General features: G+C 42.1%; 1 protein-coding gene across 1 annotated transcript; it reads right to left on the bottom strand.

Moving 5' to 3' along the window:
* Positions 1-9,145: 9,145 nt before the first annotated feature.
* On the bottom strand, positions 9,146-58,518 carry ITGB8 (integrin subunit beta 8). The gene is made up of 14 exons (XM_063123688.1): positions 58,370-58,518; positions 42,176-42,261; positions 35,988-36,159; positions 26,593-26,839; positions 24,555-24,720; positions 24,025-24,183; positions 20,835-20,930; positions 20,663-20,752; positions 18,524-18,658; positions 16,293-16,698; positions 15,206-15,431; positions 13,284-13,384; positions 11,140-11,306; positions 9,146-11,052 (listed from the first exon to the last, which is right to left on the bottom strand). Exons 3-14 carry the CDS (start codon positions 36,151-36,153, stop codon positions 10,936-10,938), a joined length of 2,076 nt encoding a protein of 691 aa, XP_062979758.1. The 5' UTR covers positions 36,154-36,159; positions 42,176-42,261; positions 58,370-58,518; the 3' UTR covers positions 9,146-10,935.
* Between the last annotated feature and the right edge of the window lie 9,782 nt (positions 58,519-68,300).

The raw sequence follows: 68,300 nt of genomic DNA, 5'->3' as shown, positions 1-68,300 counted from the left end.
CTGGACTACAAGCCCTATCATCCACAATCAGTATGGTTATTGGGGAAGGCTGGTATTTATTTATTTTATTGCATTTATATCCCGCCTTTTTTCCTCTAAGGAACCCAAGGCAGCGTACATAATCCTCCTCCTCCCCATTTTATCCTCACAACAACAACCCTGTGAGGTAGCTTGGGCTGAGAGTCTGTGACTGGCCCAAAGTCACTCAGTGGGTTTCCATGGCCGAGTGCAGACTAGAACCTGGATCTCCCAACTCCCAGTCGAACACTTTAGCCACTATACCACACTGGCTCCTAACCTGCGAGCAACTTTTCCAGTATTTTAAAGGGGTTGGTCGGTTGATTTTGTTTTGTTTTCTTAATCTCGTTTACATTTTTAATAACAAAAAAAATTGTAAGTTGGATTTCTTGTATTTTTGTAGTGGGCTTCCCCACACTCTATGGTAACCCCCCCCCCCCATTTCCCCCCCTGAATGTGAGGGTCTGTGGACCATTAATAAACTTGACAGTGATACAAAGAAAATTCCTCTACACCCAGATCATTGTTTTTCCTGACCAAGTGCAAATACCTAGTACGCATCGACATGCCAGATGAGTTGGCCTGATGACCAACTGGGAGAATCCTCTGGTTGACTTCGCAGCCATGAAGTTCAGAGATACTCCTAATAAGGTAGCATCAGCATGGATGTTGAGGTTCCTCAGAACAATCCATCTGGGTGCCTTCAACACCAAGTGTGGCACACTTTCAGTACAAGGGACTATTGGGAAGTGATGTATCAGAATCCACAGTCTGTTGCCCATGCTCTGCTGGACAGGATTACTGGAGGAGATTAAATCCTTATGTATATTATATAGTATAGTAACCCTTTCTGCCCAGTTCTCTAGTGTATGTTAGTGCTGGGTCAAAAACTCCAGGTAGATTGAGCTGAGAAAGATCAACACCTCCCAGCACATCTACTAGGCCTCGTTAATGCATAGTCAAAATGACCCCAGTGTTCTCCAGAGGAAACCAGGACATGTGGTAAATCTAGTGTGATCTACACTATTTTAATAGATACACAGTCCTATTTCTCAGCCCTTTTAATTGACCTTCAAATGTAAGAATGGATCAGAAATGTATTCAGGGAGCCATGAAGTAGACAAAGCAGCTGTGAGAATCACTGACAAAGGTTCTGTGTAAAAACAAAGGCATTGAGCCAATTCAGAATCTCAGGGACTACAGAAATAAAGCAGATTTTTTTGACAGACAAAATCCAGCTACAGATGAATAAACAACCCTTGAATGAAAAACTGACTAGCTCAAGAGTGGGGGAGGAGGAGGTGGGATCCCATGATGAGAATTGCCAGAGAAATGGCAGTAAAAAAAGAAGTGTGTAAAATATATAACCAAATACTCCCCCACAGGCCTACAGTGAAACCAGATAGTTTTTAATAGGCGAGATATGAGTGAAGAACATATTTAATAATAAGAAGTAGGTAACATTAATCTTTCCCACAATATTAGCCAAAGAAAAGAGATTGAGAGAGTTAATTGTAGATTATTATTTTTAAATCACCTTAAATAAATGAATTTATGCTGTATCAGCCATAAGTCATGGTAACAAAGACTGATACAAGATGGGGGCCTCCTAGCATTACCAGTCTGAAGACATTGTGCAGCTTTCCCAGCTTTCCTTCCCGTTTTTGGTGTGTGTGGGGGTGGGGGGGGGTGGCTGGAGGGAGAAGACGTGGAGACAAATATGGGAGGATTACAAGAGGAAGATGCTGAAGTCTTGACCTCCTGTAAAATTCTGCAAAGGAGGCAGGGTGATTGCACAATAAAAACCTCATCTGGAAGCACCCAAAGGCAAAAGAGCAACAAAAAATGTCGAAGAGAAAAATACATACACGGATAAAATGATAGTCACCCTGAAAAAACTACATTCAAGCTCAAAAGCAAGAGTTGCAAGCATTGTTCTCTGCAATTCTAGTTTCTTCAGAACACCCGAGTCATCGTGGCTTTACAAAGGCAGCAGTTCAAAGAGCTGGGCACTTTTTGAAACACTCAATGTTAAGTAACATTGATGCAACTGATTTAGGTAAACAACCAGTTCTGAGGAAATGCTGGAGGGTCATGACGGGACACCAGTAGGTTCATGATCCTTCAGGACTTTTTCCTTTTAAAATACATTTTGATTTTATTATTATAAATTGTTGTATAATGAGAGCAATATGATGCATACTATATAAACAATCAGTAAGAGAATACACATACTACAATCAATAAGACATCACTTCTCTGGTTACTAAATTTAGGTATATACATTTTTACATTTACATATTATACATTATATGTTTCATATGCATAATCCAAAAAAAGATCCTTCAGGTCTTCTTAACATTTTTCAGCTAGCGAGATTAAACTGCTAGGTCTAAAGAAGTAACCCTTAATTCTACCTGTTGTTTGTTTTTGATAGAGGCGCGATGACAGCCTGAAGTTGCATCAGCTCTTATCTGAGCCCATGTTGGAGGAGAGGCACCAAGACATAAGCCCTGTTCAGACAACACACTAAACCATTATGCTAAACATTATGGCTTAGCATGTCATGAGAATCATTCCTAACCTTGGTGGCTACATAATCACGGTGTAAACACACTCACTAACCACTTGCTCAAAATGGTTAGTGGCCTAACCATGGCTTATTGTGTTGTCTGAACAGGCTCATAGTGTTTGTGTAAAGGACTATATGGTATTTCGATCAGATAAAGGTTTTTATCGCAGTGTCCAATCCTAAGGCAACCATCACTATCTAATTCACAGAGCCACTCCCCTTCTCTTACACACACACACACACACACACACTTTTTTTCCCCACCCTCTCTCTTCCTCTCTCTCTCCCCCCTCACTTGACTTCCAACCCCAGCTGGCACCCTTCCTTAACTGCCTCCTGGCTCAGCAATTTGAAAAACCGAAACCAAAACCCCACCTACCATTGGTGCCAATCACAGGTTTTTCAAAGTCATATGTCCACTTGGAGAGGGATTTTCAGAGGGTTTCCTTCCCTCTCCAGTGCATCCCCCCACCCCGTCTACAATTCTTCCATTGGTGCCAAGATAAATCCCTGTGTGTGCAAATGATCTTCAGGGGAGGGTCACTGTGTGCAGGGAGGAAAAGGTTAATCCTTCCTTCCCCGGCTGTGATACCCTTGCAAAAAGACTCATAATTCATTCCTAGTGTCCAGAACTTATGTATGTATGTATGCATGCATGTATTTTCCTATTTGTGTAATTGCATTATTCTGCTAAATCACAGTGCCACCTAGGGGTTATGTAGCAGAAAGCAGGAAAAGAAAAGTTGTTTTGTGTAGATCTCGGATCGCGATTCTGTGATGAAACAGAAAGTAGATACATCAGATTAACAGTCTCATGTATAAAAGTAGTTGGAGTATTCCTGTTCAGTACCCCTACCAAGAATACCCATTCCATTCCCCTTCCCATGAGGTTCTGAGCCCTCCTCCATGACAGTCAGCATTCCATAGCCATTGAGCAGACCCAATCCTCACTGGGCTGTCCTCTCCCCAATTCCCACCCCTAAAGGTTTACTTTTGGGTTCTGCAAACTAAGGGGCTGTCTAAATGGCTTATTTGCCCTGCAGTGGCACTACATCAGTTATATGATGCGGCTGCCAGCTTGCAGCCACTGTGGGGCTTTTACACAAAGCTGTATGCTAAAAAAAATGTCAGGGTATCCCAATCTTTTTCTTCAAAGTGAGGTTACCCTTCTGCTGTGTGGCCTACTTCCAGCATTGAGCCAGGGGCCTTCTGGGGTGGATGGTGAGCCCTGATTGGTCGCCAGAAGCTGGTCAGAGGGCAGGGGGTGGGCTCAGTGAGCTGCCTCCCACCATCAAGATGACCTGCCACCACACTACAGCAGCGAAACCACGGCAAAGCGGAGGCAACAGGGCATCGTGAAGGCAGGCCCCAGTTCATTCCTCCCTCTTATGTGTGCTGCTGATGTTTTCAAACAGCAAAATTGAAGACAGGAGCACCACACACAAGAGGCTACATAAGCAATGGCACTCACAGCTTAAATACTTAGAAATAGAGGGAAATATTCTCTCTTTCTTTCTCTGTGGGTGTCTATCTCACTTTCTCTCTAATGCACACATGCACGCACACTTTCAGACAATGATCTCTCTCTCTCTCTCTCTCTCTCTCTTCCATTGCCCCAGTTTTTAGAAAGTTTAATATATCTATTCAAGCAAATTCAATAAAATGGAAAGTTCTTGGGAGCATGCGAAGATTATGCTGAGCAAACAATTGGAACCACTAAATGAAAAATAGGAACAACAATAATAGTAACAGCAAAATTGTAAGCTTTACAGAGATTTAGCTGCCTCCCGTTGCAATTCCACTGCTCATTTCTAATAAAACCGAAAAGCAGCACAATAAAGACCTACGGATTTGTTTTCATTCCTGTAGACAACGGAAACTGAAATAAGTTTTGTGTATTGGTGTTTAGGTGGGAAGGGTTGCATAAATAAAAATCTCCCTCAAGATCCAAACGCATGTGTTTTACAATGGAAATAGTGGAAGTGACAGCTGGGAATCAGAGCTCTGGAAAAGGATGGCTGTCATCTAGAGTGCCCTTGGTGGCTCTCTGGTGCTTGGAGAAGAAAACCAAAATCTATGTGAGTTATGAACAGCCTTGAAAGTCCCACCCAGGAGAGAACTATGGCATCTGGCTACTTAGGAAGTGATTTCTTCATCTGGTGATATTTCCACCAGGTTTCACCACAGTTGTTAGGTTGTCACCAAAGGAGCAACACAAAAGAAAATCATTCCTTTGGGTTGCTCCTTTGTGGAGTGAGTATAGCCACCCTATAAGAACATTAGAGCCCAATCTAGACCACTTACCGATCTCACACAGTGGCCAACCAGATGTTTCTGGGAAACCCACACACTGGACATGATGGGGCCCAGTAGCCTTCTCCTATTGTTCTTCAACAACTACTGCTTCTAATTCTGGAGGTCCATTTTGCCCTGGATAAGACAGCTATGGCCTTTAGAAATTTGTCATTGACATTTTCTGATCCTCTTTTGTTCTTTGGTCCCATCGTTGATGGATGGTGTCTGATTTGAATTGAGAGCTGCCAAAGGAGAGCTGCCATCTCTGTCATTCTCTGAGTGACTGTTTTCTGTCCCCTTTAGTTGCTGGCCCCTTAGTTTTGTTGAGGAGTGTTGTTGTAGGATAGAGGTTATGTATTTGGGAAGTCTGGCAGGAAGAATGAGTGATGATGGAAACTTGGATACCATAATCACGTTTGCTTGACTGCTGCCCTTCTTGGCTAATTTAAACAGCAGTGTTGAGGAGACTAGCCAACTGGGTGGAAGGGATGGATTTTGAAGATGGAGGTCCAGTCACTCCTGGAGGATAGTTTTCTGAACCTGATTGTGGAGCAACTGGCAGCTCAGCTCATGACCTTTGGCTTGGATAGTTCCACTGGGTTCCATCTTTTTCCCGTGCTTAGCATCTATATCAGCCTGCCTCATCCTGGTACTCTCCAGATATACTGGACTGGAACTCTCATTATTCCCATTGGCCATGGTAACTGGGAATTGCAGTCCAACACATCTGGAAGGGACCAGATGGGGAAAGGCTGATCTGCATGAAACCGCCAGGAAAGATGATCTGGATATTTGGAGTGTGGCATTCTCAGTATGACTGATCTCTTCCGGCAGGCCTACCCAGTTGAATTTTAAGATGCCTTTTAATAATGTGCTGCTTTTTAATAATGTATTAGCTTTATATGTTTTTAATCAATGATATGTATTTTATGGTGTTTTGTATTTGTGTTGCACCCCACCTCATCCCAGAGGGAGAGGCGGTAAGAAGTAAATAGATGATGATGATGTTGACAATACTCAATCCCTTTGTTTCCTTTCTAATTCCTGGAAGGCTATGGAGGTCTTGAAACCATTAACTGATATCAGTACAGAATTGGATCCGATGTACAGATGGTATTTTGACAGGATTCACATCTCTTAAGAATCAGGTTTGAAACTTGGAAGTGCTCTTGGACCACGTCTTGACCCTGGATAGCTAGCTAGGGCCAGAGCAACCTGGCCCACTTTAAGCTGGTATCTAGGTGCCTCCATTTCTGGAGAAAGCAGATTTTCTTATAACTACAGTCAGTTTAGGTGACAGCAGAATGCGCTATGTGAGGCTGCCTTTGAATAATATTCAGAAACTTCAGCTTGTGTAAAATGCAACAGCTGAGTTTCGGGCAGGATTTCAGTATTTAGAGTCTAAATCTTGCCCATTTAATACCACATAACAGCAGTGTGGTACAAAGTTCACTGATTCCCAACATATTTCTAGCCCCAAATTAAAGTACTTGTGTTCTTTTACCCTTAAAAGTGCCAATTCTTTTCCACAAAACATCCACTTCCTGTATACATCCTTAGATTTTAAGCTAAAGCCCTTCTTTGTATAGCTGTATTATGGAAAAGTGAAATAGGCCCTTCTTGGTCATGGCAATCAGACAGAGGAAGTCCTTGACTACAGACACCTAGCTAATATCCTCTCACTTTGTCTTTGCAAAGCAGATCAAAATACTGCTGTTTTGCCACAAATTAACTCGGTGCCTGCTGCTGACACTCCAATATTGCTCCTATTCTCTTGGTTCTATTTGTTTGGTTTTTAATGTTTTCATGCTATTTTATCCGACGTAATTATGGTTGAAGGCCTCTTTTAGGCATAGAAAGGTGAGCTAGAAATGCTTTTACTATGTCTTCCATATGGACTTGACAATGTGCCTGAATGGGATGACACTAGGATGAAGTCTTAAAGTATTTGCCAAACTTATACATTAGTACTAATAGACCAACAAAGCAATGTAATATCTTTAAAGGCAAGTATATTAATATGAACAAACCACAAAGATGTAACGGTGAAAATATGTGACATGTATGAATGAATCTACTATTCAAAATGCTGTGTATCCAAAAAATCCTGTTGCCCTAATAAAGAACTGGCCAAGTTCAAATGATCATTGCTGTTTAAATAAGCCACTATGGTTTGTGGCACGACAGATGCCCACAGGCACCCATTCCATACTCCAACCTGCCCTTTTAGGTTGTCATGTCACCCAAACTTGCTGAGGGTGGATTGTTGCCACAGTTAACAAATCACTCACAACTCTAAAACAGCCCATGGGTTAACCACACCAACAACCCACTCTTGCTGGGTTCAGACGACAAACCTATGAAGGGGGGAAGACTGGGTTATGGAAGGGGCACTTGCGGGCACCCGGTCTGTGTTCCAAACCATGGTGGCTTATTTATACCAGCATGGGTGGCAGTGATCATCTGAACCCACCCACTAAGTGTGATCTGACATTTCTCCATCGATCTCAGTGAAGACAGCTTGGCTCTTCACTTAAGTAAATGTGGAAGCATTTTGTGTGACGAACCAGCTGGTGGATTGGGGTGGGTCTCTTTTTCCCTCTTTCTCTTTAGTGCTCACAAGACACAGAACCCTAAATATTTAAAAACAGTCCCATGCCTAATACTGGGTTTGGGAAAAAGTTTTAAAGCAAAATGTGTTTGAGAAATTTGAATCCTTGATTTTGTGGTTCCTCCAAGCTGTAGTTCAATAATTGGAAGTGAACCTTGAGATTTTTAAAAGATTCCTTTAAAATCTGTGTATGTGCACACATACCCATGCATGTGTGTACATGTGTGTAGAAACAACATACTGACTAACTTCATGGGACTTGCACATGAATTTTAATGTGTAGAATAACAGCTGTAGAGCTGAAGTTCTTTTTAATTTAAGTGGATTTAAAGGAAAAAATTAGAGCAACTGAAATTGAGGAAGACATTCACATTAAAAATATTGCAATATAACAAAATGGATTAGAAACACAATTTTTATTGATGTTTGATAATGATATAAAGTACAATAATTTTGTATTCATGTAATCCTAAATCAGTCATAGAAAAATAAACTATCTTACAATATGCTAAAGTGACAAATTAATAAATAATTAGAAATAAAAAAGTTAGTCATGTATACTACAAAAATACATTTTCAATAAAATACGTATTAAGTTTCAACGGAAGTTACGGCAGTAATTTCAAACTGTTTTAAGGTTATAAGAAACAATAAACATTATATTTGGAGTACAATCCTATGAATGCTTAGGCAGAAAAATAATTTTACAACACTTATAGGATTATATCCTTATACTCTGAGCCCATTTTTTTCTCTTAGAGTCTACATATTAAACACCAAATCTATAAAAACATGACTCACCCATTTGTTTTTACAAAATAACAGTACACATTAAACATGATAAAAGCAAAACCAACTGGAACCACTGCAAAATATACAATTCAGATTTGACCTATTTCCTGTTCAAATTATATTGTAATGCCTAAGTATGAACCAGATCATAGCATGACAAAGAGAAGGGAAATTGGATATATATGTTTGCAGAAACTATAAATATTATGGTATTCTTGGTGATATTTAAGTATCTTGACATTAATTGGGTACCTTTTTTTCAGAGTGTGCAAAGAAAGGTTGGGAGAAAAGACTGTATCAAATCTCTTGACTAATTGGATTGTTTCAGCAAGACAGGTTTGTGAAATTTCCAAAGAACAATATACAGTCTGATTCTAAAAATGCTATAATTGTGCAGTTTAAGCATTGTAGCCTTGATGGAGCGTTTCTCCATAAATATATAATTTTTAATCAGAATTCAAAGATCCATAGGATCACAACGTATAGTTCCACTCCAATGCTTTGTCCCTTCCATTCCAATGCTTTGGGATTCTCCTTCCATGCAACAGGATGTGTGCACAGAGCTTCCAACAACATTGGAGAATTAGGATGTGAACTCCACACATGTATGGACTAGGGCAGGGCCTTTAAAAATTAACAGTGCAATCCTCTACTTGTCTACTCAGAAGTAAGCCCTGCCGAGTTCAAATATACTAAATGATGTATTGACAAAATGATGGATTTGATGGGCCTGTTCAGACAACACACTAAAAGCCATGGTTTGGCCCCTAACACTTTTGCAGCAAATGGTTAAATTGAGGTTATGTAGCTTCCATGGTTAGGAGTGGTTCACATAACCCACTAAGTAACGGTTCACACAACACACTAAACCTTAATGTTCAGCTCAAAATGCTTAACCACCATAGCTGAACAGTCTCGTTTGAACAGGGTACATGACATACAATTTCAAAGCTTCTCATATGCTTGCCACCTCACAATTTTCTGCACTAATACTGCATTTTCAAATATATATGAAAACTGGTCAAACCTAGTTGAAAGCTTTTATATACTGTCTTGATGATGTAAAATTTATTCCTAACTATAAACCATGAGAAAATGTTAGCTTTTTTCTTTTTTAAAAAAAAATCCAGTAATAGTAAAATCTTTATTTATTCCATTCTTTCACAAGAAAGAATTGTATCACATTTTAGAAAGACCTCAAAGCAAACAAACACAGAATAGTTAGGAAATAGTGAAAGAGACTCAATGAAATGTGCTCTGTATACAAAAACAAACTTGTAGTTTTATCTAGTGTTCTCTGAAATACATCATAGTTAGTGTTATCACATGACTTGCTCATTCACATAGAGAAATAGCTCTTCAGGATGTGAACTTCCCTAACACGGCTGACCCAAGATATTTTGTTGCCTGAAGCTAAAGGCAAGATGGCACCTTCCCATTCTATGTACAAACCTTGACTGGACTGGTGGTTGAATCTTTCATCAACAGTGGTGATGGGACAGTTAACTCAGCTACGTTCAAGGATTTCACACTAGCTTAGAAGGTGCAAGGCAGGCCAAGTGGCCCATAGCTCTTTCCTCCAACACTTTGCTGCCACCTTCCCAGCATCTGCCACCTAAGGTGACTACCTCACTCTGCCCAACTGTAGAGCCAGCCCTGTTCCCTATCAAAAGGTACAAAGTTGCCAGGAGGAATAAACTTTCCCAATGAGTCTCTAAGCATTTGCAGCCCATGTTTATATGGAAGTAAGTCCCATAGATATCAACAGGGCTTGTTGTTCAAATAAAATATGCTTAGGACTGTAGCCTAAGACTGTTATCCTATACCTACCTACCTACCTGGGAATAAGCCTAATTGAACTCAGTGGTGTTTACTTTTGAGCAGACATGTTTAGGATTGTGCTGTTAGCGTCTTTTGAGCAGACTGGATGCAAGCCTACTTATCCACTCAGCTCCAAATTAGTGCAATGTAAGATTATCTGGGCTTGCTCATCAGTGCTGGTGGTAGAAAGGAATTTTAAGCAAACTTTTTGGATTCCCTATGTCTTCTCCCTGTGGGTCTGTCTGGTGCCACATTCTTTCCCTCTATTCTGTTTGTTCCCAGCACTCAGATCAGAACTGACAGTTGACTTGACACTTATTTATGCCAGCTACATTTTTCTTAACACCGTTCGGGAATCCCTGCCATAGATCAAACCTGTGTTAGCTAACTCTAAAGTGAGATCAGTGCTTTTTTTATCACACCAGTTTAGATTAACATTCTATGCCACAACTAATAAGTTACATTATGTTAAAGTGCTACAATGCAGAGTGGTGTTGCAAACCAATATAAAGCCCACTTAAGCCAGGACACTGAAGTCTAAGCCAATTTAATCTATCAGTCTCAAACAAGATTGAATTGGCTCCCTATCTAGATATCCCAGTTTTAATCAGCAACGTAATTATGTTAATCAGTAGTTAACGCACATTGATTTTTCAAAATGGAGCAGCTCTAGCTGAGATCTAGCTATGTTGTGCAACTAGACTTCCAGGTCACCTCATTACAGTGTTCAAACCCATAACACCCCTCCCCCCACCTCAAAGTATCAGGCAAGACCTTTCAAATAAACTTCTTGACTGTGAAAGCTTTGAACAAAGCAGTCTTGTCTTCAGGAGCTGCATTTGAAAGTTTCATTTACTTGCACTTGCTTTATGTTTATTTCTTCAGGCTTATCACGTCTGTAGGTTACTGTTTTTGTACAAACAGTAGGCAAGAACATCTTATCCTTGAAGGAGAAGATATAACTGGTCAGAAAGCCTCATACAACTAGTATTTTTATGTTCAAGGAAAACATTAATCATGGGTCAATTACCTTTTTTGTTGCAGACACTCTGTAATCAGCAGAAGACTTAATTTTATTATTGTTCCACTGCAGAAGTATCCTCCAGATTATAAGTATATTAATCAACCCAATCAGAAATGTAATTACAAAGTTTTTGAAAAAGGTTTTGAAGTGGCTTGGATCATTGGAGACACATTCTGCAATAAGAAAAAACAATATGTAAAATTTGCATTGCCCCCCAAAAGATACATACAGTAAACCTAACAGAAAGCAAAACCCTAACATGATAAGGTAATTCAAAATTTTACATGGTTAAATCATTTCATTATGGAATAAGGACATTAATAAGGAAGGTCTGCCATTACACCACTGATACGTGCATTGTGTACCTAGTAAAAAGCATTAGCTGATATCAGGAACTTGTTTTGCTAACACCCTGCCTCACAAACAAACTATGAGCTGATCATGACTTTGCTGAAGGCAAAGAGATAAACGACCCCTCACCAAATTTAAAATGGCCCATTTTCTCCAGCCAATACATTTTAGTGTTATTGCATCTACTAAAGCATACTAACTCTCCCTATGATATTTAACACCTACATGTGTTGGAATTCCAATAGTTGCAATTCATGAATACTATATATAATTCAGTTCATGTACCTTTCCAGTTAAGTTTGGCTCCCATGATTAAAACCAACCGTGCTCCCCCATCTCACAAGGAACTAAAACCTTCAAATCATAAATCCCAGAAACGTTTTTGAGCCGGGGTAGACAAATTGTGGCCACCGAGCTCTTACATAGAATGTAATGTCTTAAAATCCCAAGTTCCATTTTTGATATGTGATGAAATGTAGTTCTCAGTGTGAGACAAGTTGCCCACCTATCCTATATTCCAAGTGGTATATACACACAATAATATCCCCAAACCCTCAATAGATTGGAAATGGGAGGGGAAACAGATGATGGTCTTTCTGTGTGTGAGAGAGGGGTGCTTTGCCTGTTTTCCCCAAAACCCTGCAGCATCCCTCCTGCAGGAGGGGAACACAAAATCTAGAAGGCAGGAGGGAGCACAGTTATCTGGTGGCCATCTACCTTGTCAAACCCGCCCCCTGCCCAATGCCCTGCATTCCTGGGCTATCCTTGCACAGGAATCCATCCCTAAGAACGCTGCTGAATTGAAGCCACCACTGACGGACGGGAGAAACAATGTGGTGGCATTGGAGATAACGTAATAGTTGTGGTAAAAGAACCGTGAGAAAGTGCAGTTTCAAAGGTGAAACCCTGATGTGGCTGCAAGTTGGTGGTTGCATCATATAAACAAAACAGCACTGCTGTGCAACCACTATGGAGAATAAAAGGGAGCATAGGCAAGTCCAGACAGAGAGAAACTTCTGGCGCCTTCTAAGCCTTTAGTTGCCCCTGTCCAAAGAGGGAATTCATGATTCTCCTTGAATTGCTCACACCTGATAATGTGGTATAAGTGTAGCCTTTTATTGATAGATTGATTGGATTTCAACCCTGCCTTTCTGTCACGATAAATAGCACTCAAGGTGGCTTACAACCATCACTATAAATTGATTCAAACAATAATGAAACAAATGCATACGAAGAAATAAAAACACACAGGCTTATAGAAACAGTTCTTCCTGTATTACTCTGGCTGGTTTTCTTATAAGCAGAAATGGCTTCTCAAGGGTCTAGAAATGCCTGACCCTTGACACTGAGTCAGTACTAGCCGGTTATATTTTCTGTTTTTTAGGTTTTGCTTTCTCCAGAGAAAATACATTCGCTGTAATTCCTGCATGGAAGTATAAATAAGAGCTAAAGAAAAGGAATGCCATCTATAATAAACAAACAAGAAACTCTCAACAAAAAAACCCCAAGAATTTAAGCAGTGTCATTTGAACTGTAGGATTCTATTTCTTGTGAGTGTTCTTTAGAGCCATGTTACAAACCACCTGAAAAAAAACCCAGTCCGCTTGATATGCAACGAAGACAATTCTAAGCATTCTGGTAAACCCCATATAGAAGAATGAAGAAAAAACCTCTCTCAAAATGTATCATTTGACAATACTTGGCAATCTGTCACCAGGTAAGGGAGGACACTCAATGGGGTGCGGGGAGATGACGAAATTTCGAGGAAGAAGCATTGTATCGGCAATTTCTTTACCTACCTGAAGGTTGCTCAGTATTATGCACCCTATAAGCACATGAGGATCCGCACTGATCCAGTGTAATTTGAGACAAGTTGGAGTGATGACAGGACACACAATGTCTGAAAAGCAAAATGAAACTGAATGGATGCTTCCACGTTCTTCCTCATCTCCTAGCTACAAGGCTCTACAAGCCAACTCTGCATCTCACCAATTCAGCAGCTTAGTTTCTTACTAGCAATAAGAAGAATAAGAACTACAACATTCCTTTTGTTCAAGGCTGCTTGAGACAGGAGATGGCAGGGTACCAAAAATGAACCACACATTATAGTCTTACTAATACTTATTGCCATAAGTGCAATAAGATGAATGACTGGAAATTAAAGTTTCTTTATTGATGTGACATACGCATCATTAACAATCCAGCAGACAATATTCAGAATATTTTGTTTCATTTTCATTTCTTTCTGTACTGCCTAATTGCCAAAGCTCTCTGGATGGTTCACAAATGATCCGCAAGGGGACATTTTAACAAGGCTTTCACCTACCTCTGAGAAAACTAATACTGGGAAACAGGGATCAGCAAATTAAAGCCTAATGCCCATATGCAGCCCACAAGGCTTTACTCCCAGAAAAGAATAGAAAAGCCTTGTCTCCCAACCATCTCCTTCCTAATACAGTCTTTGCCTTTGGAGAATTGTAGGAGCCGGGGCCCAAGAACACCTGAAAATGCCCCCAAAGAGTTCTGAAACAAAGAAACCGTAAGACTACCTTCTCAACACTGGCAGACATGACTTATTTGCTAGTCACGAGCAATCTGCAGGTATAGAAAGTCATGTCATGTGATACCAGCTTGCCAAATTCACAACGCTATGATCTAGCACATTTTGCAAGGCTCTTCCACCCAAAGCAAGGGCTTACAGGATAAACAGATAAAGATTAGGGAATACAGAACTAGTCTCAGGACTGGGACCACTGCAGTAGCTTAAACCCAGTGGAAGGTGTGTGTGTGTGTGTTTGCGTGTGTTGGATAGGACTGAAGAGCCATTATTTTTATTGTATATTTAATTGGTTTTAGCTGTTTACATTGTTTTAGTTTTTCTGTGAAATTTGTTAGACTGTTTTTATTATGTTGTATTGTGTAATGTTTTTATGAATGGTTGTAAACCACTTAGAGATCTTTGGCTATGGGACAGTATAAAAATGAAATAAATAAAGTACGCAGCTTCCATGAGTAACTTCTGATTAGCAAGTAAAGGCAATCTTAATTCCTGTTGCAAGCCAAAGAAAGAAAAGTAGAGAGACAGATTCAAAGGGAGGGAGAGGGTGGTGGTGGAATTCTAAACCCTTTAAAGATCCTGGTTAAAGGGTGTCCTATGGATCTTAATGTGTTTTAATAACCCAGAAGACAGAACCAAGAGCAATGCACATACGCTCAGCCTCCTGAAACTTCTAAGACTGTGGGCTCATCTACACTATGAAAGCGGGATGAAAGTGGTACATAAAAGGCAGGAGCCACACTACTCCTTTATAGTAGTACTGAAGTGCACTGACAACTGTTGGGGCCCATTACACATACCATATACCGCTTTCATAGTGTTATATCCTGCTTGGTGTGATGTGTCATGGGCCCCAACAGTTGTCAGTGCACTTCAGCACCACTATAAAGCAGCAGTGTAGATCCTGCAGTGCACTTCAATACCACTATAAAACAGTAGTGTGGCTCCTGCATTTTATATACAGCTTTTATACCAATTTAATAGTGGAATATCCTGCTTGTGTAGATGAGCCCTGTGTCTCTATACAAGACATCTCACTACTATGCTATTTCTTCCTGGAAACACCAGTCCACTTGTCCAATGCCACAATCAACAGCACAGGACTGCATGGGCCAGGTCAAAAGCTTCATATTAAAAGTGACCATTTTTAGTTCAACCACATACCGCTTGTCACTGCAAGTTGTTCTACAAGACGGGCAGAATTCACACAAACGGCCAAAATTGCTAGGATCAGTGCACTTGCATCTTCCACACACACAAGTTCCTCTTCCACTGCAGATCTGGCCATTGGAATTCATGCAGTGCTTTTGTAATGACGATGAACATTGGCAGCGATCACCTTCCCAGCCACCAAAGCATTTGCATTTGCCATCTTCACATTCACCATTGTCTATGGGAGCAGAGAATAAAGGGTGAGACCAGGGGGCTGTCTATATGCCCTCTTTAGCCTGTGGTGGCTGCCCGGTGGCGCTGCACCATTTATACAACACAGTCGCCAACTCGTAGCTGCCACGAAGCTGTGGATTTTAAAAGTCAGGGAATTACCATGACTTTTTGCTTTGCTGTGAGGTCATCACCATCTGTCAGTGGAGACCTGCTTCAGCTTCAGGCCAGGGGTGTTTCAGGGACGGATCGCGACCATTGATAGGCTGCTAGACAGCAAGGCCAGACAGAGGGCAGGGAGTGGGCCTGATGAGTTGAATGGCTGCCAGAAAGTCCACAATCCTTCCTAACTGTCCCCACTCTGCAGCTGTGATGCTGCGGGATTTTAAGGGAACACGGTACCGAACCAGTGCTGTGAAGACACCCACCCCCCAAATTACCTTACTCCCCAAAGCTCTACATCAACCTTCCACAAACAGATGCCTTCCAGATACATTGGACTGCAATTCCCATCATTCCCAGGCTGCATGGCTAATGGTCAAAACCTATAAGTGGTTCTTTCCATCTCCCTTTCTTCAAATCGCCCCAACCCCTTCAACTCACTTTTTATCTTGGTTTATCCTCTTCATTCCTCGTTCCCAACTGCAGCTAAACTTTAAGAATGCATAACTACACTTCTGACATTCACCCTTCTCTCCCCAATTGTCCCTCCACCTTACCCCCATTGTGTATTTTAGACTGCAAACTTCTTGGCCAGAAGTCCTGTCTATGTAACACTGTATGGCACTATGATATACACATAAAAAAATAAGAGAGATAATATTATCTAAGTTGAATGGGTAAAATATAGCAAAAATCTGAAGCTTACCAGCACATAACCTTCCAAGGTAGTATGAGCAGGAAAAGTCATCCTTTTCACAGTATTTACCATATATGATGCCAAGTTTGGTTTTGTGGCAAATGCATTTTCCATCTACACAGTCTCCTTGACCATTGCAGATGAGATGGTCCGCTTGCATTTTGCACTGGTCAGAAGGAGATTCTTTTGTGAAGCCAAAGGTTTTGCCTTTGCAGTTGGACATTTCGGCATCCTCCTCAGACAATTCATTGACACATATTCTTTTGTGTTTCCCGCTGTCCTCACACTGACAAGCACATCTTGTATGTATATTAACTCTGGTAGATTCATTGAAACCAAGGGGTTTCAGCATAACATATTTTCTTCCTTGGGTTGTGCCAAATCCTTTCAGGGCAATGGAGATGTTGAATAACACCTGCAAAATATATATATATATAAGAACCAAAAAAATTACTTACTATAATGGTCAAATGTTCTACACATACATGCTTTTAAAACACCGACATCTTGAGTGTGTGTGTGTGTGTGTGTGTGTGTGTGTGTGAAGCCATCTGGCACCATTCCCTCAACAAAACTCTCTATTGTTGACTACCATAGCAGACAAGATGGTCCATTAGAATTACTCTTCATTTGAAACAAACAAGCACAAACTGAACCTTACTTCTCTCTTTGGACCACTTTCCAAAGCCAGATCTACACCAAGCAGGATATGACACTTGAAAACTGTATGTGGAGTGTGTCCTGGGCCCCAGCAGTTGTCAATATGGTTACAAACCGTTTTAAAGCTGTTGTGTAGATCCTGCCCAGGTGACCTCTTTCCAACATCTTCAAAACTTGTGTCTAGGAAAAATATGTACACACTTTGTATCCCGTCATGCAAATGAGAGTCTATTTTCCTAGATGCATTGGGAAGCTAAAGCTATGCAAGCAATTTCCTAATAAAGATCTGTGCAGCTAAGGCCAGCTCTACAACAAACAGGATATAACACTTTGAAAGCAGTTTGAAAACGGTATATGGAATGTGTCAAGGGTCCCCAACCGTTGTCAGTGCACTTCAAAACCATTATAAAGCAGTAGTGTAGATCCTGCCTAAGAGGCACATTTGTGATCTTCACACAAGGAAGTGTGCTTGATTGGCATACCACATTTTGAGGTTGCTACCAAAAGGTAATTTATGTGCAAGAAGAACTTGGTGTGCAGTGAGTCCTTTTAAAAGTACACATTTCCCCTGTTTAGTTTCAAAAGTGACTTGTCCCTGTAGGAGTGGAAACTGCAACGGCCAAAGAAAGAGTCCATGGGCTTTCTCTATGTTTAAATACTGCTGCTTTTGATGCTCATCACAGCCACAATTTGAAAATGCTTTGTCATGCCCTAGTGTACTCATGCACTGCAAGCATATGTTTGGTTTTCCCACATGAGCTCCCCAATCTGCAAAGGCTTTCCTACCTGTTTTTGCAGAGAAGCATCACGCATCACACACACACACACATGTAAATGGGGGTGCTGGCATCCAAGCATTCAAGGAGCAATTTACAACACTTCTGGATCATTTAGGGACATGCAAGAATAAAAGGAGATTGAAACAATGTCTTAGAATAACAGAGATTACTCTAAAGACCATCCATTAGGAACTGGCAACAAGACTGTGTTTTCCTCTACATCCCCAGGCTAGCTTAGGGAGTACAGACTAGACCATGCGGCACAGACAGCTGTCGGTGACCCCCCTCCTCACTGATCTCCACCCCTCACCATCTGCTGCCTGAAACAGCTGACTCACTTTGCCAAATGGTTGGGCCGGCCCTGCAAAAAATCAGTATGAATACTTTTAAAAACTAAGTGTTCACCTGGGGTTACTTTTTAATAATAATAATAATAACAACAACAACAACAACAACAACAACTGGATTCCTTCACACACACACACACACACACACACACACACACACACATCATTTAGAAGATTTCAGTCAATTAGGCCTTACATAGACAGTATGAGCAGCACTGGGAAGCTTTAAAAAGCAGCAGCGTGTTGATAACCTCAAGCATAAAAGTTTTATTCTCAGAATAAAATTTAAAATAAACCTCTGAAGAAGTATAATAAAGGAAAATTGGAGGGCCTAAGACTGTGACCCACAGAAATCTGCTTTTAAATCCCACAAAGACCCTCTTCCACTGAAAAGCTATTATAGAAATATTAACAAAATATTTCATCTCCTTTGTGAATAAAGGAATGTTCCTACTTCAGCTGTGCCCTTCACATTTTTGCATCCCTCCAAGCCTGTTTTTCTACTCCCGTCAGGACAGATTGCAGTAACGTTGACCTTTACTTCTTGGGCTGCTTTCTCCACCTGAACTTTCACTTCAGAGAGCAGTTTCTGAAACAAAAAAACAAAGGATCCCATCCAGTTGAATGGCAATATGAACTACACATTAGCATCCAGTAAGCATTAGCATGCCTGACTCAGTGGATTTAAGTGAAACGAAAAGGCCTGACTGTCTCTAAATAAAGGAATGAATTGTTTTTCGCATAAAGGCTCCATTATATATATCATTCACTCATGCCAAGACAACTTGTAATCCCAAAGAGGAGGAGGAGCAGGATAGCAATGTCTGTGTTTCAGTTAATTTTACAATTGTACAATTCAGTATTTATGACAATCCTACATTCCATTCTAATGGTGTAGGGCAAGTTTACACATTCATCTTTGAAAGTGGCAACACGAGCCTACAAGTGTGCATGTACTTAGTGGCTGTGTGTTACCATCAGGATCTAGAACACTTCAAGACGTTTGTCAAAGGACCGGATGGTTCCTCTGCTCATTCTATACACAAAGCTGTACACTAACAGTTGAATTTACTTCAACACACTGCCAAAAAGACAGTGGTTTCCTTTACCCCACAGGCTAGCTTAGGGGGCACAATCTAAGGCATGTAGCACATGCAGATGACTTCAAACCCCTCATTACTGATCTCCACCCTTCACCATCTGCCACCTGAAGCAGCTGCTTCACTTTGCCTAATGGAAGGGCTGGCCCTGCAAAGAAGGAACACCATTGTGATAGTGAGTTCCCTGTTTTCTGTGGCAAGACTGACCTGACATCAGTAAGTAGTATCAACTCCCTTCTTGCCTTATGATTCTAGCCTTTCCCCTCCCAATCATGACATAATACCTCACCTCCACTGACATGAGAAAATTAACTCAAATATGCAATATCCATCCCCCAATTTATTTATTCATTGTACTTTTAAACCTCCCACTAATGATGTTCTCTGGGCAGTGTACAATACATTAAACACATACAGTACAAATATTAAAACAAAAAATAAAAACAGCACAGAATAATAATAAAAAGATAAAACCAGCAGTAAAGAATAAAACCATTACAACTTAATAATAATAATAATAATAATAATAATAACAACAATAATAAATTTATTTCTTGCCCGCCTCTCCATCCCGATCGAGGCGAGAAACAACAATAAATGATAAAACACACAACACTCAATTAAAACACTATACATTGTTAAAAACATCCTAAAACATTTTAAAAACATCTTAAAATTCCACTGGATAGGCCTGCCGGAAGAGATCAGTCTTTATAGCTTTCTTGAATGCTAGTAGACTGATAAGTTGACGAGTCTCCTCCGGCAGGCCATTCCACAGTCTGGGAGCAGCAAAAGAGAAGGTCCTCTGGGTAACAGTTGTTAATCTAGTTTTTGCTAGCTGAAGTAGATTTTTCCCAGAGGACCTGAGTGTGCAGGGCAGATTTGTACTTCACAAAAGCAGATTAAAAGCAGCACCAGAATGCAGTCTTAAGTAGGACAGGGCTATGCTAAATTATTATTCTGAATATGTTGATCGACTCAGAGCACTAACTGAATTTTTAAGCTCTATTCAAAAGGTAGAAAGAACACAATTGAGAGCCATAAACTGAGTAAAAATGAGATTTTCTTCTCTGTTAGCTCACAGTGTAGCCTTATCATAAGAAAACGTGTCTGATATTCTGGATGTATGTGGGAGGTGAAAGAGGGCTTCACTCAGACAGGGTGGCCACAGTATGTCCAAAGCTGACAGCTGAAAAGTTGGATTGAAGGCTTTGCATTCAGGTCCCACTTGTTATCCCCCAAAGCATGTTTGGATGAAGAGAAGCCTGTGACCTCATTAACCAACAAAGAGAACCATTTCTAAAATGTATTTATAGAGATATATGTAATCCCTGACCACCTTGTGATATTGCAGTTGTATCTAAAGCCAAGAGAATATTCACTTTACTAGTTGCTTTCCTAAAACCTACATTTTTATGAGTATTTTTTTTAATTAATTAGACCTGCATTAAAGAAAAAAGAAACAATTGTACATGAACTTCAAAAGCATGTACCTCATAGGCTTCTACCACCAAATCACTGAGGTTTGGTGCCTGTGATTCTATCTGTTTGGCGACAGTTCCAGGCAGTAGAGGCAAAAGGTCCTATGGAAGAACAGAGTTACAGTTAAAATCCCAGTTTATCTATTGCCTTTACGGAACATAAAATTAGGACGTTTAAAAATACCTTATACCAGTGAAATTGGCTTCCTTGGACTGCAAAGATGACATTAATGTTGTTGTCTATGAGCTTTTCAGAAAGTTGACCCAGTGATGGATGCTCCTGTAAATCAGAAAAGGAGACACACAGTGTGGCGTTTATCGATTAATGTGATATACAGAATGCTATGGATATGAAAATCACAAGGAAGTTTACATACATGGAGTTCTTATACTTTTGCCATAAATGTCTGAGGTGGAACAGGAATTCGGGAACATTTACAAATTATATTAATCCCATCCCAATTGCAGTATCCTAAATTATGGACAATGGCTGACAGGGATGCAAGCTAGGTCAATAGTCTTTAGCCATTTCACCTTCAGAATCCATCTTCAGCCTGAACATGCTTTTAAACTATGCATTCATTTAAATTCTTGCTTTGGTTTTCATCCTTCTCTCAAAATCTTTTATTATCTTATTTTGTTTATATCTCACCTTTTTTTCCTCCAAGGAACCCAAGGCGGTGTACATAATCCTCCTCCTCTCCATTTTATCCTCACAACAACAACCCTGTGAGGTAGGTTGGGATGAGAGTCTGTGACTGGCCCAAAGTCACCCAGTGAGCTTCCATGGCCGAGTGGGGACTAGAACCGGCACCTCCCGACTCCCAGTCCGACACTCTAGCCACTACGCCACACTGGCTCTCTTATCTTGTTCATTTCCTCCCTCATCTCTCTCTTTCTCTCCCCCACCATCCCTCCCTGTTTTTCTTAACCCACTTTTTTTTTCTGTTGAGGATCATATTCCCTCCTGGGTAATCTGTCAGGGGCCGCAGACAAAAGTGGATTCATCCCTTTTCTCTTTCTCTACTCTTCCCCTCTCTCTTTCTGCCACCTGGTTTTCTCTCCTCTTTCTAACACCTAGTTTGCTCTCCAGCAACAGCTGTCAGGGAAGGGACAGGGGGATCTTTCTATAAGTCTGAACTGATGACATGCGAAGGCTTTTTGAAATGAATTTAAGGGACATAGATTGCCCATTCCTGTCTTAAGCCATCAGAGATCATTGCCCTGCTCCACCAGCTCTGCCCAATAATGATTGGGTGCCAAATCACATTTGATCAGATATTGGCTCCCTGCGCTGCGTACACATGTGAAGTGTGAAGCTGAAAACATGCTTCTGTCAGGCGTATGCATTCTGTTTCTAGTTGCACTGGCATCCCTTAAAGTTATAGAAGTGATGCAATCACTGCATATGTATTCTTTCCACCTGTGCATTTATAAATGGATTTATGAGTCATCTGTCCATTAAAAATTCTCAAGGCATCTACAAAATTAAATGGCCCTTGCAGTGTGGCTGCTGCCAGAAAAAGGAACCCCGTAGATAGCAGTTGTGTGAGCAGATTCCTGCCAAAGCAATGGAGGTGGGGAGCAGTTTAAACTAGCCACTTATTAGAGTGTTCAAAAGCACAGAGAAGAATGCAGGCGCAAGGAGCTGCAGCTCCTTGTGCTGATGCTAAAGTACATCTGTAGGTGTGGTGAATGGATGAGCACACACACATACACAAACACACACACCCCTTTTGTCTTGCAATCCACTCTTTTCCTCTGAACTAAGCTTTCATTCATCCTAGAATAATAACGCATTACACATCTGAGCTTGATCTCAATATGAGTCCACATTTCATGCTATTCATTGATCCCCAACAGGTTGATTAGATGCTGAAATAGGGAAACTGTAGGTGAGGTGGGCCATTCAGATTCAGGGGAAGAGATATTACTCTTTAGCTAGTGTTGCCCATATCAGTAAACCCTGCCCATTTAATAAAAGCCTAACCACCTTCTTAAGGAGCCTCGTGTGGCGCAGAGTGGTAAGCGGCAGTTACTGCAGCTGAAACTCTCCCCACGGCCTGAGTTCGATCCCAGCGGAAGCTGGTTCTCAGGCAGCCGGCTCAGCCTTCCATCCTCCCGAGGTGGGTAAAATGAGTACCCAGCTAGCTGGGGGAAAGGTAACTGCGACTGGGGAAGGCAATGGCAAACCACCCCGCTACAAAGTCTGCCAAGAAAACGTCAGCGAAAGCAGGCGTCCCTCTAGGAGTCAGCAATGACTCAAGTGCTTGCACGAGAGGTTCCTTTCCTTTCCCAACCACCTTCTTAAGCTGGATTACAATGCAAGGTAACCAGTTTACCCAGTCTCCTTTTGAACATACTTTTATAGTGCAATAGCGAAGAATACAGCTCCACAAGATCAGGGGGAGGGTAAACAGAAATGAAGAGGGGCACCGAGCATCTGACTAGCATTAAAGCTAAGACAAGGAAATTATAGCCTCTGCTATTTTTCCTTTTACCCCAAATTGATGATTGGGTAGAAACAAATTTCCTAAAATGTGTTGGCTGCAACAACCAAATGTTTGCACTAATTTGTATTAGCCTTTGGAATACCACAGTATTTATTTTGGAATGGAATTTTGCAATAATTTGTTGCTGTGAATGCTTTGTTGCTACATCAGTTGCTGCAGAAGCATCGGCAGATGTTCAATGGTTTGTCAGCACTAATTTCCTGTGCAAATACAGATTTAGCACATGTCACAGAACCTCCTCCTCTGTGTAGCCATGGTAGGATAAATGCAGTCTTCCCTTCGCCATGTGTATTTGCGATGGCCTTGCTATCACATTTTTGGTAGAGTTCTATTGAGCTCTATAAGCACAACATTTATTGATTCCGAGTGGCCCATTGCATTGGATCCAGACTTAATCAAACTCAGAGTAGACCCACTGAAATCAATAGGACCGCTTCTTCTGTCTTTCGCTCCCCACACATAATCTGTTAAGAAAGAAAAGATGGAAGAGCTGCTTGATGCCTTCTGATTGCTGGTGCTAGGACCACACCATCTGGAAGCATCCTTACAGTCCTCATTATATGAATCTTAGTTGAGCCAGACACAACGAGCTGTGTGAGGAGTGGGTTGTTTCCCCAATGTCTCCTTATCTTCTCTGCTGAACACCACAACATCCAAAATCTACAAGGTCCAAAAGGTACTCACACCTGATTGGGAGGAAATACGTTGGCATAGCCCTTTCGGACCAAACACACAAATTGAGTGTGGAGGGATCTAGTGGACTTTATGCTGCCCATCAGAGCTGCACCCCATTATATTGGCCCTTCTAAAGCTTTGAGAACCACAGTCCAAAGCTAATACTATAAATGACATATACCTTACCATACTGGTTGCTTTGACGTACACATTATCTTTCAGATGGCAGTTTCCATCATTAGGAATTACTATCCCTGCTAATTTACTGTCAAGAGCCAGATGAGAGGTCTGATCTGTCATCATGAGAAGTAGACGCTTGGCTTCCTTGCGCCAACCAATATGGCTCTACAAAAAGAAGAGAAAAATGAACTCTAAGCTGCATAATGGGAAGATGCATGTGAAGAGGAGACCCTGCACTGGTTGAGAAAACATTTGTAGGTTCTATTTGAATGGGGTTTAAAGTGGCTGAAATACAGCAGGTTCTCTCCAAATGTTCCCTTCATTTGACAGAAGGACTCCTTCACACTTGAAGCTGAACAAATACCTGCAAAAACACTTTGATGGGCATGGGAAGAAGAGTTGAGGACCACAAGCAAAACTCCATAAAATTGCCTTTTGCCTGTGAAGAGCTAATCACATGCATACCACAGCAGAGCACCATGAAGCACAGGAGTAACATGCAGGTGTTTTGCCAAATTATTGGTTATACCTCTTACCTGGCACACAGCTGCCTGAAGCATAGCATCAAAGCCTCCTTCGGGTGTGTCAATATTTCCAGAGATTTTTTGCTTATTAATTGCACTTCGGAATTCTGCTATTTTGTCAGTCAGTGATAAGACATGGATATAACCATGAGGCGGCATACAATCCATATTATAATCGCTGTTTGGCAAAAAAAAGAGATGTAAAATTATAATTGATTTTTAAGCAAAATTTTAATAAAAGCAGTAGTTAACTATAGCACATGATGGGTGCCTTTTGGTGTTTGTATCTCAGTTTAAGAAGCTGAGTTAGGAATGAGTCTTGTGCCCCCACACAAAACCACTTCATTCCTATCTTCATGCACGCTGGCAAACAAACCAGGAAGTTTTCCATTTTCTATAGTTGCCCGTTACATCTGAACTGGGAAACTATGGTTAACTATTTCAAAACAAGCCAGGATATTGCCAGCTTCAAACCATGGCTTCATATCCTGGCTTGTTCTGAAGCCATTAACCACAGGTTTTCAGTTTCAAATATAATGGAAAACCATACTTGGAATTGTGTGTATGACCCTGTCCTGGCCTGGTTTTTCTCTTTGTGACTCCTGGGACTAATCTGAGCCTTGACTGAGGCACTTGAAACAGGACCACTTGCAACGTTCTGCTTGCCATATGCACTCCCCTTCCTAGCATGTGCAATTTACTTCATCTCTCTTCTCCTGCCTCCTTCACCTCCCATCAACCCACTCCCCCTGGTCAGGATGTCCAATATTTCATCAGCCAAAAATAGTTTTAAAACATTTTAGTTTAGTTTAAACACAGGGCACAAATTAAGAGCTCCTTCAGACAGGGGAAAATCATGTTCCCTTGCCATTGGCTCTGAAGCTGCATCTCTTCCACTTCTGCAACGAGCTGCATTACACGGGTGAAGAGAAGCGACCACATGGCCCATTCAGTTTACTGGGACAGCACCCTCTACTGAGCGTTTATAGCGAAACCTCTCCTGCACGTGGCAGGAAATTGTGTCATAGTTCAGAAGAGTCGCGTTTAATGAAGATTATTTTCTAACGGAAAAATGGTGGAAGGAGCAGGAGATGAGTGGGAGATGCGCAGAGGAAACATGGCGTTGTTAAAATGACCTGCGAAGGTCCATGAGTGGCCAGTCATGAGTGTGCTTTAAAACACTCATCTGAAGAAGCTCTGAGGCCATAGCTAGATGGGGCTTTATCCCGGGATCGTCCCTGTGTGTCCACATGATGCACAGGGAATCCCGGGATCAGGGAGGGATGATCCCTCCCTTGCCCCAGGATCTCACCCTCCCCTTTGGCCCTGGTTTTTCTGCAGTCCTGGGCTGAGCCCGAGACCGCGGAACGTGTGGCCAGATGCTGTGGGTTGACCTGGCTCCACGCGATTCCTTGTGAGGAGCCAGGAGCACTGTGCCCATCAGGGGTAGGATGGGGAGGGGGGGAGCAGGGAAAATAATTTAAATTTAAAAAAACCACTTACCTTTAGTGCATGAGTGTTCGTGCACTGCTGCCCCTTTAATTTTTTAAAAAATGGCCGCAACACCTCTCCTTCTGAGGTCGTCGCGCGTCACATGTAAACAGAGGAGGGATCTCGCAATAAACACATCACGGGATCTTCCCTCCTCTGTTGCGGGCTAAATGGTAGGTCTAGCTAAGGCCTAAGTCTCTCCTGTAAATCTATAGAAAAGCAAGCTCTCTGTTTGACAACGTTGCAGAGTTTTAATTATTCAATGCATACTATGTATTCTAGAAAACCTAGCTCTACAAATATATCACTTCAAAAACACTACCTACAGGCTTTTGTGCTGGAGCAGTGAGCTTTAGGAGGCAGCATATTTACAATTGCATCAGCATATTTATCACATTGCAAGATGTTAGGAGGCAATGCATCAAGTCACACCAGATATTCCAAAGGCAAACGTATCCTTGTTTATTTTACGCCTTACCTTTCCTAAAGACTTAGATTAAGATAATTAGTTCAGGATGTGTATGGGTGAATTTGTGTCATAGATATTAACTTTACTTACCTACACTGATTATGGATTCTTTCTGGGTGAATACTAATATAAGGTGATACTGTCTTATCCACATAGGATCCATATCCAAGTCGTAAATCAATGGCAATATCTTCCATCTTTCGAGACAAATCAAAGCCAATGGAGTTTAATTTTTCTATATTTTTGTGCATAGATGCAGACACATCAACCAAATAATAGAGGTCCACAGGGTACTTTTCCAGTGGGCGGACTTTCAACATAAAACTTGCTTCAGATCCTGATATATAAAAAGCAGAACTATAATCAATATTTTTCAATAGTCATGTTACTTTAAAACCCAATATTGTAAGCATATATTCTTTCTAAAAAATTTTTTAAAAAGTTTTCTTTGGGTTATACTCTCAATCCCAAGTCCTAGCTGTAACAAAGCTGAGAGTATATGTAACTACATTTGCCCATCTTTATTTTTGCCCAGTCTCTTGTTGTCAGGCCCTGTTGTTTTCCCAGTTGTCTATTTTAGAGCTTCATCCCACGTACCTGTTTCCATTGAATTATCCCCTACAGTGCTAAGCTGTCGCTGTTGTTGTTGCTACCGGGCGGCTAGATCCTTTGCGTATCAGGAATGCGTTTAAGGGGGGAAATGTAAAAAAATCATAAAAAATCAACGGATGACCCAATCCGATTCAAATTTAGTATGCTTAATCTCCTTAATATCTATTACTGTGCCAATTTTGATGTCTTTTTCTTTAAATCTTACGCAGGTGTAAGCATTTGTTTAATTTTTCTTCAAATCCTGCTCCTGCGCCCCAGTGGCCGCTCGGAAAACAACAAATGATATGCTCGAAAACTACTAGCAAAATATTGCACTTCTTTTGGTTAAGAAGCACAATTAAAGCAGGATGCATGGGAGTACTTCACCATAAAAACAGATTATAAGCTGGAAAACTTTGGAGTCCTTTGCACGCAATCCGCAGTGATTGCACAGTTTAAAGCTGGTGTAATGAAGCTCTTAGTCTGTTTTTGCCTCTATAATGCAATATAGCACCAGGTGCTGTATAAAAAAATAGGAAAAAAGTTTGGGTCTGTGTGTAACTGACAAAATCAAGAAGAGTTAAAGAAATAAGCTAAAGAGTAATAGTGACCAAACATTCCAAAAAGAACACTTTTGATGGAAACAGAGTTGGAGATGAAAATAAAATCTATTTTTGTTTTTCACGGGCTAGAGTTTACTAGGAAAACTTACGGCTAATTTTATTTCTCTCTTAAATATAGTTTGGCCATATTCCCCCATAATGACTTGCAATGATTTAGCATCACTCTAAGTTGAGTGTTGTGGAGGAACATGATGCCTTCTGGGCCACAAGCCAGAAAAAGTAAGGCACCACTAATTTCCCCAATAAGCCATCCCCCCAACACACACACATTTCTAGATTTTTCACCCATCCCCATCACTAAAATAGTAGCCAACTTTCACAACTTGTGAATGGGGCTGCAAAAGTAGGGTGGTGTTTTTTTTTGCTCATTACTACAAGCAGATAATTAGTGCACTGAGGTCTAACATCAATAACATTGGCTGGATTTTTTGAAAACAAAAACCTTGAAGGTTTTGTGTTGACATGTGTGTATGCATGTACATATAATCCTGCAGTGACTATCCTTAGTAGGTTCCCAAGTTTTGACTTCCTTCTATGGCACAAGTCCACTCACTCAACTGCTCCGTTCTTCTGACTGCCCTGCCCTGCCCCACTAAATGGAGCTGTTCTCTTTTCTCACTGTTGCCTCACCACGTGCCCTGCTGCTGTTGTAAGCTAGTAGGAAGAGAACTGCCTTCTATTGCCTTTCATGCTGTTTTTTTTTTCCATCTGCAGGAGTTCAGTGTTCCTCCTTCTGGTAAGGAAAGCAAACAACACATGCAGGTGGGAGTAGCACGATGCAGAAAAAAATCAATGCTGCTATTCCTTCTAAAGGTGAGGACTGTGCCAGAGCCCAGAAGAGGGCAAAAGCCTCAAAATCTGCTGCCTTTGCTCAACTGGTAGTTGACCAGATGCCCCACAACATCCACCAAAAGATACAGGGGTCCTTCTCAAAGGTCTAATCTACACCAAGCAGGATATTGCAGTATGAAAGTGGTATATGGAATGTGTCAATGGGCCCCAACAGTTGTTAGTGTACTTCAATTCCACTATAAAGCAGTAGTAGTGCAATATCCTGCTTGGTGTAGATTAGTCCAAAGGCTCAGAGAAGGGCACTTTCCCTAGAAAATCTATTATGTTCTTGCAATGTAAGAGGTTAAAACCGACATATTCTAAGTTAGAGAATGATTATAATGTCAAAACATAATTTGTGGTCCACGGTCCAAATATTACTCTTGGTATATATTCTTCTAGAAATAAAGCAGAAATAAGAAAATGGAAAAGGGAAAAAAAGAATGAACACGAAGATCACTAAATAAAAATCAGTAATGGAAGAACAGAGAATAGGAGAAATATTAATTTCTACTGAATTCATTACACAAAGAAAGTACATTTTTATTCAAAAGACACCGGCTATTCTGTGATAGACTCACAATGTAATTTTTCCAAATAATTGGTTTCACGAATGTTAAAGGTGAATAGTCACACTTTCTAGTGTTTAAAAAGTAATCTTTGTACATATCCCTTTTAGATCTCAGAGTGCAAAGTTAGTCTGGCTTTATGAGAAGTAATAAAAACTATGAGCAAATTGGGAATGAATTTGCATATAAATTAAATCCATTAGTTCAGGGCTGGCAGGTTCTGAATGGATCTGTTTGTTTTCTTTACAAATGGGATATCCTTGATCAGGAAGTTGAACTACAACTTTAGGTTCCGTTCCAGTTTAGGTTCATCAGTATTTCTCAACTTTCTGGTTCACTGATTCCAGGACGCTTGTTGCTTGGACAAGAGCCACCATTCCAGCAGTAGCTCTTCTATTTGGGAAGCCACATAACAGGCAAAAGAACTGCCAATCCAGAAAGCTCCCCTTCTCTTCCTTCCGCAATAGCTTCCTGACATCGGCCTCATTCAGATTTAATGCTAAGCCACAGCATCACCATACCAAGCTTCAACAAGCCTCGGGCTTGTGCTCTTGACCCTCTGGCACAGCAAAGAGGCTGCAAGCTTTCACTTCAGTTTTAGGGTAACTGCAGCTTGTGGTTGGAACAATAGTTTGAACTTGCCATGTTACGACATCTTAATGTTGGCCACATTTTAGTAATGCTGAACTCTGGTTAATCAAATGTTCTGAGAATTTGATACCATCGATCAACATACTTCGAACTGGTTACTTACAGGGAGAGGAGCTGCTTCCAGTTCAAAATAACAAAATTGGCTTATGTTTGTGATCAATGAAAAAAAGAAATCATTCCATTCTGAATACAATTCTATAATGAGATACATGTCAAATTGTTCAAAAAATCAAGAATTCTTAGAGCAATCTATCACATGAATAGTCTAAAAACTATTACTGTTTTAACTCTGTATTTTAATCTTATATCAACTTTGCTGTGTGGTTTTATCCTGGTTGCGCTTTTTATACTGTATTTCGTAATTGTGTTTTAACCTGTTGGGTGTTTTATTGTGGTTTTAATTTTTGTGAACCGCCCAGAGAGCTTCGGCTATTGGGCGGTATAAAAATGTAATAAATAAATAAATAAATAAATAAATAAATTTAGGGTGTTTTTTAACAGTGTATACAATGTTTTTAATCAGTATTTTATGTATTTTATGCTTGCTGTTGTTCCCTGCCTCGATCTAATCGGAGAGGTGGGTAAGAAATTATTATTATTATTATTATTATTATTATTATTATTATTATTATTATTATTATTATTATTATGAAAAGATAAATGCTCTTATTTTTAAGCTATGTTAAAATAGGCCTATTATATATGCAAAATGTCTGGGGACATTGTGCTTATCCTAATTTGGAAATGATGAAAAGCTAATGCTGAGAATTGTTTGTGGCACTGCTACATAGGAATATGGCAAGAATTCAAATAGGAGTGCTTGCAAAAAAAAAAATTAAAAAAATACGACCCAGTTTTATCCCTTGCGAGTAAGTTGAAAGGGGCCTTCCTTCCAACCAGACACAAGCAGGGCCCCTTCTAATGCCACCACTTCCTGCCTCTGTAAGGGCCCATACATCTTAACTGAGGCAGAAGGCAGTGACAAATGGGTACTCCATCTTCCTAGTGGAGCACCAATTCTGTCCACGAAGGGAACTAGGACTTCATGTTCCAACATCCCTAGCAGAGGGAGGACACCTTTTAAAATCCATAACAGCTGGAAGGTCCAAAGGAGCCTTCCACCTCTAGGGTCTTTCTTTTTTTCGAAAAAAAGGTCTTTGGTGGATAGGAAATTGTTTGGCCTAGTTAAATTTTAGTGTGTGTGTGTGTGGGGGGGGGTGGTTAGCTGCTCTGTCTGGAGGTTTTTTCCTTAGTTTGTAGTTGATATCTTTAGATTGTTGGGCTGCTTGCTATTTTATTTTAACTGTCTTTTTTGGTCTGGTAAGCTTCAATAAATAAATAAATGTATGAAGTGACCACAGAGTTGCTCACTATATTTGGCAAGATTCACCCCTCCTCCTCCTCCCCACCACCACCACCACAACCATAGTAATGACACACTGCCTCTACAGCATTTCCAAGAGATCACAATTCCATGTCAAATATTGGAGGGGAACACCAAGTACACATACTTCCTTTTAAATTAAAGCTGGATGCCAGTTCCATAGGTATGGATAAAATGCCTTGCCAACGCTGGTTTTGAAATCTATTCCAAAAAACATTTCCCTACATCTCAAATGTTGTTTCCCCTGCCCCCTAAGAATACCATGCATGCTAAAAGAAATATTGGATGTAGTTTCCAAACTAGGTGGGGATAGGATGGCACCTTGTGCTATGCCACACAACAGCTCCTTCTTTGAGGAGCAGCTATCCCCAAGCATCACCATCTGGAACCTGCCTGAGAGATAGGGCTGGAACCACTGAAGCACAGTGCCCCGAATTCCCAAACCTCCCAGGCGTTCCAGAAGGATACCATGGTCAATGGTATTGAAAGCTGCTGAGAGGTCCAAAAGTACAAGCAGGGATGCACGCCTCCTGTCGATACTCAAGCGTAGATCATCCATTAAGGTGACCATAGCTGTCTCAACTCCGTATTGTGCCCTGAAGCCAGTGTGGAATGGGTCTAGACAATTGTCTCAGATTACAGAGATGTTTGAGTTGGCAGAGGAGCAGGAAGTAGCATTAGATATCTAGTAGTTTTTTTTAAAAAAAACTCAATAAAAAAACAACAAATGAGTCAGAGAAACCTTGTTTGTTGCTGCTGCTGAATACTCCCCCTTGAAAGGATATAATGAAAAGCAAATCAGATTGCAAAATAACCTGCTCGTTTTTCTAAGACTTCTTTTTTGGTCTTGTTCAGTGTGAAATCATTTCCTTCAGCAGAGTTACTGCTGATCTTTTATCATACCACCATTCCATGGAAGGGATGGTCATGTTTTCCCACCACAATGTTAACAAGAACTTTACATTGGTTTATATAAATATTCAAATCCTTGAAGGATTAAGTGGCTTTGGATACATCAGTATCTCTTGGCCTAAACTCCCCCACAGGGTTACATTGTGTGGGTTGTGTGTGTGCGTGTGTGGAATGGGATATCATGGATGCTGTCCAAATTCCTCAAGGGAATTTCTCAGAGAGATGCAAATGTGAAATGATAGTCATTGGACTACTGCATTTATGAAAGTTTCAAAGTTCTGCCAGTTCTGCTTGTAATTAAGATTGATGTTCTCAGTGAAGGAAATGATAGAACCTTCTTTACTTTTCCCTAGCTTTTAAGAGTATGGAAGGAGAATCAGAAATAATGGCATTTCTGAAATCATACCATGATGCCCCACCTGGGAACTTCTGCCTCCTTACTCCTAATTAAACCCAGCCTGCCACTCACTTCACCAGGGAGTTCTTGGCGGCAACATGCAGGTACCGTGCAGCGTGAGGAACTGAGGTGGGACCGGGAAGAGCAAAATACGGTAGGGGAAATGGAGGCAAGAGCACCACCACCTGATGTTCTCCCTCACACTACAAATGATTTGGGCAATTTCACAGGTTTTGCAACTGCAATGTTTGACTGCAACACATCTGTGTTGTATGTGCATCTGCTGTGAATCACCCACTGAAAAAGCCCTGCACCTATCTGGCTAGTATTCACTCCAAAGCCAGCTCTTGAATGACCAGTTCAATGTGCTAAAGCTGCACTAAGCGTGATGGTTTTAGAAAAGCCATTCATGCAGAGATTCCAAACTTCCAGGCATCTCCCACAATGTGAAATACTTTTGTCATGAATAGAGTTTTTGTTTTCTCTCGTTTAAATCATCACTCTAAATCTCCAAGAATCTGGAACACCAGTACTATGAATAAACAATGACTTCTACTCTATTCCGTATTAGCATACCATAGCAACTGTTTGCAGTGGACTAAGTTTATACCTGTGTAAACCTAACGTGAACGAGGCTCAGTAAATACATCCTGCTCTAATTCTGAGAATGAGCAGCTGACCCAATGTCATCCTTCCAGATGACTGGCAAGGTGTGCGAAGCATTGTGATGCAGCTGGATGTCCATACAAGACATCTAAACTCACTTTTGACTTATAACAAGAACAAAGAAATATTAGATACTTATTAGGAAAGATATTTCCAAAGGGCTTGCTATGCAAGAGGCAGAAGGGTGTAGTAAAAGAACTGCAAGAGAGGGATTCATAGGATTACTAATATGAAGGACTTTGTACCATCTGACTGAGTAGAGTATGCAGACCATCTTACTAGAAGCAGTTGGCCACGGATAGAGTTATGTAGATCTCCAAGGTTTTCTATTCTTCATGATGTATTAAATGAAAGTACAACACTCATTTGGATTGCATTGCCTTCAACCTGTTCTAAACATTTCCATGTGAGTCAATAGGTCTGCATATGCACAGCAGTACACAGTCATAAGGTGTATAGTGTAATCAGATTCAGGTCATCATCCAGGAAAAGGCTCCTGAGTTAATAGTTCAGGAAGAGGACTTGGTTACAGAAATGCATCAGTAGACTTCAACCTTCTCAGGGTGCAGTTGCCCAAGAAGATCCCAGGGACCTGCACCCAGTAGAGGTCGCATGATCATCCACAGACTCTGAAGATTCCGGCCATGAAGACACCAGTATGCCACAGCCACCCCCATGTTCTTGGAGACTGAGGCAACTAAACCACACCAAGTCGCTTTAAGACAAAAGGCCTTAATCAGTTAGGATGTGGGGCTAAAGAGCCTAAAAGAAGCCAAACCCATCCTTAAGGCTCAGTCATGATCTGCTGCTCATTGGAGCAACATACAGACAAATGTGTCTGGCTTCCAGACCCATTTGTAGCTCTCCATGACACTGTACTGTTCCTGTTCCTACCTCCCTGGATAACCTGACTTGTCAAAGACCTTGGAGAAAGCCCAATCCATACTGGACACTCTGTAATCAGGCCTCACCTGCATCCAACGACACCAGGTTCTTGCTGTGACAGAGGCAGAACAGGACAGCAGGACTGACAATATTACTGAAAGATGATAGACCACTACCTGGAAAGCTCAACCATCTTCATGCTTTTAAGCACTTGTGTTCAGTACTACTGCCTTAGAATTTATTCTCTTTTATCTCCCTAATTGCTGAAAAGGGATTTCCTCAGGAAACCAAACATGCACTTCATATCTATTGGTCCTTGAGAGAGGACTATATACAGATGCAGGGCAGGATCAGTAGTTGGCAGCACAGCAACTACTTCACCATGTTCTTGAGGGGTAGATGTAAAGGTAGGAATGTCAGAGGAATCCATCCAGGGGTGGAGTTCACTTAGCTTTCATCAGCTCGACTCCCTGGACTTCAGCTTGCTTCTCTGTGAGCTGGCCTAACTCGATCTGTATTGACTCGGACCAGTTCACAGATTTTCTGGGTTTTTCTTTTTATTTGTACAAGCAGAAATTTGTGCAAAGTGCAGCTGCAATTTGCTTAATTTGTGCACATTATTTATTTATTTATTTACAATATTTATATACCACTCAATTATCTAACACAGATTCCAGAGCAGTGAGCATAGTATAAACAGTAAAAGAAAGAAGATTTAAAAATCAAATTAAACAAAGGAACCAGAAAAACAGCGGCTAGTCAGTTGAGGAAGGCTTCTTGAAACAGAGCTGTTTTCAGGAGGCACCAGAATCAGCCTAGTGTGGGCGCCTGCCTAACCACCAGGGGCAGAGTTCCACAGAGAAGGGGCCACTACACTAAAGCCTCTTCTCCTGGTGGATTCCAATTGGGCCAAAGGTCCATGCGGAACCACCTGGAGTTCAATTATTTTAAAAAATGAAAAAAGTTCCTGGATTTAGGGAAAAGCTGTTGCTCAGCTCACAAATGCAAGCAGTCAGAGGTACCACAGAAATCCGGCACACCCCAAATGGGCCAAATTTCCCTGCGGTGGCCATCCCTAATAGAGGTGAAGACTAACATATACAACCTAAGCAGTGAGCCACCATGGATCTGCGCCATCCCTTTTTGGACAAATGTACTGACTTCCAAACTTAACACAGAAGCAAATGATTCTTCTCATCTCCAGGAGATGCCGGTTGCAATTTGCTGGCCCTTGTGATTGCCATGAAGACACCTCCCTCGCACCGCCTCATCCAGCTTTGCTGAGTGTTGGTTGGCTGACCTTTGTGGGAATCCCAAAGCCACCACCGCATCATTCAAAACAATGTTTCAAGCAAGAAAAATAAAATAAACCGCACACACAGACACACAGCAAATGAGTTGGCTTTTAAAAAGGCATGGATAGATAAGATGGACACCTGGGTGGAAGCAAGCTCTTTTAAAAAAGCAAAAGAAAAAGAAAAGGGAAAAGTACAAATCCTGTCCCAGTGATTGTGGGGCTGAAAATCCACACTAGAGTCAGTGCTAGGCTGCATATGCCAGTCCAGAAGTGAGAGTAGGGAGAATCAGGACTTGCCTTCCACAGAAATACCCACACCTGGAGAAGGTCTGTCTGTCTTCAATCTGAGAATGATATCTACCTAGGAAGCACAGGCAATCTAAGCAGAGAAAGTCTCATTTACAGGACTTGGCTGAGGAGAAGGGTAACAGAATATAGATGTATTACCTACTAATTATCCAACTTAAGTGCACATTTAGGGGGAATTAGACAATGGATGGGTATGGGTTCAGATTGCTTTCAGTCCTTCTTTAACACTGGATCTGTAGAACCTTCTCAGAATTAGCCTAACCAGAAGCCCAGCCTAAAAAGCAGACAAGAAGCTCTGTGTGAAAACACTCCCTCTTCAGTCTGCTGAGTTGCACTCAACTAAACAATATTTTATTTTTAATAAGCAAACCTGGATGGAGCTGGATTGAAACTTCTCCTGGTGTCACTTGTATATTAACCTCATTGCTGTCTACCGTTACACTGACTTCGGGACTTTCTATAAAATCTGCACTGCAGCCTCTTTTAATTAAATAAGAAACTATGTCACATCGTTCCTTCTGCTTTGTTCCAGCCATAAAATCCTGTTTCAAAAGAGACAAAAAACAACAACAATGACAACATTAGAGCATTTTCAGTTAAAGAATGAGCCACATAACCAAAAAGTAATTATTTCAAACAAACAATGAAGTACTCCAGTTACATTATGAACAATAGTGGGGCTGCCTTTGAAGATAGTTCAGAAGCTGCAGCTGGTGCAGAATACAGTGGCCTAGATGCTGAGGGGCATTTCTTTTAATTTTATTTAAAATTATTTCAGGACATCTTTAAGGTTGAAGCCCTTCCAAAGCAGCATACAAGAAAAAAGAAACCATATTTCATTGCATTTCATTGCATTTCAAGGCGACCAATTATGCCAACCCTGCATCAGCTCTCTTGGTTGCTGATTAGCTTGCAAGTCCAATCCAAAATGTTGGTATTATTGACCATTCATGCATGTTCCTTCAGACCAAGCGCTGTCTTCACGGTGCCAGATTGGTGCCCCATGCTTTCCCTCTCCCGGGCTGGCATCAGGTTATCCTGACACCGAGGAGGGAGCACTGGGTTTCTGGGTGGCCATCCGGGTCCCAGAGCCACCCCTGCCCTCTTCCTGGAGAAGGCGACCAATTGCCAATCCCCTTCCACTAGGCACTGCCCCTGGATTAGCCCTGGAGTGATATCAGATGGCGGAAATGCCACTCCAATTGAAAAAGTCAAGTAAGTCCTCGCATTTTTCAAACTGCAGCATTGTGAGAAAGCCCTGTGGTAGCTGCGAAGTTGCACCTGCGTCGTCTAACCGACACAGCACAGATCCACAGCCACTGTGGGGCTTTCTCCGCATATAGCCAGCCTCCAAGTTACTTAAAGACCACCAATATCCACATGAACCTATTTGAGCATTAGATGTGCCTGCCAGGAAGGGTTGCTGAGTTGGCAGGCATGAAAGTCAGGACCGTTTCTGTTGGGGGCTCATATTTATTGAATTCCCTCCCCCTGAGAGATTGGGTTAGCTCCCTCTCCATTTTCTTTCAGGAGGACCTGAATTTATTTGTTTTAATTTCAGGCTACTTTTAATTAAGTGGGTAGGCGAATGTTTTTGTTGCTTTATGTTGCGCTCCATAGTTGTGTTTGCTGATTCCATGACAGTATGTCCAGCTTGAAATTAAACAATTTATACTGTTCTTTTTGCTTATTATTGTTCATGATTTTTAATATTAATTTTGATGTCTATTTTATTAGGATTTTATTATGCCTTGTATGCCGCTTTCGGAAAATGTTTTGGATTTTTAAAGGCATAAATAATTATATAAAACATAAATAAACAAACTAGATGCAACAAAATTGGATGACTCTGTTCCAGAAAATACAGAATCTATAGTAGTTGTAATACCTTTATGAGAACCATCCGAAATTTCACAAAATAGTCAGCAAATTTCCATGTTCTGGAAGACCACCAAACATATCAAGTTAAAAATATTGTGTTCTTTTTCCAATTAAGTGGTTAGGCTGGAGTAATAACCTAGGAATGTGGGGTGGGAGGAGCCTACTGCCTCTTGCCTGCTTGCCGCTTCTGTTTCAATTAATGGAAGCAGGATGCTTCCTGCAGACAAGCTGTAGAGGGTTCAGAGGAGGGCAACGAGGATGTTCAGGGGCCTGGAAACAAAGCCCTATGATAAGAGACTGAAAGAACTGGGCATGTTTATCCTGGAGAAGAGAAGGCTGAGGGGAGACAGGATAGCACTCTTCAAATCCTTGAAAGGATGTCACACAGAGGAGGGCCAGGATCGCTTCTCGATCATCTCAGAGTACAAGACATGGAAAACTGGGCTCAAGTTACAGGAAGCCAGATTCTGGCTAGACATCAGGAAAAACCTCCTGACTGTTAGAGCAGTATGACAATGGAACCAATTACCTAGGGAGGTCTTGGATTGTCCCACGCTAGAGGCTTTCAAGATGCAGCTGGAGAGCTATCTGTCAAGTATGCTTTAAGGTGGATTCCTGCATTGAGCAGGGGGTTGGACTCAATGGCCTTATATGCCCCTTCCAACTATTCTATGATTCCCTGAGTTGTTAATTGAAAGCTGAAGTAGGCAAGGTGGTGGGAATCAGCATGCTTGCTCACTCCTACGTGCTCCCATGGTTAACGAATCATGGGGTTGTTTGATTGTGCAAATTGAGTGGAAGTTGTGTAGCTGGTTATTCTGGAATTAACTTTTGTGGTCTATAGCCCACTTCATCAGATGCATGAAGTATTATGGTGTTTCAAGTGTGTGAAGACGTATGCTCTTTCGTTTCTTCTGAACCAACTATTAATCAATATCGTTGAGTGCCCTCTAGAAACATTCATTTTATCACATACACTTCTATCCTACTCTTCAACCCCAAGGGGATTCCCAAAGAGAGAAAATTATATCTATCCACTCTCTTCACATGAAACATACTTTTCTAAATCTCTATAAGATTTATGCAGATTGCACTGAACATTAAACCTAATCTCTACAACTTCAAAAGGTGAGAGGAGCAACTGGGAAAGTGTCAACTGTGAAATCTACCTGCAGTGGAGACTCATGGCTCCAATTTCAAATGCACCGTGAATCCAGTCTGTGTTTTATTCAGAACCACCTAGAACTATTTTAAAAAGCTGTCCAAGATCCTGAACCCTGTCACCAAAAGAAATTCAGGACCTTGGATAGCTCCTTGTAGAGTTCTGGCTGGGTCTGACTAGAACCCAGAATGGATTCACAGCCTCACTGAATCCTCCACTGTCTACATGATAATATCCCATGTACTAGACCATAGTTAGGAGCATCTGCAGGACAAGGCATGAGCTTTTCCTTGGGATACTTCCATGTTCCAGATCACATTTGCGATCACCAAACCAGGTTGGCAAGAAGTCACTAATAATGCTTTTTAGGACATATTAATGAGATCTCATCATCACATGGGGTGCTTTCACAGTTCATACCCCGAAAATGAAAAATGAACTTATTGTGCTTTTACAGCTCAAAAATGATCGGGTGCACCAACCCTGTTTCATTCTCTCAACCAAATGTTGTTTTTCATTTTGTGTGTGGCATAAGATGTTTTAATGAGAATTGCATTCCTAAGGCAAGTGTTTTTTATTGACCAGAAAATAAATTTGACATCTGAAAATTCATTTGGCTATAAAACTACATAACTGAATTGCTTTGATTGCCAAATGTATTTGCTGGAATACAATGCAGCTTTGCTTAAGAGAAAAGAAAAACTCATAAGGGAAGGAACAGATGAAAAGGCAAGACAATCGAAAGCCACAGATTTGTGTTTTTAACTCATTTGTTTTTATTGTATGTTTTAATTCATGTTTGGTCTAATCTCTATTTTATTGTTAGTCACTTTGTGCACCATTTTTGGTGGAAAGGTGGGGTATAATAAAGAAATAAATAATGAATACATATGTTCAACTCTAGGCATGGTTCTAACATGTAGAGACAGTCACCCTGTACAAGGAAGGGGCTGGGAAGGATTGAATGCATTCTCCCATTTGAATTGTCACTATAGATCCTACACACGTACAACTCCATTTATACGGAGCTCTCGCCACACAACTGGAAACCCTACAAAAGCACACAGGAAGTCATGTGTGCCAATTGTGTGGAGATAGCGCTAGACAAATAAAGGTGTAAGTGTATTCTACACACTGTATAGGCTCCATGCAGATGTTCAATTGAATGCATGTGAGTTTGCAGCCAGGTAAACACACATTACATTGCTCCCTTTCTTCCATGTGTTCATAACTAAATCTACACAGAGCTAGCATGTATGTAAAATCAACCTTACAAGCATGCATGCCACTCAGCATAGGAAGTAATAGATGGTCCCAGGCGTATGTATGTGTGATTCATGAATTTTCTGGCATCTTCACACATGACTTCCTATGGGCAGTAGTGAGCCCCAAGTTTTGTGACAATGAAGTGCAAACCACAATGGTTGGCATATAACAAAATCTACTAGAAAGTCTCACATCAGTTACGCATGAACTACATCAGGAATTCTTTGAAGCTATATGGCAGCATTAGCTGCAATTAAGAGATTCAATTAGAAACTTTGTTCTTTACTGACAAATGTGTAAAACAGTGAATTACAAAGGTTTCAACTTGAAAACAGAAAGTCTTTAAACTCGTTTCGGTTTGGCTGTGCTTTACTGTCATTACATCTTTTTTCCAAGCTCTAAAAGTGGAAATCAGACATGGTAAAGTATGTTACGTTTTTTGTTTTGTTTTTACAAGAGACCTTTAGTTTGCCAACTTTCTAAAATTAAGATATCACGAGCTGGGAGTTGAAAACAATTAATTGGCTGCAACGGAAGAAAAACTGGAGTCAATTATCCCCTGAAGTAGTATACATGGTGAAATTGCTTGGGCAGCAACCGCATGTAGATGGGAGGAACAATGGCAGCTACCCTCTTACCAAGGCAACAAAATTGTTATTCCTGTGTCAATACGGATATTGTCACTGTTCCTTCTCTGCCAATACGTGAAGCAGCTGCACATTTATGGAGCCCCAGTAGCTTATAGAATCATAGAACAGTAGAGTTGGAGGGGGCTTATAAGGCCATCGAGTCCGACCCCCTGCTCAGTACCTGACAGATGGCTGTCCAGCTGCATTTTGAATGCCTCTAGGGTGGGAGAGCCCATTACCTCCCTAGGTAATGGTTCTATTGCCTGTACTGCTCTAACAATTGGGGAAAAAAATCCTGTTGCCCATCTGGAATTTGGCTTCCTGTAACTTGAACCTGTTACTTTGTGCCATGCACTCTGGGATGCTCAAGAAGAGATCCTGGCCCTCCTCTGTGTAACAACCTTTCAAGTACTTGAAGAGTGCTATCATGTCTCCCCTCAGCCTTCTCTTCTCCAGGCTAAACATTCCCAGTTCTTTCAGTCTCTCCTCATAGGGCTTTGTTCCCAGGCCCCTGTTCATTCTTATGTCCAAGCCCTGCAGTCTCTGCTGTTCAAATATAAGCCGTCACCTGCTGACTGTCTTTAAAGCATTTTTTGAAATCTCTAATTAATATTAAGTAGATTTTAAAGAGAAATGTCTAACTTGTGGAAGAAGTTTGACATATCCAAACTGTCCTATCAAGGGGAGTGTTTGAGCTCTTACAAAACATATGCTGAACACCCTCATAACACAGAATGCCGTGTTGTAACCAACCCCTTTCTTTTGAAGCTGTATTTATTTCAGAGCAATCTTGACCACTAGAGACCTGTTTGTGTATGGCAAACCACAAAATTAACAGAAGATAAACAGGATTTTACCATTATGTGCTGCTATATGATAAGAGTCAAATGTCACACCATCACACCTGTAATAAATATCCATATAGTGACGCACAATATAGAAATTCATAAATTCATTCAAAAGTGTCATTCTTTCCCCTGCCCTAGCTACACATTTTTAGACTGGGTTCGGATGACATGATAACCAACAGTGGGTTAAATAGTCAACGGTGGGTTAAATAATCAATGATTGCTTATTGTGTCATCTGGTCTGTCTGGACTTTTTCATATCATGGTTGGTTACATGACTACAGAATCCCCTGGCAAGAGCAACCAAAGTGGCAGCTGTCACTCTACTCCAGCTGGCATAACTCGCAATAGCTGATGGGATACCAGTGGGAGGACTGAGGGGGGAGAGAGAGTGTGTGGGGGGGTGTCAATCAAACACACCATTGACCTATAGTCAACTCGAACCTGCCTTAATCCACACCACATGATTATAATCATGTCGTGTGGGGAGGACCCCCTTGACAATTAACCATGGAGTTGACTATTAAACCACCAATGATTGTGTTTTTTGAATGCAGCCTTCTATTCCCAGTTCTTATTGTCATCTGCTAGTGTCTGCTAAAAATCAAATAGAAAAGAAAGGACTGGTTATTTAAAAGTTACTGTACTTTCCCCAACATTCTTTAGATTTTCCCTCTTGATACCAGAAACTTATTTCATGTTCTTAGATGGGCAGGAAGCAGCTAAACAAATAAATAAGTATTAGGATGAGTAATACAGAAAGACAGCTTACCTCTTGAGTACACCATCCACATTCTGGGCCCACAGCAAGACAGTTGCTGCACGTTGCTGCATTTGAGATGACACATATGTTGTCTGCTGTAATAAGAAGATAAAGCTATTCAGCAGTTTGCAAATATGCGTGGGAATAAAGCACAATACCGAAGCAAAAATGCTGATTGACAAACAATTTAATGCTAGTGACAAAGGTTCTTTCTAGAAATAGGACACCTGTAAGACTACTACTGGGAGAATATAAACACAAGTTAATTGGGATTTTGAAGTTGATCAAAATGAACTGTTCCCATCAGCTGAAAAGAATTAAGGAAAGAGTACAATCAGATCCACAGAGGGAAGAGAATTGATCAGAATTTGGTGGAGGATCCTACCAACCACCATTTCCAAGTGTAAATCTCCCCCCCCCCCAACTTGTCTGTCTCCTTTTTTAAAAAAATAAAAAAACAGACAGACTGATGAATGTCTGTTTTATGGGTTGGCTACATTGTATTGTGTTAGTAGTTTTTTTGGGGTGAGAGGGCTTGCTTCCACAGGTTCTAGCCCATTTGTATACATGCACGCAAGTGCCTCTCTCCTCCTCTCATCCCTTTCATGGCTTGGTTAGATTTTTATTCTGCTCTTCTTCAAAAACTCACAGCAATATACAGCCTTGCCTGTAGAGGGGGGAAGAGTACGAGTCTTGTATAAGGTCCAGGAAGTGCTGTTGGGACCGCTAGCTACCATGACTGCTATTTCTGTTCGTAGATGCCATTCTGATTATTCCTAGCACACATGTGCAAGCATTCACTATTTTAAAATAAATAACCTTGTTGCTGTCTGATGGCCTACTTAATTTTTTAGCAGTGGGGTGATGGTGGTTAACTGCTCTGTCGATTGTTAGGCTGCTTGCTACTTTATTTTATCAGTCTTTTTTGGTCAGGTAAGCTTCAATAAATAAATAAATAAATAAATAAATTTATGAGATTACCACAGAGTTGCTTACTACATTTGGCAAGATTCACTCATCATTATCATCATCATCATCGTAACGACACACTGCCTCTACAACATTTCCGAGAGACCATAATTCCATGTCAAATATTGGAGGAGAACACCAAGTACACATACTTCATTTTAAGACTGAAAAAGCTGGATGCCAGTTCCATAGGTATGGATAAAATGCCATGCCAAAACTGGTTTTGAAATCTATTCCAAACCTAATGCAAAAACAAAGCTGGTTTTGAAAACTATTCCAAACCTGTGCCTAATGCAAAAAGCCTACCAGGAGCAGAAATAAATTCTTTGTTTGCTTCTTCCCTGTGACAACTGCCATAAATGGATTTCCACTGAGGCATGGTACATTTATATCTCAGGTTAATAATCTGCAATAACTTGGCCACATGCTATTAGCTACTGTGACCACCACCATTACAAATAACTACATCCCTCATATGCTTAATACCTTGTTGCTTGTTTGTATATTTAAAAGAACAGCATGCCATCCACTATTTAACAGAGAATTTTGGAAGGCTGACAGAAAACTTTGGAAGTTTGCCCTTGAAATACAATCTGTTCTTCTTCGTTTGGTCAATTCTCAAGAGCACCTAGTCTGACAACAATGAAGTATTTCTGCCTCCACATCCCTAGAGCCAAAACCCTGAAAGCCCTAGAATAAGATGTGGCACATATTTCAGGTCTTGTGTTGAAACAGGATCCTCAATAACTAACACTGTTTAGCTCAACTTTCCCCAACATGGTGTCCTCCAGATGTTTAGGACCTCAACTCCCATCATCCCCAGCCAGTGTGGCCAAAGATGTAGTCCAAAACCTCTGGAGGGCCCACATTGGGGAAGGCTGGGTTAGCTCTTCACATGCAACGAAATGGCTGAACTACTTGAACATCAAATTTCATGGTATGGTTCTTGCTAGATTCACTTTGGAAGGTGTGCTGGGGTTTTCACAGAAAAATCAACATGTAAAAAAACCAGTTCCATACACTTAGAAATGATATGATAGCATCTTACTAAAAGCCATGCTTTTTCATGCTCCAGCATACATACAGGTTAACCTCATGAAGAAACTGCCATTGCTCCAGCTAGCTCAGGATTGTGTATATTGACTGGCATCAGCTCCCCAGGTTCTCAGACAAGAGTCTTTCCTAGGTCTGCCTGGACATGACACAGATTGAACCTGTGACCTTCTACATACAAAGTATGTGCTCTACCACAGACCCTCATCTGTCTGGTATTTTGCCTTCATATGTACAAATCTTATATATTTATTAGAAGAATTTTGATGGCACTCGTGTGGCAAAAAGGCTTCCAGAGCAGTTTACAGCTAATCAATTAAATGAGATAGTCCCTGCCTGCAGGCTTACAGCCTGAAAAGACACAACAATAAAAAATAAAAAAGGAAGAGGGAAGCAAGGAGAATGAATAATTCTTTCAGCAGGGCTGGTGGAACGATGATTATTTATTTATATATATATATATATATATATATATATATATATATATATATATGTATGTATATGTATATAGCACCATCAGAGTACATGGTGCTGTACAGAGTAAAACAATAAAATAGCAAAACCCTGCCGCATAGGCTTACATTCTAATAAAATCATAATAAAACAATAAGGAGGGGAAGAGAATGCAAACAGGCACTGGGTAGGGTAAAACTAACAGTATAAAGTCAGAACAAAATCAAGTTTTAAAAGCTTTAGGAAAAAGAAAAGTTTTTAGCTGAGCTTTAAAAGCTGTGGTTGAACTTGTAGTTCGCAAATGTTCTGGAAGAGCGTTCCAGGCGTAAGGGGCAGCAGAAGAAAATGGACGAAGCCGAGCAAGGGAAGTAGAGACCCTTGGGCAGGCGAGAAACATGGCATCAGAGGAGCGAAGAGCATGAGCGGGGCAATAGTGTGAGATGAGAGAGGAGAGATAGGAAGGAGCTAGACTGTGAAAAGCTTTGTAGGTCAACAGGAGAAGTTTATATTGGACTCTGAGGTGAATTGGAAGCCAATGAAGAGATTTCAGAAGTGGAGTAACGATGGCCCTGCTCTCTCCATATAGCCTGCTGGAATAGCTGCTGGTGGTGAAAGCTGAGGGAGGAGGAATCTTCATGAGGGAGATCTTTCAGCAGGGCTGGTGGAACAATGGCCCTGCTCTCCCTTTTGTCTCCCTCAGTACAGTCTTAGTGGTAAGAAAGACTACTCAGAACAAAAGAGGCCTAGAAGCCTGTGCATGAAGCTGCCCATTGGTGGCTTTCACCCAGTCAACTTTCCTGCCAGCAGATCAGGTCCTAACAAATGACAAATGACCTATGCGGCAGGGTCTTGCTATTTACTGTGTAATCTGTACAGCACCATGTACATTGATGGTGCTATATAAATAAATAATAATAATAAATAATACTAGAGAGTAGCTGCATTAACATGAATAAAATGGCACCAATATGGAAGGTTTGTAAATTACTCCCTTTAGGGAGCCTATTTGGTTTAAATTTCATGTATCAATACATATTACAAAGAAAAAAATGTGAGAAGTTTATATAACTCCTTTCAAAATAGGATTCAAAATCTGTTTGGTTAATAATTTGTTCCAATAATTTCTTATAGAAATAACATTTACAGACATGTATTCATTCATGAAGTATTTCTCATTTTGCTGCCAGTCTATTTTAAAAAAAATAAATTAGAACCAAGGCATTACTAAATTAGTTATATCTTTTAAAAACACACACAACTTACACTAAAGCTAGAAATATTTTTATGAGTTGGCTTGGTATACAACAGACACTTTTCTTACCATTTTACCAACAGATCCCAGACAAAACTGAACAACTACCATGCCAAAAATCAAGCAGCAAGCTTCTACTGGCTTTAGTTAAATAACTGATACATGTCAAAAGGTATTTTAAAACAAGACAGGCCACATTTTGGCTCAGAAAAAAATTACAAGGCATATATACATAATAAAACTTACGTGTAGCTGGTTAGATAAAGTCCAAGTGTATATCAGTTTTTGCATTCTAAGAGAATTACATCTCAGTACCCTAAATAAGGCTTACTGGGCCAGGAATTGAAAGAATGAATATTTAATACTCAAGAAAGAGAGAGAGCACTCCTAGACAAGACCAAACACAATCCACTTGAAGAGTTGTATGCCTCACATACTATGGAAACCACAGAATGCTCAAACCAACTACTTCATTTTAAGGACTCAGCACTAGAGTTAGCATTTTTAAAATATGCCAGTCAGTACGTAATACCAGGTGCTGCAGGCATACAAATGACACCTGCAGAAAATCCCTTTTCTATGCAATTGTTAAAGATACAGGAGCCCTGTTCTCCTTTTCATAAGATCACCCTAGCTCAGGGGAGGAGAAACCTGTCCAATCATTGGACAAGTTTGGAACATTTTTAAAAACAATACTCCAACAAATGAAAAGGTACTATGTCTCTCCAGAACCCAAAGTACCCCATCTTATACTAAATAAAAGATGAGAGGATTTACTACTGAGAGTAAACTTGCTGATTGCAGTTAAAATGTATATTGCTTGTCATGGAGAATCTATGGAATCCTTTTGAATTCTTGATTAGCTACAAAATGTTACTGAAATATATTTTGCAATTTAAAGAGATGAGTGGACCAAACAACCCTGCCCCATGCCAAATTTGGGGAAGGATCTATTTAAAAAAGTTTCATCTGCTGAATGTCCAAAATTTAATCCATGTTTAAACTCAACACATTCCTAATTGGCAAGGCCCTTTCATGCTCCCAATGGAGCTACCATGAGCACAGTAGGACCTAAAGAACTCCCTGTAGCCTGTACCTACCAAGAATACCCCACTGCCTCTTGTCCAGTCACTTACTGAGATGGGGAATGGCAAACAAAGTTCCCAAAAGGCGCCTGGCAAGACTTTTATGGTGCCCGCAGTGATCTTCAAAGATGCCCTCAAAGCTCTCCGCCCCTGCCCAGGATAGCAAGCAGATTTGACCCGTTTGCCTTGCATAGAATGACACATTGGTAACATGACTGCATGCATTCTCTGTGCCATCACTGCATCTCCATAACTGGGATGCCATACATTAGCCTTCCTCAATCCTGTGCCTTCCAGGTGTTTTGATCTAAAAACTCAACATTTCTAACTACCAGCTATGCTGGCTAGGGTTAATGGAAACTGAAGTCCAAAATACCTGGAGGGGACCAAGTTGGGGAAGGTTGTCGTATCCTAAGACTTTCTACCAAAACGTTAACAGTATTTGCATTCCTGAGCCTATCAAACAGGTTCTTCACCAAGTGCCATGCAGTTTAATATTCGATAATGATTAATTCATGTAAAGAAATCGCTAATCGTTGAACTTTAGTCTGCTTATTACTACATGTAAACCCTAATCTCTACCTTAATTGGTTGGAATCACAAAACTGACTAAATCTGGGAGGCTTATATAAATTTGCTGTTAAAATGCATTTCATTTTACAACTTCTTCAACCCCCACCCCCCCAAATAAAGCCAAACTGTTGTGTGAAATAGTTTTGGCAAGTTTTTTCCTTTCCACTGTTCTCATTCTAGCATCAGGTGTTTGTTTCAAATGACTGAACTAAAGTACAATTATCCTTTGGTTAAAGTCACAGAACAAGGAATCCTTTGTCACTAGGCAGTAAAAGAGTCTATTTTATCAGCATTGAGAAGACACTTAATTTTGAGACTTGCAACTTTAGAATACTGATTCAATGTGTTCACTGTTTTATTCCACTTAAGGCAAGCACAGCCTTCACTTAAAATACATGGACAAGAAAAATTGAAATGACTAGCTGAAATTATATATGTAAGACTTGCTTATTTTTTCTCACAACTTTTCATGAACATTATAAACCAGGTCTTGGTTGAAAACCAGTCTGTGATACTAGTATATGTATGAGTGCAGAAATAGCATGGGTTTTGGAGACGATGAATCTCCAATTTACTCTGTTAAATGGTTTACTACCAGATGACATGCTACCAAAGAGAAACGGGGCTCTGAAAGTAGATCTCTATCCCATCATTTATCAGTTTTTTGACAGACAATATAAAACAGTTATTTCTTGAACCAATGACCGCAGCTACAGACGAAGCAATACAGAAACAGTTATTGCAGATTGTACTGACTTCTTGAAACACAAGATTTTTTTTAACCTTGAACTGTAGCTGTTCGAGATAAGCAAGCTACAGGTTTTATTTTCATTTCTGAGTTTTCTGCGGCACTTCATTTCCATGAAGTAATTGCTGGTTGCTTGTCAAAGTCTTTCTAATTAGATCCGTCCGGGAAGGGTGACCAGGAGTACTAGAATTGCTAAAGCCGTGTTCTGCTTACATGCCAGCTGCCCCAAATCATAACCATTCACTTACAAATTATATCATTTGAAGTAATTGTGAATGTGAACTTAGGATTCTTTGTTTTAAGAGTTTCTGCTGAGGGCCATTTCAATCGCGACAAGCTTCATAAGACACAAAGTACTTGCATGCGAAATTACTCGCATGTTGAAAAAAAGCGCCATCACACCCCGGGGAAAAAACGTTGGCTACTGTGGCTTCTCTGCTCCTGGTTTCATTGCTCAGTTACTTCTTGTTTGAAAACAGGAAGTAAACAACAAGCACGAGGCCCATTCAGTGGAGCGTTGTAATCACGCTGCTTCTCCCACACACAGCAGGAGAGAGCAGCAACTTCCGGTTTGAAAAATGAATCGGACTTTTTCTGGTTTTTCTTGTGGAGCAAAGAAGGCCAGAAGGGGCGGAAGGCACACGGGAGGCAGACGACATCATGGGAGGGACCTACGAAAAATCTGTGAGTGCCCAGTAACGAGCATGAAATAAAATGCTCATCGGATGGAGCTCAAAGTCTATGTGTAACACATACACACACAGTAGGCATGTGAGTGAAAAATTAGGGCCCATGTACCAAAGTAGGCTACCTTCTCCACCTCTACCCCAGGATCCATCCCATTCTCATCTCAATACATATGTCGAAAGTGGCTCAAAAAGCAAGAATGGGCAGCACCAAATGTTCACTTCCTTTCCATTTCCATCAGCGGCTCTCTCTTTGGAGTTGCTCTGCACATGACCCAACCAACCTGTTGCTGAAAGGTAGAAGGAAAGAAGCAGGGATTTCCATGCAGACAAATGTGCACAAGTGTCTCAGGAATGGCTTCAGGTGATGCACAAGAGAAATTAAAGGGAAAGCATGTTGCCCAATTAAAGCAAAACACTGGCGAGGATGCATGTGGCTTACCCTGGACCTTTAATTACTAAATGAGCGATATTAGATCAGCAGCACAGCACCCGTTCGGCTAGGCTAACAGTGCATGGTAGCCATGTACAGGTAGGACCTAAGAGCCCAGTTGAAGGAGGTGCTGCTCAGGTGCAACACCACTCTTGCCTGCTTGCATGATATTTAAATCAGGCCTTAATTACTCCATTTTCTGATACTCCTGATGAAGATATGTGACTTCCCCTGTAATGCATAACTTTCCATGTTAACTATTATCCAAGGGAGTATGCAAATTATCCAAACAGTATCCAAAGCAGCACTAGCAGAAGAAGAAAAAGGTGTGTGAACATGCAGATGTGCATGACAATGCATGTGCACGCACAAGACAATTTGCCTTGCAAGTTCTTAGCTATAGCCCCTAGCTCATCTAAAATTGGTAGATGGCTCCATTTAGGCATCACAACAAACCATGTTTCATTATGAGCTGTGCAGAGACCCCCAACCTGCCTTGGATGCCAATTCAAAGCTTCCGAATCAGGTTGACCTGCTTCAGTTCGGGATCTAGATATGGACTCAGTGTTGCACAGCCCTAATGCCTTAAGCTCACATGGTCCCCTTCTTCTCCCTCCCTCCTTTACAGGGGAGAAGTTTTAAACCTTCCATTTGCCACTTGGAACAGTTTCCCATTCTTTCTGGATATGGGACAACCCAGGATATCAAACCAAAATCAGATCCTGATTTATAAATACCTGTGGATTGCACAACTAGTTTTCCATAGTCATACAGAATCGGAAAGTGTGGTTTGTCGCAAAGCTCTCTCCTGATTCAATGGGAGAGGTGGGTAAGAAATAATAGTAATAATAATTGTCACCAACACTATTTTCATCCCTATTGTGGCCTGCTGGATGGGGAGTTTTAGATCTCTTTGCCCACTGCACTGCTACAGGGATTACATTTAGGCGCTGTCCATTCTTCAGCTGACCAGTGCAGATCAGCTGAGGAGCAGAAAGAGACTAATTTTCATCCCCATTGTGACATGCTGGATGAAGAGAGTTAGAACTCCTCACATAGCATTCCACAAAGAAGATGAAAGCACATCACCTTCTCAGGTGATCGGTACCCCAAGGTTTCCTGGGTGGCCAAAAAAGGTTCCCCATCCTAGAATTAGCCGGTGTCAAGAAAGCTGCTTCTACAGGTGAAGCTGCATCCTAGTCCTTGAAGTGAGCTGGAGCAGTCCAGCTCTGCCTGCCTTGTCTTAAAAAGCCCTTCCTATGAGGCTGAAGTGGTACGTAGTAGTATTTCTGGCTCTGGGCCTGAGAAAGATCTAATTTATTTATTTATGGATTGTATTGATTTGCTTTCTACCCCGCCTTTCTACCAAAAAATGACGCTCAATATTGTCTTCTAGAATAAAGCGGTCTTGGCCTGCTTTGGAAGAACAGCAGAGAGGGAGGAAACCTAGGCCATGTCTACACTGGGGAGGGAAGGGAGGAGGATCTCGTGATATGCTGATCACAAGATCCTCCCCTTTGTCTACACACGGCATGCAATGTCCAGGGAGGAAGGAGGATGTTGCTCCCGCCATTTAAAAATTATTATTATTGAAGATGAGCACATGAGCACTCCAATGATAAGGTCAGGTTTTGTTTTGTTTTTTAAAAAAGATCCTGCTCACTCCCAATGGACACGGAGCACCTGAAGTGCTCTGTGCCCCATGCCCGTTTACTCGCGAGGAGCTGGGACAAAACTGGGACAGCTGCCCACACCTCCACATCTCTGGGACGATCCAGACACCATGGGAAAAATCGGGCTAAAAGCTGTCCCAGTTATCCTGGGAAAATGGAGGGATCATCCCTTCCTGCCCCAGGGATCCCCTGTGCATCATGTCTTAGGCATGGTCTAGGAAGCCAGATTCCAGCTGGACATCAGGAAAAACTTCCTGACTGTTAGAGCAGTACGACAATGGAATCAGTTACCTAGGGAATCAGTTACCCACACTAGAGGCCTTCAAGAGGCAGCTGGACAAGCATCTGTCAGGGATGCTTTAGGGTGGATTCCTGCATTGAGCAGGGGGTTGGACTCGATGGCCTTGTAGGCCCCTTCCAACTCTGCTATTCTATGATTCTAGACATGCCCCTAGCCTCTAGAAGATCTATTCTTTTCATTTGCCTTTTATGTAGCTACAACTATCATTATCTGCCATACTTGCCTCTGTCCTTCCCTTGTCCCAAAAAGCTCTCTGCACAGATCAAGAGTAAAGGACATCAGCCTTTACTTAGTAGCAAGGCACTTTACAAGTCATGGCTCATAAGATCAGGCTGCAAAACACAATTAAGTCATGATATCATAACTTTTCTTCTCAGCCATGAGTACCACAGTTTTGAAGCAGAGGTTTTCTAGAGTCTAAAAAGCATCAATAAGCACTGAACAAAGGGGAGAGATTACAACTACCAATCAACACACTGATGCTGCTCGCTGATTTGAAATATTACATCTTGAATATTTGGAAGCTTGATATTGAAATTACTTTGAATTGGATTTGGTCTTTTTTCAAAAACTAAAACAAAATATAAAATAAACAGCAAAGCAAACAGAGTACTTTCAGTTCATAATACTGGAAAAGCTTATTGAATTAGACATTGGCCTTCTTCTGACATAAAGATAAAACATGGTTAATCATTATCGGCATAAAGTGCAGTGAAGCGTAAGCTCTTGCCCTCCTCTACTGCTCCTCCTCCATCACAGTCAAAGAGTTTGGAATCTTTCTCTTCCATTTTGGCTAACTATGGTTTGTTGAAACAAACCAACTTCTAACAGTAGAACCATAGATATCATCACATGTAAGATTTCCAAATTGTTATTGCTGAAAAATTGTGTTAATCGGCTTATGGAAACTCACCTTGTCTGGGACTTGAACCAAACTTTCATACATCCAGGGTCACTTGTATCAGACAGCACTTATTCTACAGGTGACCAAAATATTCAATTCTATCTTTGCCTCTATCCAGGAACTTCACATCTGTGGTCCGTTACCCATAAGATAAACTGACGTACAAAAGATGATCCAGCTGAGTTCCCTCTCCTCCACGAAGACAGAAGGTGATGGGTTCAATCCAATGTTGTGTGAGTGGACTTCTGCTCATGCAATGGGACTTCCCATTGCTCTCCTTCCTGCCGTGCCACCCCCAAATCTGCTCCCCAACCATCTGGGTTTGTGTGCATGGGGGTCTGCAAGGGGGAGGGGAAATCTATTCCACTGGCAGTTAATATTTCACTCATGGACAGCAACCATTGGATCCAACCCAATCAGTTAGAGCACATAGGTCAAGAATTAAACTGAATGTTAATCAGTTCCTAAAAGTGGGGTTCAGCTATCATTGATCCCTTCTTGATTACTTAGACAAATCAGAAGCTCAAGAACAACCTTGATAATCACTCACATTCTACTATTGATTATTGTTAATTTAATTTTTTAGTTGGCTTTCTCTTAAAAAAAACCAAAACTCAAGATGATGTTCAACAGAATTACTAAGCATTAAGATGGTGTAAATAGGCCAACTATTCATCACATACGCAATCATAAGAGCTCTGAGGGTGCAGTAACTTCTCTATTGTTCAAATAAAGTCCTCCTGCCAAATCTACACACACATTCCTTTACCTGTGCAAGTGGATCCTCCCTTCTAATGTGTTCAGAAACACCCATCAATACACAATATTTTCATACACACATCTGAGATGTCCAGAAGGAGGATGGGTAGGTTTTCTGTACACTTATTTAACTATATTTATGAATCAGCTAAAGAAACTTCCAAGACAAGATTACCATTTTAGGAACTCTTGTTGGAAAAAGTGTGTTTTCAACAGGTGCTGAAAACCTGGAAGGGTTGTCTAACCTGCTAACTTGGGCCCTTTCTACACGTAAGGATTATCCCAGGAAAATGGAGGGATCATCCCTGCCTGCTCCCAGGATCCCAGAGATGATCCTGGGACGATCCTGGGAAAAAAGGCAGGTGTAGAAATGGCCTTGAAGTGGCAGTGGCCTTGCCAGTGCGGAGAATACATTTCGATTCTTTCTTCACCCCCACTCCCCAGATAAGCATGATTTTGGAAATGGACCCTCTTATGTCCACCATACCCTATTATAGCAACATATTTTTATAAAAAATATATACAACACTTCAGAGAATAATTTAGGATTTTCATGGTTCTTGCAACGAGAGATACTAACAAATGTAATTGGTGGGTTTGCAAGTCTGATGACATATATGCAACCAGTAGATGGTTATAACCACAAGCTATGATTTGTGATTATGCTGGGTTGGCTCTGTGTGATTGGCTAGATGAATGGAGTGTGTGAGTTTCTGAGTGTTTGAGGGTATGTTTGAGTTGTGAGAGGATGCTGAGAGTTTGTGGGAAGTTTTGGTGTGATAAGGAGGTGTCTGGAAAACTCTTGAGTCAAGGACCCCTGGCATTCATACCTCTATTCCAGTGACATAGGGCAGAACAAGATATGGTAGCAGGAGTTGGGTGAGGACCTCAGAACACAATTGATTGCCAAAGCTCTTAAAGCGCTCTCTCTCTCTCTCTCTCTCTCTCACACACACACACACACACACACACACACTTATTTATTTTATATCCCGCCTTTTTTCTTCCAAGGAACCCAAGGCAGCATACATAATCATCCTCTCCATTTTATCATCACAACAGCAACCCTGCAAGGTAGGTTGGACTGAGAGTCTGTGACTGGCCCGAAGTCACCCAGTGATCTTCCATGGCCGAGTGGGGAATAGAACTTGGATCTCATGTCACACTTTGAATCTCTGGGAAGGAAACTGAAGAACTTTGGAGCCCAGATAGTTTTGTTATCCATCTAATGGGGTTTGACTACCACCCAGTTACAAATACCTTTCGTAGGGAAGGTACTTGAGAGTGTCATGGTGGAGTAACTGCTGGTACTGTTGAAAGATACTGATTATCCAGAGCCATTCCTATCTAGGTTTTGACCTGGTTACTGGACTGACTCAGCCTTGGTCACCCTGAAGAATTACCTTTATTAGGAGGACAGGGGGAATGTGACCCTGTTAATTCTGCTCAATCTCTCACCGGCTTTTGATACCATCAATCCTGGTTCAACTCTGTGAGCTGGGCTTCGGTGGCACTATGTTACATTGGTTCTGGTCTTACCTGCAGGGTCGATTTCAGAGTGTAACATTGGGTAACCATTCCTTGCCCCCTTGGGAATTGAGCTATAGGGTTCCCCAGGGTACCATCTTGTCCCCAATGCTGTTTAATATCTATATAAAGCTGCTGGGAGCAGTACTGGGGACAGCTCTATCTCCCTGTGACATCTAAATCAGGTGAGACTATACAAGTCCTAGATCAGTGATGGGCTGGATGAAGGCAAATAAACTGAAGCTGATTCCTGGCAAGACAGAAGACCTGTGGATGAGTGGTTCCTGTATCTGGGAGACAGATTCGTTGCCTGTTGCACTCCCTTTGAAAGATCTGGTTTGTAGTCTGTGAGGTACTCCTAGATCCATCATTGTTGCTGGAGGCCCAAGTGGCCATGGGGGCTCAGAGTGCCGTTTACCAGCTTTGACTGGAATGCCAGCTGCAGCCTTTCCTGGACAGGGCTACCTTAGCAACAGCGGTACAGGTGCTAGTAACCTCAAGCCTGGATTCCTGCAATGCACTCTGTGGGGCTGCTCTTAAAGCTGGTCCAGAAGCTAGAGCTAGTGCAGAATGCAGCAGCTCAGCTATTGTCAAGAACTGCCTCTTTTCAGCATGCTGAGGGAACTGTGCTGGCTGCCTATTCGCTAGCAAGCCAGATTTAATGATTTGCTACTAGTGTATAACACCCTGAACAACATTGGACCAGGGTAATTGATAGAGCTCCTTCTACCCTATCAACCTGCCTGGTCACTGAAGTCATCAGATGGCATGATCCCGGTGGTTCCACATGGCCCATGGCTCAACTGGAGTCTACTGAGAGAAGAGCCTTCAGTGTGGATGCACTCTTTCTGTGGGACTCCCTGCCTTTGGAATCAAGCAGATACCAAGAGTGTGTTGTTTTTGGCACCTGCTGAAAACAACTTTATTTCAAGAAGCCTTGATTGACTAGCCAGGTTTTTGGGGGGTTGATTTTTTTTTTTAATCAATATGTTTTATTATTGCTCACCCCTACAGAATCTTTTTAGATGTGGAATGGTATAAATAAATAAATAAGATAATGTAGGTGCCTAACACAACTGACATAATTTCACAGCCCTTGCCTTGATTGCCACAAGAGATGTGTCACATTGGGTTGCTGGCATTTATGTTGAGGCTGGAGACCACTGATTTAAATTTTTTTAAAAAAATTTAAGGAGGGCAAAACAATGAAGGAACTCAACTATAGTTAGGCCACTATGTCTAAAATGATTAAAAATACTTCCATGTGTTATCCATCCTGTGACTGTGCTTTACTGAGATTTAACTTGTCTTTCTGTCCTCTACAAAGACAAATACCGTTTAACATTTTATTTATTTGTTGCATTTATATCCTGCCTTTTTTCCTCCAAGGAACTCAAGGCGGCGTACATAATCCTCCTCCTCTCCATTTTTTATCCTCACAACAACAACCCTGTGAGGTGGGTTGGGCTGAGAGTCTGTGACTGGCCCAAAGTCACCCAGTGGGTTTCCATGGCCAAGTGGGGACTAGAACCCGGATCTCCTGACTCCCAGTCCAACACTTTAGCTACTACACCACACTGAAAGCTTGCATGTTTTTATTATGAACCCCCCTCTCCTGATTCAGTGCTTATGTTCTATCTCTGGAACTGAAGCAGCAACAACTATTGCTACAGAACTCCACCCAAGTTTTTATTGCAACTCTTCCTTTATTATTATTTCAGGGATGGGTAAAAGGGAAAAAAGGTGAAAACAACTGCTCATTAACTTTCAGAGATTTTGGCTCAAGTACATCTAATGGAAAAATATAACACTCTCGTCCTGTTTATAGCTGCTCTGCTAAGCTTCACTCTGTCCATTGAGAGAACTCTAGACTCTCAAAGAAAAGCTGCTCCTTAGCATGCTGCACTTGAAAGAGCACAGAGATGTTGGCATCTAGTTTTGCCCCAATATTCTTGTTTCTGTCACAAGAATACGTTAATGAAGAGTCCTGTAACACCTTAAAGTCAAACCAAAACACATGAAGGCTTAAAGTCAAGCATCTTTACTTCCATGGACTAGAGTCTACTTCACTGGATGCATGAAGGGTTTTCCTCAGGAGGTTTATATCACACACACACACACACTCGCCTGGTTCAGAAGACACTTTAAACCTGTGGTTTAAAGTGTCTTCTGAACCAGGCCAGTGTGGCGCTGCCAAGGGTAGGCTGTGGGGCCCAGGCTGAGGGGACATTGCCTAGGGTCTCCTGAAACCTGGCAGCACCTCTGTGTATACATGGGTGTAGAGAAAAGGCATCGTCAACAGTGATGCCAAATGTAAATGGAATGCAGAAAAAGTACTATCTAGGGCAATGCAAAATATGCAAAGCAAGCCAGTCACAACAGCAGTTACTGGGTGATAACACAATCATCCTAGACTTTTCATATTAATTAACACCTGAAGTGGGATACTACACCGCCATGGGAAGGGCTAGAGCTTGGCTGCAGAGCATAGGTTTATATACAGAAGGTCCCAAGTTCAATCCTCGGCGTCTTCAGGTGGGATTGGGAGAGACTCAGGGCAGGTTTGCACAAAATGCTCAGCCGCCCTGGAGGAGAAGCCACCTCGCTCGCCAACCCATCCGCCAGATGGTCAGCTGTGCGATGGCTCAGCATGGCTTGTTTCCCCCTCAGTCCTCAGCCCACTTCTCCTTTGCAGCACAACCTGCCTCGTCTTTTCATCCTGACCCCCTCCCCATTCTGATTGCGATCTCTTTTCGGAGCACTTACTTTCCATGCCTTATATTTTTGTAATAGCTGGGCTTTTTTTAAAATTGTTGGTCTTGCAAGAGCTCAGTTTGAGCTGTCCAATAGGTGTCCTCTTGTCCAGTCAATTTCCATGTATATTTCAGCTGTTGCAGGGAAGCTGAGTAGGTAACATACACGGAAACTGGCAAAGCAAGCACAGTTGCAAAGGTCAGGGGGAGAAATAGTAGTAAGAGAAAGGAGGGACCCATTAGCGCAATCCAGAAGCAGCAAATTTGGGGGAGAGGGGAGAGATGAACAGAGTAAGTGCACCAAAAAGGGGATGAATATCAGTCTGAAACACTAGTCAGCATAGACGATACTGAACCAGATGGACCAACCCACTTCTTAAGTTCCTAGGGTAAGTGGGACCAGATGCACCTGAAGGATGCTGCAGCCACAAGCAAAGCAAAACAAAACCACCCTTGAAAGCGCCATTAAAAGTTGCTTAATAACTCCCTCTTGCCCCCACCCCCGACTGTGAACTTCTACTTCTGCAAAACGACTCCTCACTATCTAATTTCTGCCCCTCCACAGCTCATCGCAGCAAGCAGAAACATTTTATTTAAGGAGAGTCCACAAATCCAGCATCCCAGGTTAGATCTACACTACTGCTTTAAAGCGGTGTTGAAGTGCACTGATAACTGTTGGGCCGCAGGACATATTCCGTAGACCGCTTTCATGGTGTTAATTCCTGTTTTTTATTCCACATCCGTAATGATTTGACACAAGGTGTAGATCTGGCCTAAGTCCAGATTTATTTCGAAAACACCTCCTAGCGCCTGAAAGGGAACTTCCCTGAGACTCCTTATTAACTAGCGAGTAATCTAAAAACTCGTTCTTCCGCGTGCTTAGACGGGACGAAATCCCCCTGGGTTTGACTGAGGTTTAACCACCCCCACCCCGTCAGTAAGGATAGGATCGCAACCAGAGTCAGGTGCATCTGGTGCATCTTGGAGATTTCTATGGAAAGGAGCCGCAAGGGAAGACAAGAGAGGAAACTTACGGCGCTGGCATAAGCCTGGCACCCCCGCCGCGAGCAAGCGAGCTGCCGTCAGGATGGGGCCGGGACCGCGCTGGCATTTGTGCAGGGAGACGAGCCCGACGGTCAAGACCGCGAGGAGCGGGATCCACACGACGCCCAGCAGGCGAGCCCTCTCGTGGCCGCGCTCGGAAGAGGAGGCCCAGCAGGCTCCGGGCAGAGGGGCGCGCTGGGGGGTCTCCAGCCCCGCCGGGGCGACGAAGAGCGCGCGACAGGGAACAGCCGCGTCCGCTGCCCCCGACGCGCCTGGAGGAAGCCCTGGAAGAAGAGGAGGAGCAGCAGCAGCGCCGGCGCCGCATGTCAGGGCGAGCCTGGCCATCCCTCCGCCGAGCCCAAGGGCGCAAGGCGAGGGCAGCAGGAGCGACGCGCTTCTCTTCCAGCTGGACTCTCCATGCGCTTCGGCCCCCTGCTTGGCGCTCTCAAGGGGCTCCTGCCGCCGCCGCCGCCGCGCAGCTGCTCACAAAAGGCTTTTGTCTCCGTCCTCCTCTTCGCGCCCGGTGCCTTGGCAACAGGGAGGAGAAGCCGGAGTTCCCCGAAGTAGTGGCGAAAAAGGAAGAAAGGGCGACCGCGAGGCAGGCAAGGAGGGGCGGCAGGTCGACGCGAACCTCGCCGACCGGCTGGAGGGCGCCCTCTCCCCAGCCTCCCAGCCCCGGCCCCCGGGGAGGCGTTCGCTCCAATTGCGCGCCGGCGTGGGCGGCTGAGGGCGCTTGGCTCTTCTCGTCGCGTCGCCCGGCTTTCCACACACGGGCCGAGCCCCCTCCCCGCGCCGGCGGTAATCTCTAGCGGGTGAGAGGGGGGCGGAGGAGGGAGAAAGAGATGCTAAGAGGCAGGTTATGGGAGCGCGGAGGAGGAGCAGAGAGGGAGGGAGGGGAGAACAGCGTGTGTGAGAGTAGTGTGTGTAGGAGGGACGCCGGGGGCGGAGCCTGGAGACGTCGCCGCCCAGTCCTCTCTTTGTTTTGTCGGCCTCCGAAGCCCCGGCTGCTCTATTGTTCCCGACGGGAATAGGGCGCACGGTGGGAGGGAAGGGAGGGGAGGGGAGGGGGGCGCCTGCGGAGCAAGCAAGCCAGCCCCCCGCCCGCGTCCTCCCCTTCGCGTCACGACTTGCGAGTCAACCCACGCTCGCCGCTCTTTGAGGTCAAAAAGCGCCCCAAGGCCACCGAATGTCCGGCACTCTGAGCCGCAAGAGCCAGAAATCAGCCCCTCCACCCCACCCCACACCACCCCCGGGGGGAGAAGGGGTGTGTGGAACGAAAGGGGAAAGTTGTTCGTTCGGTTTTCGCTCAACTTCAGCGTCTCTTCCACGTTTGGTAGTGCGAAGAGGGTTGCCACTTCTTGAGGTAAAAAGAAATAAATCAAAAACTGCTCCGAAATGGCTCTCTTGCGCAATAGGGTTTTGCAATAGGGCAGGCAGAAAACCCATGGTGAAGGTATTCCCAATATGCGTACGGAACTGCACCTGTTGAATTCCCGCTCCTGCTGCTGCTAAAGTAGGAGTGAGGAACTGTAAGAGCCCCAGCCCTGTGCTGAAGTTAATTTTATTTATTTGTCATGGACCAGTACACTGTGCTAAAGCAGCTTAAGTCTTGCTACCAAAAGCTGACAATTGATGGGATTAAGTTCCCTTCTTAAAAGGGGGACCTAGGGAAAGAACAGTAACCCTACCTGGGTTTCTGTAATCCCAGAAGTGTGGGGTGGGGTGGGGAATGGGACTGTAGCTGCAAGATAGTGAATGATTGCCTTCCGCGCCTCATAAAAGGCAATTCTTGTTAATTTGCAATGCAATGCCATGTTGTGAGACTGAAACGGACCTCTGATTCGGAGCCCTGGGTGAGGCCCGGGGGTCACTGTTTGTCCCTAGCAGGTCTCTGGATTCTCTCCCTGAAGTTCAGGCTGCACTCCGAACATACCAACTTGAAAGCTAAATATTCTCAATGCGTGCTCGATTGGCATGACACTTCTCCCGCAGGGATTATTTTATGGCAAACGGAGACGGAAGGTGGGAGGCATGAAAATTGCGCTCAGTTAGGAATCTATTTGAAGGGATTGCTTCATCTCGCTGCAGGGTAAGGCTGGTCCTGTGTAGTCTTACTTCAGTCAGAAAGTCTTTGCTGAGGTTTCTAAGCACAGCCCTGGATTTGTTTAAAACAATGTGGACTATTCATCCAGGAGCCACGGTTGTTCATGTTAATCTGTTGCAATCGCTGGAGACTTTGCTTCCAGCTGCTGGGAAAATGGAATCGAAAGCGGTGAAGACTGGGTGAGGGGAGTCCCCGCAAAGCCCTTGCTGTTCCTCACATATCACTTCTGAAGTTGCTTTCTATCAAGTCAGCCCATCAAGCCTCCTGCATCTTTTCCAAACCTTTTCCTTCAGTCTTTCTTGAACATGCTACTTGAGATCCTTTTTAACTGTAGAGGCCAACAATTGAACCTAGGTGCTAAACAACCATATCCCATCCTGATGTTCTCCAGGTGTGTTTGGACTACAAAACCCATCAACCCCAGCCAGCAAGGTCAATGGCTGTGCTGGCTGAGGAATGATGGATGACGTTGTCCAAGACATCTGGGGGGCATCTGTCAGCATTGAAAGCACATTTCTACTGCTGGTCATCTTGCAATGCAACCCTGTACATGGGTGCTTCCAAATGGAGGGGTCCTAGGGCTTTTCTATACCAGGCTTTTATCATGCTCTTGTCATTCCCTACTCATGTTGTTTACGGGTTCTTTGGACGCCATGACCCTCCAGTGTCATTTCTGTGTCTAACCAGCACTTTCAACCAGCACTTTCAACTTTTTTAAAAAAGCAGGAAAAATTGTGAAAGTGAAACAAACATTCTTTCTTACGAATTTGCATTATTCCATTATACCACAGTGCCACCTAGAGGTTATGTAGTGGGAAAGCAGGGAAGAAATCACTCCTTGTGTAGTGCTAAAATCTCAGTTCTGCAAGGAAACCAAAAGTAGATACAGCAGATTAACAGCCAATTAACAGCCTCATATACAAAAGCTCCTAGTGCTAACAATAAAAAGACATTGTACAGCTATTCTGTCTTTCCTTTGTAATGGGTTTTTCTTTGGTAAAAAGAAGCAGTGGTAAAATATGGGTTGGTTGGATCAAGCCATTAGTTACAAGTGGACCCCTCTCCCCAAGATTCTATGAATGAGGCAGGGAGGGTGATGACGTGATATAGGGATGCTGGAAAAATTCAAGTCGGACTAAAATGTGTTTGGATTTCTAAGAATCTGACCTGCAGAATCCACTGTGGTCTGTGGACTTTCGGATTTTTTCCCCTTTACTGTCCCAAAGTTTATGCAAATTTATTTGCAGGAAAATACTCCTGAGTTATATGCCAACTTGGAAAATATACAGTACTCTAAATGTTACATTCTAACATAAATTATGTTAGTAGTTGCAAACTTTATTATGAAATTATTTAAGTATTTTCCCACATAATAAAGAAAAAATTGAATCCGTCTGTGAACAGATGCCGGAACGAATGACACCGCACGAACCACATGCAAGACAGATTTCATAAAATCCAGACATCCCTAGCATGATAGAAGCCTCCTCTTGAAGCATCCCTATGTCTACTCAGAAATAACTACCACTAAGTCCAATGGGGTTTACTTCAATCCCAAATACATTGGGTTGGATCCAGGCTAAGTTACTGACATTTTAATCCTGTTGAAATTATTAGCTATGCTGTTTGGGGATCATGAGAGTTGTTGTCCAACATATCCAGAGGGCACCAGGGCCAGTTCTACACCAAGAGGTTATAACATGTTGAAAACATTTTGAAAACTGTCTATAGTGTGTGTCATGGGCCCCAACAGTTGTCACTACTGATATAAACCGTTTTAAAGCAGTATTGTAGATCCTGCCCAGGTTGGGGAACACTGTTCTAGTTAACATCCAAAATTAGAGTTCATAAGGCTCAAGACTGTTTAGATGTCATGCCCTCCCCCCTCAATGACATTTAAATATGTGGGCTAGTTAATAGTGAGAGGGAACACATGCTCATGAACACTTTCCCTTCTGATGCTGCAGAACACAGTTCTTGCACAGAAATCAGGTTCCAGAGTGAGTCCAAGCCTAAATTCAGTCCTGGCCATGGTGACTTGCCAAAGCCATCCAGAAATCCCTGGCTAGCCCCATCCCACCAACTCCCCATCTAAGGCACATCCATAATTTTCCTGTCCATCATGCATTCAAACGTGCCACACTTCTTAACACTATTTATTTGTTGCATTTCTATTCCAGTCAGTAGCTGAAGATCTCTAAGTGGTTCTGAATTCGTGTAAGTTTTCAAACTTGCCAAACAAAAAGGACAAGGTTCCAATAACGACTATCCATACAGTCACTCCGGGTTTGAGTGACCTGCAATGCAGCACTAAGCCAGTGAGTTACAACTTGTATAATAGAAGTACAATTCTGCCAATTGGCTTACAATTATATACAGCGAGGCAGGATTTCAAAACAATATCAGTTATGCTGGTGTATTTCAAAACAACTCTTATCAGTTATTTCTATGGTGTGTTTTGAGTTTCAACTCTATAAAGTCTTCATTAGATGCTCCTGTAGACCTAGCATGTTCTGTAACAATTTTCAGTGACTGATAACATTACAAAATAATAATTACACTTCCTGAATGGAACATTTCTTACAGTCATGTGGCAGTGTCTACTGTTTGGTGACTGATCTTGAGAGTATCTACACATTCTGGGAAGGATGAGTGAAAAAATCAGAGGGATGACCTAACCCATAAGCCACTAATAAAGGAGGCTATTTTGCCTTTATCATGACCAACATACCACTGTAAGAAATTGTCCATTCAGGGCTGCAAATATGTACTTGTTGTACTTGAAGAAAACAATAGAACCTGAATTGGGTCATAAGTCTCAATAAACTTCGTCTGGGACCTATGGAACATGTAATATTCCCAGGACACTGTAAAAATAGTACTAGAGATATATAGGTGATATAGCTCACTGCTGGCTGATCCTCCCTATCCGCACCCACACATGAAGCCAGAGAACAGGTCTTTTCATCAAACTTGATGAATAGCCATGCACTCTTTCCCACCAACTCCTAGTGAGTAATAAATCTAACCATTCCTGTTCATTTCCCACAGTACTGTTCAGTTCTAATAATTTTTATCCATTGATGCCTTGTCACAGGTGGTGATGCATCTTACTATGTGAGTAATGCTCTCTCGCCTCCATTTCCAGGATATAATTTTTAATATTTCAGTAAGTTTCATTTGTGCTGCCTCACATTAAGGATAGCAAAGAGAGCAAAACCCCATGGGCTTATCAGCCAGCTGTTCTTCTGTGTTCTCTCAGTGCTCGATGAGCAAACAGAGGTGCCTAATGTCTACTTTTAACTAATGAGGAATGGAAAGTACCTTCATTTCAAGCCAAGCCAAGGAAAACCCCTCTCTTTCTATTCAGGTATGTTCACTGACTCATAGCATACTGGCATTCAGACGTACAGGGGGCACCACATTTTATTCAAGGACAATGCTGTTTGATATGCTTTCATTGTAGATCAACTTATCTAGCCACATGCAAATATTCAATCCGTGCTACTCAAATTACATATTTTGCATCACTTCAAAATGTAAGGATTTGCTATGGACAATTCATTTTCCCTCTACTTATTTATTTATTTATTTATTTATTGCATTTTTATACCACCCAATAGCCGAAGCTGTCTGGGCGGTTCACTTCCCCTACAACACTTCAAAAGTGTAGCACCACAAAACAAAACATAGAAAAACCTGCTAGGTGTAGGAAACTAATACATTGATTGCATCTTAACACCTGATGCATTTTTAAAGTTCTTCACAAGGATATAGAAAAAGCTGGCATCTACTGTTTCTTTGGAAGACTAGCTCCGAAAGGAGCTATCGACTGCTAGAATGATCATAAATCATTGCAAGTGTTTCTTTTAGCAGCCAATGCTTCTACTACAACCTATTACAATCTTGACTATTGTTGATGCTCTTTATTTTTTATTGTAAACTGCCCAAGGGCCTGTTGGAAAGGTGTGACAGAAAAATCTAGGAAATAACTAATATAGCAATGCATAACTTGTGTTTCGGGACAGAATGATGCTTTTTTTCTTGGCACATGCATCCATAGCATAACCAGAGAAAATCTCTCTCATTTTGAATGGGTTAACTGCCATCTGGCTGATCTTAAAAATACACTCTGGCCCTGATCCAGAGAAAATTAGTTATGCTTAAATCTTATTGAAATAACTGGGTGAGGTTTTATTTGCAAGGAATTTGAATCCCATTAATCCCAATGGGACTTGAGCCTGACTAAAGTTGAAATCTTGCACACACGTACCTTGGAGCAAGCTCCATTGAACACTGCTTAGGGATTTCATTATATTAAGCCGTATTAATATTAAAAAGGTTGAACACAGTAGGACTTATTTCCAAGTAAATATGGATGAGGTACAGGTTGAAATCTAGAATTCTTTTGAATAAAATTGTCTACATATTATATAACTCCATTATAAACACTACAGTCTCTCTTCATTAAAATGTCCTGGAATAGGTGGCTGAACCTTCCAACAAGTTACTGATAGTGCAATGTTTGCAAGGTCCCATTCTGTTCAATGGGGCTTATAGGCTAGTAAGTGTGTTTGGGATTGCAGTCTTAATCAGCTTGATAAGAGTCAGTGTTTTGTCTGGATTGCAAACCATAGCTCATAGCTTTTGGTTGATATATCTGTATGGCAGAAAAACTCTCTTCCCAAGGGAAGCCTTGTCTTCTAAAATATACACATTGCAAATTAAAATGTGCAATTAGACTACTCATAAATATTTATTGATTTCTTTATCACAGACAGACAGTAAATCATAGGATCATAGAATAGTAGAGTTGGAAGGGTCCTATAAGGCCATCAAGTCCAACCCCCTGCTCAGTGCAGGAATCCACCTTAAAGCATCCCTGACAGATGGCTCTCCAGCTGCCTCTTGAATGCCTCTAGTGGGGGAGAGCCCACAACCTCCCTAGGTAATTGATTCCATCATTGTACTGCCCTAACAGCCAGGAAGTTTTTCCTGATGTCCAGCCGGAATCTGGCTTCCTGTAACTTGAGCCCATTATTCTGTGTCCTGCACTCTCAGATGATCGAGAAGAGATCCTGGCCTTCCTCTGTGTGACAACCTTTCAAGTACTCGAAGAGTGCTATCATGTCTCCCCTCTTGTCAAGGCTGAACATATCCAGTTCTTTCTCTCCTGATAGGGCTTTGTTTCCAGGCCCCGATCATCTTTGTTGCCCTCCTCTGAACTCCTTCCAGGTTATCTGCATCCTCCTTGAAGTGTGGCACCCAGAACTGGATGCAGTACTCAAGATGAGGCCTAACTAGTGCCAAATAGAAGGGAACTAGGAGGGTTAAATAGATTGCTCTTTCTCTATATGACTCCTAAGCCCTATTCAGCACCCATTGGCCCTGGGCCCTGCCAGCACATAAGAGAACATCTGCAGAAGGGAAATTGGGGTATGTACTTAGGCTCCCCCTCTGATGTGGAACTCTTGATTATGCAGGGTTACACTTCATGGGTGGGGAGTTGGAACACTTACAGCAGAGATGTCACCCAACACATGTATGGTAACATGAAGGGTGGGCAGCAGACTCAAATAGGGATAAATTGAGAGCCAGTGTGGTATAATGGTTAGAGTGTGGGACTGGGACTTGAGAGATGCAGGTTCTAGTCCCCACACAGTCAAGAACCTCATTGGGTAACTTTGGTCCAAGTCACAGACTCAATCTCAACAGGGTTGTTGTGAGGATAAAATGGAGAGGAGGAGGATCATGTGAACCACCTTGGATTCCTTTTAAGAGGAAGAAAAAAGTGTGATATAAATGTAATAGGAAATAAATTATTGTTTGCATATAGTTGTTTGGAGACACTGAGGCTGAGTTTGGATGACACGCTAATCAACTGGTGAGTGTGTGTGTGTGTGTGTGTGTATGTGTGTAATAGGAACAGAATGAGAAACAATCATTGATTAATGTGTCATCTGAACTCAGCCTGGGAGTTACTTCCTTTTTCACAGGTAAAGTTTCTGTGGTGCGCCTGTGATCTGGATTGTATAGGTCAGTGGACCAAGCAAGATGTTGAATTAACAAAGCAACAAGAAACCTCCCACCTCTGTTACTCTTCTGTACATATTTAAGAATGACCTATACATATTTTTATTTGAACTTTTAACCTGGACTCAGAATGAATCAAGGTATTTTAAAACAAAATCTCATCCAAATGTTATATGTAAGATAAAAGTGCACTAAAATATATTCACAGGGGTATTATACCTTACTAGTTCATTGTTCCAGCAGTCTAGAGGCATGAATAATAGCAACGTCCTCTGAATATGAAAGGAAAGGTCATTGATGTAATCTTTTCATCAGATGTAGCTGGTTACATCTACTTCCATGGCCAGGGATCCAGAGTACATCTATGAATTCAAGAGAATTCATGAAGATGGGCAGAGTCTGAATTCTATCCAGGAGCATTCCTACCCCATTCTGACAGTCTGGGCTGAGCAACAGGCAGAGGGAATCCAGCAGTTAGGAACCAAGCAATGTGCTTGGGAGTCAGAGCTGAGAGACAAAGTCAGAGTCTTAAGAATTTACCAGAATGCATCAGAGCCAGGAAGACCCTTGTTTAGAACCTAAGAAGAGCTATGCTGATCAGGCCCAGGGCCCATCTAGTTCAGCATTCAGTTCACACAGTAACCAACCAGCTGCCTGTGGAAAGTCCACAAGCAGGACATGAGTGCAACAGCACCCTTCTGTCTATGTTCCCCAGCAACTGGCGCACATTGTCAGAGTTTCCCAGCTAAGAGCAGAGGTTTATGACCATCCTTATCAATGAGGAGGCTGAGCCAGAAAAACTGCAACTGGAATTTCTTGGTTACCTGGGATGCCGGCAGAGCTGAATCACACAGTCACAGAGTAGGGTTTTAGACACATGCAGAGTTGGTGTCTCAGTCCAAGGGGTCAAAGCTCACCAGAGAGTCAAAACACACAGAGAAGTGGATCAGCTGAACACAGAGCTCTGTACATCCTGTCCAGCATCTTCCCTGGGCTGCTCTGAACCTTTTAACTACTGTCACCAGGTGCTGGCAATTAGCCCTGTAGCTTCTGAACTCTGGCCTGCTGATGCTGATCCCTGACTCTCATTAGCCTGCACTCAGCTGGGGCTGGAGGAGTCTCTTGATCCCCTTCATCATTGTCCAACACTGTTAAAGGGGCTTCAGACAGCTCTTGCTTGCCCCCCGAAAGTCTTGTCCTTCTTTTGCAGCTAGTCCCTTTCCCAGGATCTGCTGGAGCTTCCCCTTCCCCTTGGACCTCTGATGATGAGGACTCTGAGGGAGGCATAGCTCACATAGGAATACTCCCTCTGATACTCAAAGTCCCCATCTCAACAAGAAGCTGTGTACAGCCCTTCCTGTCTGGGAGGGACTAATGGCCAGCCTTGGTGAGCAGGCCAACCCAGAGTCTGAGCTAGAACATGCTCCAATCTGCAACCCTGATGGCTGATCACACAGGGTAGCTGTGCACAGTCACAAGGTCTCCTGACCTTGTAACACACAAAGAAGCAGCAACTGGCAGGTGTGGGAACGTGCCTCCACTTTCTGCCTCTTCTCGTGATGGGCAAAACTGGAACGTCTGCATTTTTCCTGTGGGGAGATGCCCGAGCAACCCATGTCTCTGGAGACTGTGCATCTCTCAGCAAGTCAGAGAGAGAGCTCTTTTCAGATATTACAAGAGCTGACAGATAGCAGCAGCATGTGGGCACTTCTGTGTCTTGTACTGCTTCTTGTGATATGCAAAGTGGCCCAGAGATAACTGTTGTTTCACAAACCACATGAAAG

Source organism: Elgaria multicarinata, chromosome 1 (assembly GCF_023053635.1).
Source record: "Elgaria multicarinata webbii isolate HBS135686 ecotype San Diego chromosome 1, rElgMul1.1.pri, whole genome shotgun sequence".
In the NCBI taxonomy this organism is placed as follows: domain Eukaryota; kingdom Metazoa; phylum Chordata; class Lepidosauria; order Squamata; family Anguidae; genus Elgaria; species Elgaria multicarinata.
The sequence above is the reverse complement of the archived record's forward strand: the minus strand, read 5'-3'. Positions and strand labels throughout refer to the sequence as shown.

Excerpts from the sequence above, each read along its gene's own strand:
- ITGB8 (XM_063123688.1), bottom strand. The coding sequence starts at position 36,153 with ATGGCTGGAACAAAGCAGAAGGAACGATGTGACATAGTTTCTTATTTA. Across the intron at positions 18,659-20,662 it reads TGGTGGTAGAAGCCTATGAG|AAACTGCTCTCTGAAGTGAA; the intron begins GTACATGCTTTT and ends TTTTTGTTTCAG. Across the intron at positions 11,307-13,283 it reads TAATACTGAGCAACCTTCAG|AATGTGTCTCCAATGATCCA; the intron begins GTAGGTAAAGAA and ends TTCTTATTGCAG.